Below are 72,089 nucleotides of genomic sequence, written 5' to 3'. Positions count from 1 at the left end.
TGCAGTGTATATATACAGGAGAGGTGCTTTTCTGTTTTTAGTTTTTCTATGAAACAAAGACTTTTCTACATAAACAACGTTGTTTGGTTTTGCGGCCCCAACAGATCTGTGCTACAAAGTAACAGGCGGCTCGGGCATTAATGAGGGACCTGATGCTGAATCCTTTCCACAAACCCTAATGACCCAATTAGTGCCCCGTCATTAGAAGCTCATTAAACGCCTCCCTGTCCCGAGCAGTCATGTACAGTATGGGGGGATCCTGCAGCCCACCCCCTGACTGCTCCATACCATACACTGCCCTCTGTCGCGCTCACTATTATCCTGTGCATTTCTCCTTCATCGTTACCCCATGTTACACTTGTCACCCCCCACTACAGAGTAGCAGGGCAGCCAATGTCACCCCCTCCCGGACCCTAATGGCAGCAGGAAATGTCTGCTCCTCTATTGGGTTGGAACCTGATTTAATCAAGGAATAATGTGGATTTGTTGCCGGTGGCTGCAGGGGAAGGGTTAAGTGATGCCATGTCCGTGGTGGGAGCAGTGGCAGCTGCTGGGACCTGGACAGAGACAACCAATGTTGCTGTGCCTGCACAGTGTGATGTGGAGGAGAGAAGCTGAGTCTCTGGAGCAGAAATCACCCACATGCCAGCACTGGGCAGAGTCCCTCCAGTCACCAGCCAGGGGCCACGGGGCCCCAACATGCAGCCCACAGCTCAGTGTTATCCATGGCAGCAGCTCCCCTTCCTCCTGGCATCTAGTTAACCCCATTTATGCGGGTCGGATTGTTATCTTTAAGGTCAGACATCACCCACATTTTTAGGCAGCGGAGACAGACAGCAGCAGACTGAGCCACAACTGCAACCACTGCTGGATACCTTTGCATTCACTGGGGCACGGGTAGGATGGAGCTCCTCGGAATCTGCCTAATAAACTTCAGCACTGTCTGCAGCCACCCAGGGGGGAGAGCAGAGAAGTGCTCTCTCCACCCACAAACAGTCACACTGGCTGCCTTCTGTTAACCCCTATGTGTGCCTGCCTGGCTGCACTGACTGAGTGAGAAGATGCTTGTGTCAGAGCTGGCACATAGGGGTTAAGAGAACGCAGCCAGCAGTGACTTTGTGGGGGGAGAGAGCATGTTATCTCCTGCTCTGCTCTCCCAGCTGTATCTATGACAGCATGAGTGGGCCCCCCCCTCTCCCCAGGGCCCCGGCATTTGCCCGGTGTGCCGAGTGCTGACGCCGGCCCTGTCTGAGGTTCATTGTTCGGTGTTGGCTGGTCATCCTGGAATCTTTGGTACCAGAGAGTTAGTGGCTAGATCCTTTTGGTGGTCATCTCTGTCGCGGGATGTGCGTTCTTTTGTGCAGTCCTGTGGGATTTGTGCTCGGGCTAAGCTCTGCTGTTCTCGTGCCAGTGGGTTGCTTTTGCCCTTGCCGGTCCCGAAGAGGCCTTGGACACATATCTCTATGGATTTTATTTCAGATCTTCCCGTCTCTCAAAAGATGTCAGTCATTTGGGTGGTCTGTGATCGCTTCTCTAAGATGGTCCATTTGGTACCCTTGTCTAAATTACCTTCCTCCTCTGATTTGGTGCCATTGTTCTTCCAGCATGTGGTCCATTTACATGGCATTCCAGAGAATATCGTTTCTGACAGAGGTTCCCAGTTTGTTTCGAGGTTTTGGCGAGCCTTTTGTGGTAGGATGGGCATTGACTTGTCTTTTTCCTCGGCTTTCCATCCTCAAACTAATGGCCAGACCGAACGAACCAATCAGACCTTGGAAACATATCTGAGATGCTTTGTTTCTGCTGATCAGGATGACTGGGTGTCCTTTTTGCCTTTGGCTGAGTTCTCCCTTAATAATCGGGTCAGCTCGGCTACCTTGGTTTCGCCGTTTTTCTGCAACTCTGGGTTCCATCCTCGTTTCTCTTCAGGACAGGTTGAGTCTTCGGACTGTCCTGGTGTGGATACTGTGGTGGACAGGTTGCAGCAGATTTGGACTCATGTAGTGGACAATTTGACCTTGTCCCAGGAGAAGGCTCAACGTTTCGCTAATCGCAGACGCTGTGTGGGTCCTCGACTTCGTGTTGGGGATTTGGTTTGGTTATCTTCTCGTCATATTCCTATGAAGGTTTCCTCTCCTAAGTTTAAACCTCATTTCATTGGTCCGTATAGGATTTGAGATTCTTAATCCTGTGTCTTTTCGTCTGACCCTTCCAGATTCTTTTTCCATACATAACGTATTCCATAGGTCATTGTTGCGGAGATACGTGGCACCTATGGTTCCATCTGTTGATCCTCCTGCCCCGGTTTTGGTGGAGGGGGAGTTGGAGTATATTGTGGAGAAGATTTTGGATTCTCGTGTTCCAAGACGGAAACTTCAGTATCTGGTTAAGTGGAAGGGTTATGCTCAGGAAGATAATTCCTGGGTCTTTGCCTCTGATGTCCATGCTCCCGATCTTGTTCGTGCCTTTCATATGGCTCATCCTGGTCGTCCTGGGGGCTCTGGTGAGGGTTCGGTGACCCCTCCTCAAGGGGGGGTACTGTTGTGAATTCTGTGGCAGAGCTCCCTCCTGTGGTCACAAGTGGTACTTCGGCTGATTCTCTCTGTGAGCTTCCGTTGGTGGAGGAGAGTGGTACTGCGGCTTCTGAGTTTCCTTCCTCAGGTGATGTGGTGATGTCGTTAGGTGCTGCTCTATTTAACTCCACCTAGTGCTTTTATCCTGGCCTCCAGTCAATGTTCTAGTATTGGACCTGTTTCCTCCTGGATCGTTCCTGTGGCCTGCTGCTCTGCATAGCTTAGTTCCGCTTTTGCTATTTTGTTTGCTATTTTTTCTGTCCAGCTTGCTTAATATTGTTTTCTTGCTTGCTGGTAGCTCTGGGACGCAGAGGGTGTACCTCCGTGCCGTTAGTTCAGTACGGAGGGTCTTTTTGCCCCCTTTGCGTGGTTTTTGTAGGGTTTTGTGTTGACCGCAAAGTTACCTTTCCTATCCTCGCTCTGTTCAGAAAGTTGGGCCTCACTTTGCTAAATCTATTTCATCTCTATGTTTGTCTTTTCATCTTAACTCACAGTCATTATATGTGGGGGCTGCCTTTTCCTTTGGGGTATTTCTCTGAGGCAAGGTAGGCTTATTTTCTATCTTCAGGCTAGCTAGTTTCTCAGGCTGTGCCGAGTTGCATAGGGAGCGTTAGGCGCAATCCACGGCTGCCTCTAGTGTGGTTGGAGAGGATTAGGGATTGCGGTCAGCAGAGTTACCACGTCTCAGAGCTCGTTCTATGTTTTTGTGGTTTTTGTCAGGTCACTGTATGTGCTCTGACTTCTATGTCCATTGTGGTACTGAATTACCTTATCATAACACATTTCCTCCTAGCCATGACAAAGCTAAGAGGTTGAATTTCTCCATCTGCAAGCTGTTGGCTACAGAAATGCTGCCTTTCTGCCTGGTGGACACAGAGGATTTTCGAGACCTTATGTCCGTCGCAGTGCCCCAGTACCAGATGCCCAGTCGCCACTACTTCTTAAAGAAAGCTGTGCCTGCGCTACCCCAGCATGTCGCACACAACATCACCGCTTCCTTGAGAAACTCTGTGTGTGACAGGGTGCATTTCACCACAGACACTTGGACGAGTAGACATGGACAGGGGCGTTACATGTCGGTGACTGGGCACTGGGGAACTATGGTGACATCAGGAGAAGGGGCTGCTTTCCGAGTCTTGCCGTCCCCACGAGTTGCTCGTCAATCCTCTGTATCTAGAAGTTCCTCCACTGCTTCTGCCTCCTCAACCTCCTCTCAGTCCTCCACCTGCACCCAAAGCCTGTCTGGTAATGCCACCCGCATTGTAACTGGAATCCTGCACACCTCCTCACTATGCTGTCACCAGGGCTCCATGGCATCAGGCAGTGTTTACATTAAAATGTCTGGGAAATGTGAGTCACACAGCTGAGGAGTTGTGGTCAGCTCTGGAGACCGAGTTCCATCAATGGTTGTCTCCACTCAACCTGCAGCCAGGGAAGGCTGTGTGCGAGAATGCTGCAAACCTGGGTGCGGCCCTTCGCCGGAGCAATGTTACACACGTGCCTTGTATGGCTCACGTTTTGAACCTGGTTGTCCAGCAATTTTTATCCCACTATCCCGGACTAGATGGGCTTCTGTAGAGGGCACGGTCACTGTTTTCTCACTTCCGCCGTTCACATCCCGCAGCTCGACGACTTGCATCTCTACAGAAGTCGTTGGGCCTGCCAGTTCACCGGCTGAAATGCGATGTGCCCACACGGTGGAATTCAATTCTGCACATGTTGCAGTAACTGTGGCAGCACCGACGAGCCCTGGTGCAATACGTTATGATGTATAGCCTGGGCCAACGACATCAAGAGGTGGGGCAAATCACGCTGCAGGAGTGGTCTCAGATCAGGGACCTATGCACCCTTCTGCACAGTTTTGAAATAGCAACGAAGATGTTTAGTGCTGACGATGCCAATATCAGCATGACCATTCCGGTGATTTACATGCTGGAGCACACCTTACACAGTGTTCGGAGACAGGTGGTGGAACAAGAGGAGGAGGAGGAGGAAAAAGAGGAGTCATATGCGGAAGGGATCATATCTCCAAGGTCAAGAAGGTTGGCTGCACAAAGGCAGCTGGCATTGGAGGCTGGGGGAGAGGGATTACCGATGGCGCATGATAGCAGCCAAACTGTTGAGGAAGGTGCAGGAGGCGAGGAAGAAGTGGAGGACGAACTGGCGCTGGACATGTAAGACTCATCAGATGAGGGAGACCTTGATCAAATTTCTGTTGTGCGAGGTTGGGGGGAGAGGGCAGACGAAGGAAGCATGATTCTAACTTCACCACCACCAAGACAACAAGGACTTGGTCCTCCTGGTTGCGCAAGACACATGAGTGCCATCTTGCTGCACTACCTGCAACATGACCCTCGGATTGTCAGAATCCGAAGTAATGCCAACTACTGGGTTGCCACACTCTTAGAACCCCGGTACAAAAGCAAATTTGGCGAAATAATTCCTGCCATACAAAGGGATTCACGCATGCAGGAGTGTCAGCAGAGACTGTTACAGAATCTAACATCTGCCTTTCCACAAAACACCAGTGGTGCACGAAGTGAATCTCTGAGTTCTAACTTGCCAACCATGGGTCATCACTCAAACCGTAACAGTAACATCGTATCTGGCGGTAACAGCAATTTTTTCCAATAGTTTCAAGATTTTTTTAGACCATCCTTTGCAAAGCCACAGGAAACAAGAAGTCTGACGCACAGCCAATGCCTAAAAAGGATGGTACAAGAGTATCTACAAGTTAACATCGATGCCATGACTGTGGAACTGGACCCTTGCTCATTTTGGGCTTCCAATCTTGAAAAATGGCCTGAGCTTGCCACTCACGCCTTGGAGATCTTGTTGTGCCCCGCAGCCAGCGTTCTCTCTGAACATGTGTTCAGCGCTGCTGGTGGTGTGCTGACAGATAAGCGCACGCGGCTGTCCAGTGACAATGTAGACAGACGAACGTTCATCAAGATGAACAAATCCTGGATCCGCAAGGACTTTTCTACCCCTGTGTCATCTTGGGGAGACTAAAAGCTTGATGATTTTTGAAAATCACCTCACCAACTGTTTTAAAAAGCTCTGGCGAAATTGATGCCACTTAAGTGGTGTCTGTGGAGACTCTTTATTTAGTCCCCTTGCTGAGTTTTACATGACGTTGCCATTGTCAATTCCAGGTGGGTTGGGTCGTCTGCAGATTTGTTTACTCATACTATGGCCTGGGATTCAGAGGTCTGCTCCAAAGCTTCAGTGTCTGCTAGTCAGCAGAGTAGCCCAGCCACCCACCGCCTGTTTACCTAAGTACTATTTTTAACAGCATCTGGCCCAAGAAATCCTTTTGGGCCTAGTAGAATTTAGTGCTACTCAGCAGCGTACCCCACCCATGAAGCAAGCTACACGCCTGTTTACCTAAGTACTATTTTTTAACGGCATCTAACCCAGGAAATCCTTTTGGGCCTAGTAGAATTTGGTGCAACTCAGCAGCATACCCCACCCATGAAGCAAGCTACACCGCCTGTTTACCTAAGTACTATTTTGTATTGGCATCTAGCCCAGGAAATCCTTTTGGGCCTATTAGAATTTAGTGCTACTCAGCAGCGTACCCCACCCATGAAGCAAGCTACACCGCCTGTTTACCTAACTACTATTTTGTAGCAGCATCTAGCTCAGGAAATCCTTTTGGGCCTTGTTGAATTTGGTGCTACTCAGCAGCGTACCCCACCCATGAAGCAAGCTACACCGCCTGTTTACCTAACTACTATTTTGTAATGGCATCTAGCCCAGGAAATCCTTTTGGGCCTAGTAGAATTTGGTGCAACTCAGCAGCGTACCCCACCCATGAAGCAAGCTACACCGCCTGTTTACCTAAGTACTATTTTGTAACGGCATCTAGCCCAGGAAATCCTTTTGGGCCTAGTAGAATTTGGTGCAACTCAGCAGTGTACCCCACCCATGAAGCAAGCTACACCGCCTGTTTACCTAAGTACTATTTTGTAACGGCATCTAGCCCAGGAAATCCTTTTGGGCCTAGTAGAATTTGGTGCAACTCAGCAGCGTACCCCACCCATGAAGCAAGCTACACCGCCTGTTTACCTAAGTACTATTTTGTAACGGCATCTAGCCCAGGAAATCCTTTTGGGCCTAGTAGAATTTGGTGCTACTCAGCAGCGTACCCCACCCATGAAGCAAGCTACACTGCCTGTTTACCTAACTACTATTTTGTAACGGCATCTAGCCCAGGAAATCCTTTTGGGCCTAGTAGAATTTGGTGCAACTCAGCAGCGTACCCCACCCATGAAGCAAGCTACACCGCCTGTTTACCTAAGTACTATTTTGTAACGGCATCTAGCCCAGGAAATCCTTTTGGGCCTAGTAGAATTTGGTGCTACTCAGCAGCGTACCCCACCCATGAAGCAAGCTACACAGCCTGTTTACCTAAGTACTATTTTTTAACGGCATCTGGCCCAGGAAATCCTTTAGGGCCTAGTAGCAATTTCTGCTACTCAGCAGAGTACTCCACCCATGAAGCAAGCTACACCGCCTTCTTCCTTTCTCAATCTAACCCCTTGGCTCTGGGGTGTCCACTCTCCCTCCAGCTCTCTCCTTCTCACAGGTGGACTATCGCGTGTTTTCACACTGTGGCAAATCTTTTGGGCCCAGGCATAAGAAGTTGTCGAGGTAATGGATAATATGTGCTGCCTTACAAACGTCCATGACGACACATTCAAGGAAGCAGCTAAACGCCTCAAATAGTGAGCAGGATATGGAGCACCCCATGGGCAAACAGCGATCTATGTAGTATGCTCCTTCACAGAAGTAGCCCAATGGGAGGACACTATTCAGAAGCACAGGTAGTAACCGGAACACCCCCTCAATGTCTGTTTGGGCCATTAGGGTGCCCCTTACCAACTTCTTGACCCGCCTGATTGCCCCGTAAAAGGAGGTACAGTACATAGTACTGTACTTGGTTCCGCGTCGATGTTGTCGTTTACTGACCTGCCCCTTGGATTTGACAAATGGTGGATTAGTTTGAATGTATTGGGTTCATTTTTTGGCACAACTCCCAACGTGGGTACCACTACGTCTTCTAAGGAAAGTGTTCCGCCGCCATTCTACCTAAAGATATTTATTTTATTTTTTTTTGTCAAGACGCCTGGGTGTTGGTATAGTGAATTTAGATATTTACTCCAGCCTTTCTTGATTTTAGAAGGGCATGACATGCCTATATCGGTGTCTCCTCCTCCTTTTACTCCTCCAACTCTTTTCTTTTCGCATGACTATATGTAGTTGTGACTTTTCCATGTGTTTGTTGTGTCTTCTGAGCAGTTTGTCAGCTTTTGGACACCTTTTAAGGTGTTTTCTATGTGTTCTCTATGTGTTTGTATGTGTTTTTGTTTGCCTGCCATTGGTTTCAATGGGGTTCAACAGTGTTCGTCGAACACGTCCCTGTTCAACGAACCGAACCGAACCCGAACACTAGGGAGGTGGCTCAACACTACTCACCACTACTAGAATGTTACAATTAGTTTTGTATATACTTTTAATGTGTACATTCCCAATTTTACCATAGTCATGAAATGTGAAAAATTGAGAAAGTTTAGCGCATAAATTGGCCAATTCATGTGTACCTGGAAGCCACGTTAAGGCATTTCTCGTTTCCAGGACCTATCAATGCCTTTCCTGAATTAGAATATAGTCTTCATCTGTATGGGAACATAAATCCTCTGTTAGACTAAAATCTATATCTCAGTGGAGGGGTAGTGGTCCTGCTGGAATTAAAAACACCTGTGACTAAAAGGCGGAGTGCTCAGTCAGAAGGCTAATGAATACAAACTACAAATAACTGATCGTCACATCCAAACATAGACTAAGTGTGAACAGGTGCTGAACCTAGAGTCACCAACTCATATACTCTCTAACTAAAAGGCAGCACACTATAGCTCATAGCATGCAAACATGAAATACGAAAATTAGTATAGTCATGAAATGTTATATTTTTTATATATTATATGACTACAATCCTATTTATTTTTGTAACCCACAGGCCTTCGCTAATGTTAAGCATTTATCTTTATACATTGTACTTGACTTCTCCCTCTATGCTGTCACACGATTCCTAATTGTTAATACATTAGATGGAGGCCTGATGCTATCACATCGGGGGAGCGGTAATATCACGAAGGGTGCAGGCTTTGCATCATTGAGAATCTCTCCCCCCATGTGCTCCCGTCTGTGCTCTCTTCTTTGACCTGTCTACCCCATGTGCCATCCCCCCTGTCTGCTGTCTCTCTCCTTCCTGTGCTGCGGTCAGTGAATCATCCGGCTGATCCCGGCGGCAGCATGTTCGCGACGGTGTTCCACTGGTGGTACTGCACAAGAAGCTGCGTATGGCATATACAGTGTGTGTGGTGCATAAGATGTATACAGTGTGTGTGTGTGGTGCGTACGTTGTATACAGTGTGTGTTGTGTGTACAGCATATACAGTGTGTGTTTGTGTGTGTGTGGTGCGTATGGCGTATACGGTGCGTGTGTGTGGTGCATACGGAGTATACAGTGTTTGTGTGTGTGGTGCGTACGGCGTACACAGTGTGTGTGTTTGTGGTGCGTACGGCGTATACAGTGTGTGTGTGTGTGTGGTGCGACGGTGTTCCGCTGGTGGTACCGTGCAATAGGTTGGTACCAGCAGCAGTTTCCATATTGAGACACCCATCACTTGGGTGTCCCAATATGGAGGTGGGTGAACTTCCGCCCCTTGAAATTCTGGGATCCGGACGGACACATCTGGAAGGAACAGGATGTGAAGACATTACAAGGTAAGTATATATTAAGATTCATGTATATGCATTGTGGTCTATTGCCCATTCCTTTCCTTCATGACAGCAGGAGAGGGCGGGGAGAAACAATGTGTGCATCATCGGTCCGCTAGGTGCGAGTCACTTTTATCAGGTGACCATGCCACGATCACATCTGCCGCTACCACCCATTACAGCCTACGTTGACTGATCTGATTGCCTTGGTGCCAGTTAAACCCTCCTACTGCTCTCCCATCCTGACACGCCGGGTATTTAAGTGGTGACCGGTAATGCCTCATTCTTTGGAACCTGGGGCTATATGATTTATTTTTTTGTGCCTTGAGCTGACATTTTTACTGACAGCATTTTGGGGTAGATAACATGTTTTGATCATCCCTTTTACGACTGCCAAAAAAACCTAATTTTAGCATTTTGACTCTTTTTCTCACTACGCTGTTTACCGATTGGATTAATTTATTACTTTTATAGATCGGACTTTTACAAACACAGTGATACCAAATATATGTATTTTTATTTTTTATCATTGTTTTATTTTTAATGGGACAAAAGAGGGAAGGTTTGAACTTTTGTGGCTTTTCGTTTTTTTATATTTAAAAAAAACTTTTTTCCACTTTTTACTGTATTTAATTGTCCCTTTAGGGGACTTGAAGCTGGGCTTGTCTGATTATTTGTGCTATTTAAAGCTGTGCTAAACGCTGGCTTTTCCAGGAACATCGTAACGACAGGCGCGGTGGTCTTCAGCAACCCATTGGCACCCCCATTATATTTTTACTCTTGCCTGCATAAAAATATTCCATAATAAAGTGGGTTAATCTTTTGTATTGTACTTTGGACTTTGTGATCGTTCTTTTCCTCTTTTTCATAGGCATTGAAGCATAGGACAGACCATGGCTACTGATGTTGGCGACCAAGTTGATCATAGAGGGACCTGAAATCTCTATGAAGAATCTGCTTGTTTTTTTGCCACGTGTCTGCGTTGTGTAGCATTGATATTGCGCTTTTACTGCTAACAATCCTTCTAACACGTTGCTTAGAGGGAATATTATTAGGAATCTCAGAGCAGCAGAACAATTTTGTATTTTAGATGGCTATTACTACAGTTCAGGTCTCATTCGGCTTTTAGCTATAAAACCACAAGGCCATACAGGAAATCTAACAGAAAATAGGATTATTTACTCACATTGCAATTTGTGGCATTTGCATTACAGTGCTGCAAGTTCCTGCGTGATAAAATAAGTCCACTTAGCCAACTGCAGATAATCAGTAATGTGCATAGAAATCACATCAGAATGTAGAACGGGCCTCGGTGCTCTTCTAGGTTTTGCAGCTTTGACCCATACAGGTGATGCAAGGTGTAAAATGCACCACACTGCTACAGACCCAGGCACCACAATACCTCCCATTAAAAGAAAGGAATTTAAAGGGGTATTAGACCCCAAAAGGTTCAACATCGCACTCCAGTAGTTAAAGGGGAAAGTCCAGCCAACAAACTGTAACAACTCTGCTGGCATCACGGCATGGCCTCTCATCTCTCACACTATCTTACCCACGGCTCCAGGCCATGTTGTGGTTTCTGTTTCATGCCAGCTTCATATTCTGTACCTCTGCTCTCTGCATGCTTCCTGGCTGTGTGCATAGGGGTGCGGCACCTGAACTCTCTGGTTCTTATAGGAATTAGGTGCACCTGTCTAATCTGTTCCTGACCAATTACCAAGAGGCCTCCAGTATTTAGTGCAGCTCCACCCAGTGGACTGGGCCTGTGCAATGTGTTAACTCAGTTCGTGTTTTGCTTCTGAGCTGCCAGGCCTTGCTTTTTGTCTTGCCTTCTCTGAAGGCTGTTCTCCTTGCTTTGCCTTGTACCTTGTTTGTCTGCCCTCCAGGAGGCTGTATATCTTGGTCCCTGTGTCTTTGTTCTTGTACCTTGTCTTGTTCCATTACCTTGTCTGAACTTTGTCCTATCTCTGTCTCCCTGTCTGTGGTTTCTTTCCCTGCAGTGCCTCTCTGTTCTGCTCTTGGCTCCACACTCTGCGACCTTGCTTTGCTCTTGTCTCTGTACTCTGCGACCTTGCTTTGCTCTTGTCTCTGCACTCTGCGACCTTGCTTTGCTCTTGTCTTTGCACTCTGTGCATTTGCTTTGCACTTGGCTCTTGGCTCTGCACTCTGTGCCTTCACTCTGCTCTTGGCTCTGCACTTTGTGGTTCTACCCTTGTCTCTCTTGCAGCTTTACCTCTGCTCCACACTCCTGCGGTTCTGCTCCGTTCTACTCTGCTCCGCTCCTGTTCCTGCAGTAATCTCTTGCTGCAGCTCCTCTCCGCATTCCTTGCGGTTCCGCTCTGCTTAGCTTCTGTTGCTGCACTATCTCTTGCTGCTCTACCGCTCCTATCCACAGCCTTGCGGTTCTTCTCCTGTGTGAACAGGTCCCAACCTGTTCCTTCATACTCTTTTCCTTCCGGCTTGTTTCCGTGCCTGCATCTCTTGTGTGAACAGGTCCCAACCTATTCCTTCATACTTCATTACTTCCTGCTTGTTTCCGTACCTGCATCTCCTGTGTGAACAGGTCCCAACCTATTCCTTCATACTTCATTCCTTCCTGCTTCTTTCCTTACCTTCACCTCCTGTGTGAACAGGTCCCTACCTGTTCCTTCATACACCACACCAAGCTGCCCTATGTCTCTGCCGTGCCAGCCAGCCCTGTGTCTCTGCCGTGCCAGCCAGCCCTGTGACTCTGCCGTTCTAGCCAACCCTGTGTCTCTGCCGTTCTTGCCAGTCCTGTGTCTCTGCCAGCTCTGTTAAATAAATAGGGCAGCACACTGCAGCGCCAAAACATGCAAACTTGAAAAAACGAAATTTGAACTGCATTACTGCACTAGAAATATGAAAAATGAGAGCTTTTAGCGCACAAAAATGGCCAATTTTATGTGTACCTCGTAGCCACGTTAAGGCATCTCTCTTATACGAGGTCCTACGTTTGACCTACCTCACTGAGAATAAACGTCTCCATCTGAATGGGTACATGTAGAAACCTCTTCTTGGACTCAAATTCTCTCTCTATGTGGAGGGGTATTGGACCTACTATAATTAAAACACCTGAAGCTAGGAGGCGGGGAGTGCACGATCAGAAGGCTAGAGAATACATTTCAAAAACCTGACCTGCACATCCAAACATAGACTGAGTGTGAACAGGTGCTGAACCCAGAGTCGCCAACTCGTATATAGTTAAATAAATAGGGCAGCACACTGCAGCGCCAAAACATGCAAACTTGAAAAAACGAAATTTGAACTGCATTACTGCACTAGAAATATGAAAAATGAGAGCTTTTAGCGCACAAAAATGGCCAATTTTATGTGTACCTCGTAGCCACGTTAAGGCATCTCTCTTATACGAGGTCCTACGTTTGACCTACCTCACTGAGAATAAACGTCTCCATCTGAATGGGTACATGTAGAAACCTCTTCTTGGACTCAAATTCTCTCTCTATGTGGAGGGGTATTGGACCTACTATAATTAAAACACCTGAAGCTAGGAGGCGGGGAGTGCACGATCAGAAGGCTAGAGAATACATTTCAAAAACCTGACCTGCACATCCAAACATAGACTGAGTGTGAACAGGTGCTGAACCCAGAGTCGCCAACTCGTATATAGTTAAATAAATAGGGCAGCACACTGCAGCGCCAAAACATGCAAACTTGAAAAAACGAAATTTGAACTGCATTACTGCACTAGAAATATGAAAAATGAGAGCTTTTAGCGCACAAAAATGGCCAATTTTATGTGTACCTCGTAGCCACGTTAAGGCATCTCTCTTATACGAGGTCCTACGTTTGACCTACCTCACTGAGAATAAACGTCTCCATCTGAATGGGTACATGTAGAAACCTCTTCTTGGACTCAAATTCTCTCTCTATGTGGAGGGGTATTGGACCTACTATAATTAAAACACCTGAAGCTAGGAGGCGGGGAGTGCACGATCAGAAGGCTAGAGAATACATTTCAAAAACCTGACCTGCACATCCAAACATAGACTGAGTGTGAACAGGTGCTGAACCCAGAGTCGCCAACTCGTATATAGTTAAATAAATAGGGCAGCACACTGCAGCGCCAAAACATGCAAACTTGAAAAAACGAAATTTGAACTGCATTACTGCACTAGAAATATGAAAAATGAGAGCTTTTAGCGCACAAAAATGGCCAATTTTATGTGTACCTCGTAGCCACGTTAAGGCATCTCTCTTATACGAGGTCCTACGTTTGACCTACCTCACTGAGAATAAACGTCTCCATCTGAATGGGTACATGTAGAAACCTCTTCTTGGACTCAAATTCTCTCTCTATGTGGAGGGGTATTGGACCTACTATAATTAAAACACCTGAAGCTAGGAGGCGGGGAGTGCACGATCAGAAGGCTAGAGAATACATTTCAAAAACCTGACCTGCACATCCAAACATAGACTGAGTGTGAACAGGTGCTGAACCCAGAGTCGCCAACTCGTATATAGTTAAATAAATAGGGCAGCACACTGCAGCGCCAAAACATGCAAACTTGAAAAAACGAAATTTGAACTGCATTACTGCACTAGAAATATGAAAAATGAGAGCTTTTAGCGCACAAAAATGGCCAATTTTATGTGTACCTCGTAGCCACGTTAAGGCATCTCTCTTATACGAGGTCCTACGTTTGACCTACCTCACTGAGAATAAACGTCTCCATCTGAATGGGTACATGTAGAAACCTCTTCTTGGACTCAAATTCTCTCTCTATGTGGAGGGGTATTGGACCTACTATAATTAAAACACCTGAAGCTAGGAGGCGGGGAGTGCACGATCAGAAGGCTAGAGAATACATTTCAAAAACCTGACCTGCACATCCAAACATAGACTGAGTGTGAACAGGTGCTGAACCCAGAGTCGCCAACTCGTATATAGTTAAATAAATAGGGCAGCACACTGCAGCGCCAAAACATGCAAACTTGAAAAAACGAAATTTGAACTGCATTACTGCACTAGAAATATGAAAAATGAGAGAATTAGCGCACAAAAATGGCCAATTTTATGTGTACCTCGTAGCCACGTTAAGGCATCTCTCTTATACGAGGTCCTACGTTTGACCTACCTCACTGAGAATAAACGTCTCCATCTGAATGGGTACATGTAGAAACCTCTTCTTGGACTCAAATTCTCTCTCTATGTGGAGGGGTATTGGACCTACTATAATTAAAACACCTGAAGCTAGGAGGCGGGGAGTGCACGATCAGAAGGCTAGAGAATACATTTCAAAAACCTGACCTGCACATCCAAACATAGACTGAGTGTGAACAGGTGCTGAACCCAGAGTCGCCAACTCGTATATAGTTAAATAAATAGGGCAGCACACTGCAGCGCCAAAACATGCAAACTTGAAAAAACGAAATTTGAACTGCATTACTGCACTAGAAATATGAAAAATGAGAGAATTAGCGCACAAAAATGGCCAATTTTATGTGTACCTCGTAGCCACGTTAAGGCATCTCTCTTATACGAGGTCCTACGTTTGACCTACCTCACTGAGAATAAACGTCTCCATCTGAATGGGTACATGTAGAAACCTCTTCTTGGACTCAAATTCTCTCTCTATGTGGAGGGGTATTGGACCTACTATAATTAAAACACCTGAAGCTAGGAGGCGGGGAGTGCACGATCAGAAGGCTAGAGAATACATTTCAAAAACCTGACCTGCACATCCAAACATAGACTGAGTGTGAACAGGTGCTGAACCCAGAGTCGCCAACTCGTATATAGTTAAATAAATAGGGCAGCACACTGCAGCGCCAAAACATGCAAACTTGAAAAAACGAAATTTGAACTGCATTACTGCACTAGAAATATGAAAAATGAGAGCTTTTAGCGCACAAAAATGGCCAATTTTATGTGTACCTCGTAGCCACGTTAAGGCATCTCTCTTATACGAGGTCCTACGTTTGACCTACCTCACTGAGAATAAACGTCTCCATCTGAATGGGTACATGTAGAAACCTCTTCTTGGACTCAAATTCTCTCTCTATGTGGAGGGGTATTGGACCTACTATAATTAAAACACCTGAAGCTAGGAGGCGGGGAGTGCACGATCAGAAGGCTAGAGAATACATTTCAAAAACCTGACCTGCACATCCAAACATAGACTGAGTGTGAACAGGTGCTGAACCCAGAGTCGCCAACTCGTATATAGTTAAATAAATAGGGCAGCACACTGCAGCGCCAAAACATGCAAACTTGAAAAAACGAAATTTGAACTGCATTACTGCACTAGAAATATGAAAAATGAGAGCTTTTAGCGCACAAAAATGGCCAATTTTATGTGTACCTCGTAGCCACGTTAAGGCATCTCTCTTATACGAGGTCCTACGTTTGACCTACCTCACTGAGAATAAACGTCTCCATCTGAATGGGTACATGTAGAAACCTCTTCTTGGACTCAAATTCTCTCTCTATGTGGAGGGGTATTGGACCTACTATAATTAAAACACCTGAAGCTAGGAGGCGGGGAGTGCACGATCAGAAGGCTAGAGAATACATTTCAAAAACCTGACCTGCACATCCAAACATAGACTGAGTGTGAACAGGTGCTGAACCCAGAGTCGCCAACTCGTATATAGTTAAATAAATAGGGCAGCACACTGCAGCGCCAAAACATGCAAACTTGAAAAAACGAAATTTGAACTGCATTACTGCACTAGAAATATGAAAAATGAGAGCTTTTAGCGCACAAAAATGGCCAATTTTATGTGTACCTCGTAGCCACGTTAAGGCATCTCTCTTATACGAGGTCCTACGTTTGACCTACCTCACTGAGAATAAACGTCTCCATCTGAATGGGTACATGTAGAAACCTCTTCTTGGACTCAAATTCTCTCTCTATGTGGAGGGGTATTGGACCTACTATAATTAAAACACCTGAAGCTAGGAGGCGGGGAGTGCACGATCAGAAGGCTAGAGAATACATTTCAAAAACCTGACCTGCACATCCAAACATAGACTGAGTGTGAACAGGTGCTGAACCCAGAGTCGCCAACTCGTATATAGTTAAATAAATAGGGCAGCACACTGCAGCGCCAAAACATGCAAACTTGAAAAAACGAAATTTGAACTGCATTACTGCACTAGAAATATGAAAAATGAGAGCTTTTAGCGCACAAAAATGGCCAATTTTATGTGTACCTCGTAGCCACGTTAAGGCATCTCTCTTATACGAGGTCCTACGTTTGACCTACCTCACTGAGAATAAACGTCTCCATCTGAATGGGTACATGTAGAAACCTCTTCTTGGACTCAAATTCTCTCTCTATGTGGAGGGGTATTGGACCTACTATAATTAAAACACCTGAAGCTAGGAGGCGGGGAGTGCACGATCAGAAGGCTAGAGAATACATTTCAAAAACCTGACCTGCACATCCAAACATAGACTGAGTGTGAACAGTTGCTGAACCCAGAGTCGCCAACTCGTATATAGTTAAATAAATAGGGCAGCACACTGCAGCGCCAAAACATGCAAACTTGAAAAAACGAAATTTGAACTGCATTACTGCACTAGAAATATGAAAAATGAGAGCTTTTAGCGCACAAAAATGGCCAATTTTATGTGTACCTCGTAGCCACGTTAAGGCATCTCTCTTATACGAGGTCCTACGTTTGACCTACCTCACTGAGAATAAACGTCTCCATCTGAATGGGTACATGTAGAAACCTCTTCTTGGACTCAAATTCTCTCTCTATGTGGAGGGGTATTGGACCTACTATAATTAAAACACCTGAAGCTAGGAGGCGGGGAGTGCACGATCAGAAGGCTAGAGAATACATTTCAAAAACCTGACCTGCACATCCAAACATAGACTGAGTGTGAACAGGTGCTGAACCCAGAGTCGCCAACTCGTATATAGTTAAATAAATAGGGCAGCACACTGCAGCGCCAAAACATGCAAACTTGAAAAAACGAAATTTGAACTGCATTACTGCACTAGAAATATGAAAAATGAGAGCTTTTAGCGCACAAAAATGGCCAATTTTATGTGTACCTCGTAGCCACGTTAAGGCATCTCTCTTATACGAGGTCCTACGTTTGACCTACCTCACTGAGAATAAACGTCTCCATCTGAATGGGTACATGTAGAAACCTCTTCTTGGACTCAAATTCTCTCTCTATGTGGAGGGGTATTGGACCTACTATAATTAAAACACCTGAAGCTAGGAGGCGGGGAGTGCACGATCAGAAGGCTAGAGAATACATTTCAAAAACCTGACCTGCACATCCAAACATAGACTGAGTGTGAACAGGTGCTGAACCCAGAGTCGCCAACTCGTATATAGTTAAATAAATAGGGCAGCACACTGCAGCGCCAAAACATGCAAACTTGAAAAAACGAAATTTGAACTGCATTACTGCACTAGAAATATGAAAAATGAGAGCTTTTAGCGCACAAAAATGGCCAATTTTATGTGTACCTCGTAGCCACGTTAAGGCATCTCTCTTATACGAGGTCCTACGTTTGACCTACCTCACTGAGAATAAACGTCTCCATCTGAATGGGTACATGTAGAAACCTCTTCTTGGACTCAAATTCTCTCTCTATGTGGAGGGGTATTGGACCTACTATAATTAAAACACCTGAAGCTAGGAGGCGGGGAGTGCACGATCAGAAGGCTAGAGAATACATTTCAAAAACCTGACCTGCACATCCAAACATAGACTGAGTGTGAACAGGTGCTGAACCCAGAGTCGCCAACTCGTATATAGTTAAATAAATAGGGCAGCACACTGCAGCGCCAAAACATGCAAACTTGAAAAAACGAAATTTGAACTGCATTACTGCACTAGAAATATGAAAAATGAGAGCTTTTAGCGCACAAAGATGGCCAATTTTATGTGTACCTCGTAGCCACGTTAAGGCATCTCTCTTATACGAGGTCCTACGTTTGACCTACCTCACTGAGAATAAACGTCTCCATCTGAATGGGTACATGTAGAAACCTCTTCTTGGACTCAAATTCTCTCTCTATGTGGAGGGGTATTGGACCTACTATAATTAAAACACCTGAAGCTAGGAGGCGGGGAGTGCACGATCAGAAGGCTAGAGAATACATTTCAAAAACCTGACCTGCACATCCAAACATAGACTGAGTGTGAACAGGTGCTGAACCCAGAGTCGCCAACTCGTATATAGTTAAATAAATAGGGCAGCACACTGCAGCGCCAAAACATGCAAACTTGAAAAAACGAAATTTGAACTGCATTACTGCACTAGAAATATGAAAAATGAGAGCTTTTAGCGCACAAAAATGGCCAATTTTATGTGTACCTCGTAGCCACGTTAAGGCATCTCTCTTATACGAGGTCCTACGTTTGACCTACCTCACTGAGAATAAACGTCTCCATCTGAATGGGTACATGTAGAAACCTCTTCTTGGACTCAAATTCTCTCTCTATGTGGAGGGGTATTGGACCTACTATAATTAAAACACCTGAAGCTAGGAGGCGGGGAGTGCACTCATTTTTCATATTTCTAGTGCAGTAATGCAGTTCAAATTTCGTTTTTTCAAGTTTGCATGTTTTGGCGCTGCAGTGTGCTGCCCTATTTATTTAACTATATACGAGTTGGCGACTCTGGGTTCAGCACCTGTTCACACTCAGTCTATGTTTGGATGTGCAGGTCAGGTTTTTGAAATGTATTCTGCCAGCTCTGTGTCTCAGCCGTGCCAGCCTACTTGTCTGAGATTCATCCGTGCTCATCTGCTAGTCCTAGTAAAGGCAAGGAAAACAAAACAGGCAAGACCGTATACACCCTCTACTCATGATGTCACAAAGAAGTGTAAATGAGAGGTAACTGACGCCTGTCTATGGAGCAGTGCAGGACACACCAAATACTGCTAAGCAAAAGGACAAAAAAATTTTTTGTCCTTTTTCATCTGCTAGTCCTGCCTGATGCCCGCACCAAAGCTGGTGTTCCTGTTTCCCAAGTGGGATCAGCAGCCACAGCCAGACACCGCCCTGGAGTAGCACCTGGCAGCTGCCTGCCGGACAAGCCTGACCTCACCATCAGAGGCTCCAGTGAAAACCAAGGCAGCTGTCATAGTCACGCCCCTTCCAGGGTAGTCTGGTTCATGGCACAGTGGAGCCACAAACCCCCTTGGCTCACACCCATCAGTCAGGGCGTGAGCGTGACACAATGATAAGGTTGCATGCACATATGACTTCTCCTGGATTCATCGTCGATTCTGCATCTTTCTCCACCTACTGCCAATTCCTTCTTGCTCCTTCATTCCAGGAGACCCCAATCTCAGTTCTGCTCCTTATCATCCATCCATAGTGGTGCTGATAAAGGGGTGGTCAGTGAGCATATACATGTTCCTCACCTGCAGGGGCGCAACTACAATAGGTGCTGGTTTGTAATTGCACCTGGACCCTGGAGTCCAGGAGGCCCAAAAAGTCCCATTAGCCTAAATGGAAAAAACAAAACTATTAAAGATTTGTAATAATTTTGGGCTCCATTGGACAGAGGTGTATCTAGCCTTTCCTGAACCTGGGGGAAAAGGATCAGTTTGATGCCCCCCCCCCCCCCAAACCTCCCCATTTGAACCTGAACTCTATTGAAACTGTATGACCAAGCCAAGGTACATTCCTGAATCCCCATAATGTTAAAATAGATACCAATAAAAGTAACATTAATTGAGACATCAGTAGGTAAAGTGTTTTTGAATATCCATATTGAATCAGGAGCACCATATAATCCTGCATAAAGGTTAATAATGGCCCCATAAGATGCTCCATGGACACATTTGCCCAATATAGTGCTGCAGAAATGATGTGACCGCTCAGTACAGGAAGAAGCTGCGGCACCGGGGAAGCAGAGACCTGCAGGACTTGGGGACTTGGGGACTTGGGGATCCTAGTTAATGATAAACTTACCTGGAGCAGCCAGTGCCAGGCAGCAGCTGCTAAGGCAAACAGGATCATGGGGTGCATTAAAAGAGGTCTGGATACACATGATGAGAGCATTATACTGCCTCTGTACAAATCCCTAGTTAGACCGCACATGGAGTACTGTGTCCAGTTTTGGGCACCGGTGCTCAGGAAGGATATAATGGAACTAGAAAGAGTACAAAGGAGGGCAACAAAATTAATAAAGGGGATGGGAGAACTACAATACCTAGATAGATTAGCGAAATTAGGATTATTTAGTCTAGAAAAAAGACGACTGAGGGGCGACCTAATAACCATGTATAAGTATATAAGGGGACAATACAAATATCTCGCTGAGGATTTGTTTATACCAAGGAAGGTGACGGGCACAAGGGGGCATTCTTTGCGTCTGGAGGAGAGAAGGTTTTTCCACCAACATAGAAGAGGATTCTTTACTGTTAGGGCAGTGAGAATCTGGAATTGCTTGCCTGAGGAGGTGGTGATGGCGAACTCAGTCGAGGGGTTCAAGAGAGGCCTGGATGTCTTCCTGGAGCAGAACAATATTGTATCATACAATTATTAGGTTCTGTAGAAGGACGTAAATCTGGGGATTCATTATGATGGAATATAGGCTGAACTGGATGGACAAATGTCTTTTTTCGGCCTTACTAACTATGTTACTATGTTACTATGTTAGGGACCGCACCAGGAGCAGGTGAGTATAATTAGACAGCCCCCACTCCCCCTCCTCTGCCGACCCCAGGGTATGACTCGACGAGGAGCCTCCTTGGACCGCCGAATCATCAGGCGGCCCGCTGGCGCCCTCCTGTCGGCTGCGCCCGGGGCACATGCCCCGGCTGCCCCCTTCCCCCCCTGGATACACCACTGCCATTGGATATTTTGCATTGGAGCCCATGAGCTTCAAGTTACGCCCCTGCTCACCTGTCCTGGTTCCAGTATTTTTCATCTGCAGTCATATGTGGCTCCCTTCTCAGCTTCTTTCCAGGATACAACGATCTACACCACAAACCCAGCACTGCTAAATCCCTTTCAACTTTGCTACAATTTTGTTCTATTCTTGACTTGTGGAAAACCCAACTCAATTCTGCTATACCATTGCCAAAGGAACATTGGGCTCTGTGACAAAATCAGCTCTGCAACGTTACTGAGATAGCTCTGCTGCTAGTTTTCCAATAAACTTATGAAAACCCAGCTCTGCTATTTTGTTGAGTAAATTCTGCTACACCATTGGTGCAGTCCTTCGACTTTGAACCTCCTGTGTAACTCAGCTCTACTACACTGATTCCTCATCACTGTGTCTACTCTGCTTTATCAGATTGCATGTCAGCCCTTTTTTTGCCGTTCTGCCACTTCTGCTTCCTGCTCCTCCCATCCCTTCTGTGCATGCTGCTCACATGGATCCTCTTGGGCGTGGTCTTCTGGCCATCTGTTAATTCCCAGTGGTGGGATCCACACAAATCTATCAATTATAATGTAGATCTTTTTGTGAAAAAATTAAATAACACTTTTTGTTAAGGTCCAGGAGTAACCGTCAATGTAATTTTTATTTCATAAATCAATAGTACATGTGAAAGTAACAACTCTGTAACATCAGAAAAATTAGCACCTTTCACTCTCAATTAATAGGTGTAAATACTTTTTTGCCACAAAAATTACAAAAGTGTTCTCGGAGTGATACCTTTAGAGAAGGAGTGGGGAACCTTTTTCCACCCGGGGGCCATTTGGAAATTTCTACCATCATCCTGGGGCCACAAAAAAAAGAATCACCTTGAAAATTACCCTGGTATATTTACTCAAACAATTAATTATGGTAACTCACCCTTAATGTGGCGGCTGGAGCTGCTTCTCTTTGGTGCAGCTGTGATGTTAGGTGATGCTGATCATGTTGCTTCTCACAACTGCTTTTCCAGGGGTGGCACGAAGATCACAGAAGGGCACAGAAATCACAGGGGGCACAAAGATCAAAGGAGGGCACATAGCTGGAGGGGACAGAGATCACGGGGCACAGATTACATGGGAGCACAAATATCACAGGGGGTACATAGCAGGGAGGCACATGGATCACAGGGGGGCACAAAGCTGGGAGCCACAGAGATCACAGGGATGCACATAGCTGGGAGGGACAGATCACGGGGACATATAGCTGGATGGCACAAAAATCACAGGGGGCATATAGCTGCGTAGGGCAGAGAAATCACAGGGGGAACAGAGATCACTGGGGGGCACAGAAATCACAGGGGGCACATAGCTGGGGTGACAGTGATCACAGGAGGGGCACAGAGATGACATGGGGGCACTTAGCTGGGAGGCACAGAGATCACAGGGGGCTTAGAGGTGGGGGAGCAAAGAGAACATATTGGGGCACATAGCGGGGGCACAGAGATCACAGTGGGCATATAGCTGCGTAGGGCAGAGAAATCACAGGGGGAACAGAGATCACTGGGGGGCACAGAAATCACAGGGGGCACATAGCTGGGGTGACAGTGATCACAGGAGGGGCGCAGAGATGACATGGGGGCACTTAGCTGGGAGGCACAGAGATCACAGGGGGCTTAGAGGTGGGGGAGCAAAGAGAACATATTGGGGCACATAGCGGGGGCACAGAGATCACAGTGGGCATATAGCTGCGTAGGGCAGAGAAATCACAGGGGGAACAGAGATCACTGGGGGGCACAGAAATCACAGGGGGCACATAGCTGGGGTGACAGTGATCACAGGAGGGGCGCAGAGATGACATGGGGGCACATAGCTGGAAGGCACAGAGATTACAGGGGGCTTAGAGGTGGGGGAGCAAAGAGAACATATTGGGGCACATAGCGGGGGGCACAGAGATCACAGTGGGCACATAGCTGAGGGACACAGATCACCTGCCATATTGTGGTTTTCCGCATTGTCTGCAAAAGTTTTTTTTTCTAGCAAATGGATATTACATTATAAATAAAGGTTGTAAATATATTTAGCATAAAAATACACAGCGTTGTAAGGAGCACGGTGTCCCCTGCCAGACGAGCGCGAGTTCTTGAGATAAGCCTTAAAGAAGTTAAACTTTAATTAAACGTTATTGATATTCTAAAAATAAAAATCTGAAGACTCCAGAAGCCACTGTTGCATGATAAAAATACTAATCCCAGCGGATATTTAATTGCTTTTACTAATTTAATTCTCAGTGAGAGTAATATGAAAACTTTCGTTTCTACCATATCACCCAGCGTGCAGCGCTCTTTTTTAGAAAAACTGCTGATTCTGGCCAGAGGCACGTAAGTGAGCAAATCTACAATACTTTAATGGTGTGACCCCCAATTGACTTCAGTCTAAGACTTGGACTCATAGGTCTTCAACCTACTCGGATAGATGATAACTCAAGATACAGCGACGACACCGGAAGTCAATAGGAGAATAGCTATGGGAAAATAAACAATGAAGCCACTGGACAAGGTCTTCAAACTGCGGAACATTTCACTGGCGATGAAGACACGGCTCGTACATAGTTTGGTCTTTTCTCTAGTAACAAATAGATGTGAAACATTGGCGATGAAGAAACAAAGTAGACGACACCTTCAAAGTGTGGTGCTGGAGAAGGATGCCATCAATACCACGGATGGCAAGAAGAACAAACAAATCAATTTTGGAACAGATCAAGCCAGACATGTCACTGGAAGCAAGGATAACCAAGCTACAACTTGCCTACTATGGACACATAATACAAAGAGAGCAATCACTGGAGAAGGACATCATGGTCGGACAATTAAAAGAAGAAACAAGGTAAAGAGGAAGACCGCCAACCCGACTTGATGCTATCAAGATAATGGCGGAGAAGACCCTGGTGGACCTATCTAGGCTTGCACAAGATCGATCTTCCTACAGAGTGTCTATCCATCAGGTCACCATGGATTGAGATCAAGCTGAAGCGAAGCCTAATGACAGGTTATATTTGTGTTATTTATTGGGTGGTGATATTTGTGTATCACAAAACATTTGATTATTTATTGTTTTTGCCCCATTTTTTAGTAATTTTAAAGTAAGAAAAATTCTGATTTTCCTTATATGAACAGATGTACTGGAACATAGAGACAGATCTATAAGTGGCAGTACAATATTGTTGCGCAGAAGAAGAATAGAGATGAGAGAACATCATCGGCTCCCTCCTTTTTCGGTTAGCTATAGAGCGCTTACCGAAGAAGCTGCATCGAGAACCCGGATACCTGGAGCGCTACCGATAATCAGCTGTTCGATGCCACAGCTGCATGTGTCATGACTGTCACACAGCCGCGACACATGCAGCTGCGGGGCATGTCATGACACATGCGCTATAGCTTGCCGAATAAGGAGGAAGCCGATGATGTTCGCTCATCTCTAAAGAAGAATACCATTTAGATCTTTACATAGAAAAAATTCTCTCATGTATAACAGTAGAGCATATAGCCTGTTAATAATGTCTTCCATGCTATTACTCACCTATCTCAGCTCCAGGGCCAAGCCCTGCTCTATTCACCCATGGTTACTGAATACACTTTGCTGAGGTCCACTTTGGGTTTCATAAGTTGCTGAGAATTACCCAAAGCCTTTTAAGGTTGAATCAGACACTCTCACATGTCTGAGTATTCAGGCAAGTCCTGGACAGACTGTACATCTTCAGTTTCTTCGCTCCTAGCTCTGGGTCTTCTGGTGTACTCTGCTTTGCCTGTCTGCCAGCTTTACTGGGTCTCGCCATTCCTCATCCTTTCCGGCAAGTCCTGCCTACTGTGCCATCGCCTTCAACCTGTACTGTGCACCCTAAGCCATGGTTTAGAGAGTGAACCTTTCCAGGTGGAGACATAGCACATGCTATAGGTGCTAATCTGAAGATTACCAAAAGATTTTGGGATGCAATGTAGTGCCCAGTGTCAGAAAACTGGGTTTGCGTCCTAGGTCACACGTCTTCCAGCAGGAGAAGGATCCTAAACATACTCCAAACATACCCAGATATGGATGGAAACAACGTGCTGGAGAGTTCTGAAGTGGCAGCAATGAGTTTGGGTCTAATCCTATTGAACACGTGTGAGGAGAGGACTCCTTCACATATGAGAGACAGGTAGCAGTCTGCAAAAGAAGATGGGTCCCAAATTCGAGCTAACACTTTCGCGCCATGACTGTAAACTTGATATCATTAGCACGACCTGCTTTTCTATAGTGAAAGGACTGACATATTTACGGGTACACATAAATTATATGCTTCATCTGAAAAAAAGAACTGGATGAAAGTTGTATTACGCTGGGCTACAAGAAAAGGTTTTCATGACCTTAAAAAAAAAAATCTCAGTGAGATTCTAGCGCCTCCTGTGTCTATGGGCGGTAATTGAAGAAGACTATGCTGCAATGTCGGACACAACCACTACACAAGAGCAGCGCTGCTCATGGGAGAGAAACATGTTTGGTGTTTTTTTTCCGACGACTTCAGAGACTTGCTAGCGATGTGACATGAGCTGATTACATATTTATCGGCCTGCACTTGGCTTGCTAGGATTGTATTCTCCATGTGAGCTTTCCACTCGCCGCATGTCATTTTTATATCTGTCAGCGAGTAAACAATGTGAGCTTTTCTCCACTCGCCGTGCCGCTTCCATCTGCTCTCCTGTTTGCTCAGCTGTTTGGGCAATCCGCGCCGCTTTATCGAATGTCTTATAATCTTTTCTCAACAGCCCCTCGTAATTGTTTTGTCTTTTTAGGCGGCTGCCCGCTGATGTCCGTTTGCTGAAAGTTATGTGTTTGATCGCTTAATGGCGTTAATCATCTGACAGGCCGGTGGCTTTGTGCGCGCTGCAGCAGGTGATTACTTTTCTCCTTTGTGTTTTGAATTGACACATAATAAAATTTCTATGTAAAAGTGTAACTAGTGTCAATGTACAGTGCTGGCTGAGATGTACCTGTCCTTTTACGTAAAACCTGGTTTTGCTGCCCTCAACCCCATAATATGATAAAATAGCATTTGGTGCATATACGAATTTAATATGTCATAGAACTGTCCCAGCACTCATGTTCTGTAACTTGCTGTCTACTATTTTCATGTAGGGGGTTGCTCTTCATCAGCATTCTGTCAGAACTATTGATGCATAAACTTCCTTCCACTCACTTCCGAACATACATTGCTACTGCTGTTCAATGGTTTCCCAGCCATGAACGGCAAGTCCACCTTTCGTTGTTTTCGTTGTTATGCCTGTGTGCAGAGTGATAAATATATTCTCACTTCCTACAGATAGAAAGCACTGACCCAACATTACCTGTAGAGAGAGAAGGACCAGTTGATGCTACCTGCTGAGTGACAAAGACCAACCTACAGTTGCAATAGTGAGACCTAGATGTGCCCACAGCACCTGTAGAGAGACAAAGTTCCACCCATACTTCCTGTAGAGACACAAAGGCAAGTCAATGTTTTCTGTAAAGGCTTAGACCTGCCCAAGCCACATGTAGAGAGACAAATAAATAATCTTTATTTTTATATCGCGCTAATATATTCCGCAGCGCTTTATAAAGACCCAACCACACTTCCTGTAAAGAGACATAGACCCACACTTCCTGTGGATAAACAAAGACCTACCCTCACTTCCAGTAGAAGCAAAGACTTACTCCTATTTCCAGTAGAGATATAAAGAACCAGTAATTTATTTGACATACAAAGACCCACCCACAATTTATGTAGAGATACAAAGACCTGCCCAAGTTTCCTGTAAAGATACAAAGAATCAGCCTCACTTCCAGTAGAGACAAAAACCTGCCCTCACTTCCTGTGTAGACCAACACCTGGTCACATTTCCTTTAGAGGGACATATGACCCACCCACACTACCTATAGAGTGACAAATACCCACCCACACTACCTATAGACACAAACACCTGGCCTTGCTTCCTCTATATATAGACAAAGATCCACCCACACTTCCTATGGAGAGACAAAGACCCACACTTCCTGTGGATAAATAAAGACCTACCCTCACTTCCAGTAGAAGCAAATACTTACTACTAATTCCAGTAGAGATACAAAGAACCAGTAATTTATTTGACATACAAAGACCCACCCACAATTCCTGTGGAGATAAAAAGACCTTCCCAAGTTTCCTGTAATGATACAAAGAACCAGGCACACTTCCTGTAGAGACAAAAACTTGCTCTCACTTCCTGTATAGACCAACACTCAGTCACATTTCCTGTAGATCGACATATGACCCACCCACACTACCTATAGAGTGACAAATTACCCACCCACACTACCAAAAGAGACAATCATCTGGCCTTGCTTCCTCTATAGAGACAAAGACCAACCCAATTTCCCTGTAGAGAAACAAAGACCTACCAAAACTTCCTGTTGAAAGACAAAAACCCACCCAATCTTCCTTTAAAAAAGTAAAACTCCACCCGCACTTCCTGTAGAGACAAAGACCTGCCCATGCTTCCTGTAAAAAGACATAGACACACACTTCTTCTAAAGACACACTACTTGCTAAGAGATGACTCACCCCACCACATATTGAGAACCACACTTCATGTAGCGAGACAAAGACCTACCCACACTTCCTGTAAAGACAAAGATCCACCCAGACTTCCTGTAGAGAGACAAAGACCCACCCACACTTCCTGTAGAGAGACAAAAACCCACTCACACTTCATGTAGAGAGACAAAGACCCATCCACTCTTCCTGTAGGGATAAAGACCCAGCCTCACTTCCTTTAGAGAGACAAAGACCCACCCACACTTCCTGTAGAGGGACAAAAAGCCACCACCACTTTCTGTAGGGACAAAGACTCAACCTCACTTCCTGTAGAGAGACAAAGACCCACCCACATTTGCTGTAGAGAAACAAAGACCCACCCACACTTCCTGTAGCGAGACAAAAATCCACCCACACTTCCTGTAGAGACAAAGATTCACCCACAATTCCTGTAGAAACAAAGATCCACCCACACTCCCTGTAGAGAAATAAAATACCCACCATTAATTTATAAACAAAGACAAAGCCTTGTTCCCGCTTCATCCAAACAGTCTTGGTGTTTCTGCTTCTAGGGATGGTTTTCACTTGACAACAGGCAGTAGACAGCAAGTGACACTTTAATGAGACACCTAGTAGCTAGCAGTTAAGAGGAATTTTTACAGGAAGCAAAACAGCATAATTTTGTCGGAGAGCAGGAAATGTGTTAAAAAACAAACAAACTGTTAGGTGTTGATTTCCCACCTCTGCACAGAGGGAATCTGGAACCATCTCCGCTACGGTCTCCCATTCTTCTCCAGCCACAGTGGAGTCTGCTCAGTGGAGACGTTGGTCCCAGCATCTAGCTCAGGCTGATACTGGACGACTGGTTACTACTGCCCTTCCAGGCTCTGTCCTTGTAGCCAGCAATGTATAGCAGCGAGCAGCTTTTTCTGGGACTAAGTCCTGCTTTTCACATACTGAGCATGCCCACGGGATGACCTCCCATTGGAGGTCGGGGTAACAAGCTCAGGTCCTGTTGTGGCTCCTATTGGTCCATCTGGAAGGTCTTGTAGCACTGCCGCTATGAAAGGTTCGCATGGCCGCTCGGCCATGCGCTAGTGTACACTTGTGTATGTTTGTGTGTTGATGAGAGAAAGTCGCTCTTTAATTATCCCCTCCCTTGTGTTTGACTGCTCGCGGAAGGTGGATGATTGCTATCTTGCGCCCGACTTGTTATCAGCACTAGAACGCACGAAACAGCGTCTATTTACTGTGACTGCCAGTGCGGTGCCGTGCGCTATCACAGTGCTTTCCTAACCCAAGTCTGGGTGGTTAGTGGCGTCTGCCAGTGCGGCACCGCACGCACTCTCGTGCATCTTAATTATTATTTCTGTTACTCTAACACCTCAGTTGCGGTGTCAAGCACAAGAGGTCTAGTTGTACTCTATCCCGAGTCTTGGGGTAGAGTTCTGTGACTCCTTGCTTGCGCTCTTTGTGCAGTGCCGCGGCCCTGTGATGCAACAGGGTTCGCTTTCTTCATACTGGGTGAAGTTATCCTGTGTGTTGATCCATATTATACCGCCATATAGTCCGTCATTACTTAGCAGCAGGTTCCATCTTTGCACAGTGGACCCCTGGCTGCGAATGCACCTTACACTATCTTTCTAATTATTTGGTGTGTTCCGCTAGTCCTAACTAGTGTTGAGCATTCCGATACCGCAAGTATCGGGTATCGGCCGATACTTGCGGTATCGGAATTCCGATACCGAGATCCGATACTTTTGTGGTATCGGGTATCGGTATCGGATACATAGGGATGTGTAAAATACAGAATTAAAATAAAAAATATTGATATATTTACCTCTCCGGCGGCCCCTGGTGAGTCCGCGGGTAACGGGCAGGCTTCGTTGTTCAAAATCAGCGCTTTTAGGACCTGAGAAACACGTCCCGGCTTCTGATTGGTCGCGGGCCGCCCATGTGACCGCCACGCGACCAATCACAAGCCGCGACGTCACCGCAAGCTATTAGCGCGCTCATTTTTGAAAAATGAGCGCGTTAATGACTTTCAAAGACGTAGCGGCTTGTGATTGGTCGCAGCCACGCGACCAATCACAAGCCGCGACGTCACCGCAAGCTATTAACGTGCTCATTTTTAAAAATGAGCGCGTTAATGGCTTTCAAAGACGTAGCGGGTTGTGATTGGTCGCGGCCGCGACCAATCACAAGCCGCGACGTCACCGCAAGCTATTAACGCGCTCATTTTTAAAAATGAGCGCGTTAATGGCTTTCAAAGACGTAGCGGGTTGTGATTGGTCGCGGCCGCGACCAATCACAAGCCGCGACGTCACCGCAAGCTATTGACGCGCTCATTTTTAAAAATGAGCGCGTTAATGGCTTTGAAAGACATAGCGGCTTGTGATTGGTCGCGTGGCCGCGACCAATCACAAGCCGCGACGTCACCGCAAGCTATTGACGCGCTCATTTTTAAAAATGAGCGCGTTAATGGCTTTGAAAGACATAGCGGCTTGTGATTGGTCGCGTGGCCGCGACCAATCACAAGCCGCTACGTCTTTGAAAGTCATTAACGCGCTCATTTTTCAAAAATGAGCGCGCTAATAGCTTGCGGTGACGTCGCGGCTTCTGATTGGTCGCGGCCACGCGACCAATCACAAGCCGCTATGTCTTTCAAAGCCATTAACGCGCTCATTTTTAAAAATGAGCGCGTCAATAGCTTGCGGTGACGTCGCGGCTTGTGATTGGTCGCGGCCGCGACCAATCACAACCCGCTACGTCTTTGAAAGCCATTAACGCGCTCATTTTTAAAAATGAGCGCGCTAATAGCTTGCGGTGACGTCGCGGCTTGTGATTGGTCGCATGGCGGTCACATGGGCGGCCCGCGACCAATCAGAAGCCGGGACGTGTTTCTCAGGTCCTAAAAGCGCTGATTTTGAACAAAGAAGCCTGCCGGTTACCCGCGCTGAGTTCAGGGGCCGCCGGAGAGGTAAATATATCAATATTTTTTATTTTTATTCTTTATTTTACACCTCCCTATGGATCCCAGGGCCTGAAGGAGAGTTTCCTCTCCTTCAGACCCTGGGAACCATGAGAATACCTTCCGATACTTGATGTCCCATTGACTTGTATTGGTATCGGATATCGGTATCGGCGATATCCGATATTTTTCGGGTATCGGCCGATACTATCCGATACCGATACTTTCAAGTATCGGACGGTATCGCTCAACACTAGTCCTAACACAAACAAACAATACTTACCTATTCAGTCCCCCACCCCTCCAATGTCACTTCTGCATCAGTTCCTGACAGTTCTTCAGCAGTGTCAGCACATCTATCATTCATTAATATAGGGCAGATGTAGGATGCCTTCCAATGGTGCATATGTCCTGGCAGGTATGTGCAGAGGCAAAATCATCAGCATTGCTCACCCCAAGATGCAGATGTGAGTGGCAACAGACAATCTTTTTAAAGGGCTGTTTCAACCTTAATGCAGTTTATGCAATCCTGTGTTATTATAGTTCTCACTGTGACAACAGTATGCAGCAAGCTCCAGAGCTCACTCTAGTGGTAATAAGGGTTATACTGGAAGAAAAACTTCTGGGACCATGGTCCGTACAGTATTGATAAAGATCAGGGCTCCATTAGGACAGCACATATATTAGTAAATTGCAGTAACTTACTAATGTAAGCACATTTAAGTGGAATGTAAATTAGCTGAAAATCCCTTGTTGAAGTTCAGGTCTTTGGAACTCTGTGTAAGAAAAACAGAGACCACCATATACACATATTAGGAAACAAATCGGGGAAAAATCTTTTAGCATTGGAGTTTTTTATCCCACTACCCTGCTCCATTTCAGCACTGCAAGTCTGACTATGGCATCATCCTGCTGCTTTTTTTCTATGGACTCATTGACCAATTCATGTTTTTTTATGGTGATCTGTACTCAAAGCTGGTAGTGTTACTTGAGTTCCTCCTGAGTTTGTTGCTGTCGTGTACAAGAAAAAATCTTTTCAGGGCTGGTTAAAATCACTTCTATATTTTACAATAACACCTCTGTTTTCTGCAATTTATCTATGATGAGCTGTTGCAGTAGGTATAGTGTATGACAGGTATCTAGTCAGGGATTATTGCCTCATAAATTCCAAGCCTTGCTGATGCTTTTTTCCATGGACTAATTTTCTGATTTATGTTCTCTACGGTCGATCTGTACTCAGAAATTCATCAAAGCTGGCAGCATTTCTTGCGTTCCTCAAGAGTTTGTTGCTGACACGTACAAGAAAAAATCTTTTCAGTACTGACTCAAATCCTTTCTATGTTCTACAGTAATACTGCTCTTATCTGCAATTTGTGTATGGTGAGGTGTGGCACTAGGTATAGTGTATGACAGGCATCTAGTCAGGGATTATTGCCTTATAATATCTATACCTTGCTTGTTGTGAATTCTGTGGCAGAGCTCCCTCCTGTGGTCACAAGTGGTACTTCGGCTGATTCTCTCTGGGAGCTTCCGTTTGTGGAGGAAAGTGGTACTGCGGCTTCTGAGTTTCCTCCCTCAGGTGATCTGGTGAGGTCGTTGGGTGCTTCTCTACTTAACTCCACCTAATGCTTTGATCCATGCTTCCTGTCAATGTTCCAGTGTTGAACTTGTTTTTCCCTGGATCATTCCTGTGGCCTGCTGCTCTGCATAGCTAAGTTCTTCTTTGCTATTTGTTTGCTATTTTTTCTGTCCAGCTTGTCTAATTGTGTTGCTGGAAGCTCTGGGACGCAAAGGGTGTACCTCCGTGCCATTAGTTCGGTACGGAGGGTCTTTTTGCCCCCTTTGCGTGGTTTTCTTTAGGGTTTTGTGTAGACCGCAAAGTTATCTTTCCTATCCTCGCTCTGTTAAGAAAGTCGGGCCTCACTTTGCTGAATCTATTTCATCCCTACGTTTGTCTTTTCATCTTAACTCACAGTCATTATATGTGGGGGGCTGCCTTTTCCTTTGGGGTATTTCTCTGAGGCAAGGTAGGCTTATTTTCTATCTTCAGGCTAGTTAGTTTCTCAGGCTGTGCCGAGTTGCATAGGCAGAGTTAGGAGCAATCCACGGCTGCCTCTAGTGTTGTTTGGAGAGGATTAGGGATTGCGGTCTGCAGAGTTCCCACGTCTCAGAGCTCGTTCTATTATTTGGGTTATTGTCAGATCACTGTATGTGCTCTGACCGCTATGTCCATTGTGATACTGAATTGCCTATCACAACAGTACAGGAAGCCAAAAGTGCTAATGATTCTCAATAGAGGGAAAAAAGAAGTTCTGAGACCATTTTTTTTTCTTTGCACTGTGTTTTGCCTTTTTTTTCCCCTAGACATTTGGGTGGTTCAGGACACAGGTGTAGCAATGGACATTAAAGGTCTGTCTTCATGTGTGGATCAGCTCACGGCAAGAGTTCAGGATATTCAAGATTTTGTGGTTCAGAATACTTTGTTAGAACCGAGAATTCCTATTCCAGATTTGTTTTTTGGAGATAGAACTAAATTTCTGAGTTTCAAAAATAATTGTAAACTATTTCTGGCTTTGAAACCTCGCTCCTCTGGTGACCCAGTTCAACAGGTTAGGATCGTCATTTCTTTTTTGCGTGGCGACCCTCAGGACTGGGCATATTCTCTTGCGTCAGGAGATCCTGCATTAAGTAATATCGATGCGTTTTTCCTGGCGCTTGGATTGCTGTACGATGAGCCTAATTCAGTGGATCAGGCAGAAAAAAATTTGCTGGCTCTTTGTCAGGCTCAGGATGAGATAGAGGTATATTGCCAGAAATTTAGAAAGTGGTCCGTGCTCACTCAATGGAATGAATCTGCGCTGGCAGCTATATTCAGAAAGGGTCTCTCTGAAGCCCTTAAGGATGTCATGGTGGGATTTCCTATGCCTGCTGGTTTGAATGAGTCTATGTCTTTGGCCATTCAGATCGGTCAACGCTTGCGTGAGCGTAAATCTGTGCACCATTTGGCGGTATTACCTGAGATTAAACCTGAGCCTATGCAGTGCGATAGGACTATGACCAGAGTTGAACGGCAAGAACACAGACGTCTGAATGGGCTGTGTTTCTACTGTGGTGATTCCACTCATGCTATCTCTGATTGTCCTAAGCGCACTAAGCGGTTCGCTAGGTCTGCCACCATTGGTACAGTACAGTCAAAATTTCTTCTATCCGTTACCTTGATCTGCTCTTTGTCATCGTATTCTGTCATGGCGTTTGTGGATTCAGGCGCTGCCCTGAATTTGATGGACTTGGAATATGCTAAGCGTTGTGGGTTTTTCTTGGAGCCCTTGCAGTGTCCTATTCCATTGAGAGGAATTGATGCTACGCCTTTGGCCAAGAATAAGCCTCAATACTGGACCCAGCTGACCATGTGCGTGGCTCCTGCACATCAGGAGGTTATTCGCTTTCTGGTGTTGCATAATCTGCATGATGTGGTCGTGTTGGGGTTGCCATGGCTACAAGCCCATAATCCTGTATTGGATTGGAAATCCATGTCGGTGTCCAGCTGGGTTTGTCAGGGGGTACATGGTGATGTTCCATTTCTGTCAATTTCGTCATCCACCCCTTCTGAGGTTCCAGAGTTCTTGTCTGATTACCGGGATGTATTTGATGAGCCCAAGTCCGATGCCCTACCTCCGCATAGGGATTGTGATTGTGCTATCAATTTGATTCCTGGTAGTAAATTCCCAAAAGGTCGACTGTTTAATTTATCCGTGCCTGAGCACACCGCTATGCGCAGTTATGTGAAGGAATCCCTGGAGAAGGGGCATATTCGCCCGTCATCGTCGCCATTAGGAGCAGGGTTCTTTTTTGTAGCCAAGAAGGATGGTTCGCTGAGACCTTGTATAGATTACCGCCTTCTTAATAAGATCACTGTTAAATTTCAGTACCCCTTGCCATTGTTATCTGATTTGTTTGCTCGGATTAAGGGGGCTAGTTGGTTCACCAAGATAGATCTTCGTGGTGCATATAATCTGGTGCGAATCAGGCGAGGCGATGAATGGAAAACTGCATTTAATACGCCCGAGGGTCATTTTGAGTATCTAGTGATGCCGTTTGGACTAGCCAATGCTCCATCAGTGTTTCAGTCCTTTATGCATGACATCTTCCGAGAGTACCTGGATAAATTCCTGATTGTGTACTTGGATGACATTTTGATCTTCTCGGATGATTGGGAGTCTCATGTGAAGCAGGTCAGAACGGTTTTTCAGGTCCTGCGTGCTAATTCTTTGTTTGTGAAGGGATCAAAGTGTCTCTTTGGTGTGCAGAAGGTTTCATTTTTTGGGTTCATCTTTTCCCCTTCTACTATCGAGATGGATCCTGTTAAGGTCCAAGCCATCCATGATTGGACTCAGCCGACATCTCTGAAAAGTCTGCAAAAGTTCCTGGGCTTTGATAATTTTTATCGTCGCTTCATCTGCAATTTTTCTAGTATTGCCAAACCATTGACCGATTTGACCAAGAAGGGTGCTGATTTGGTCAATTGGTCGTCTGCTGCTGTGGAAGCTTTTCAAGAGTTGAAGCGTCGTTTTTCTTCTGCCCCTGTGTTGTGTCAACCAGATGTTTCTCTTCCGTTCCAGGTCGAGGTTGATGCTTCTGAGATTGGAGCAGGGGCTGTTTTGTCGCAGAGATGTTCTGATTGCTCAGTGATGAAACCATGCGCTTTTTTTTCCAGGAAGTTTTCGCCTGCTGAGCGAAATTATGATGTGGGCAACCGAGAGTTGCTGGCCATGAAGTGGGCATTCGAGGAGTGGCGTCATTGGCTTGAAGGAGCTAAGCATCGCGTGGTGGTATTGACTGATCATAAGAACTTGACTTATCTCGAGTCTGCTAAGCGTTTGAATCCTAGACAGGCTCGTTGGTCGCTGTTTTTTGCCCGTTTTGACTTTGTGATTTTGTACCTCCGGGCTCTAAAAATGTGAAGGCGGATGCTCTGTCTAGGAGTTTTGTGCCCGACTCTCCGGGTTTATCTGAGCCGGCGGGTATCCTCAAGGAAGGAGTAATTGTGTCTGCCATCTCACCTGATTTGCGGCGGGTGCTTCCAAAATTTCAGGCTAATAAACCTGATCGTTGTCCAGCGGAGAAACTGTTTGTCCCTGATAGGTGGACGAATAAAGTTATCTCTAAGGTTCATTGTTCGGTGTTGGCTGGTCATCCTGGAATCTTTGGTACCAGAGAGTTAGTGGCTAGATCCTTTTGATGGCCATCTCTGTCGCGGGATGTGCGTACTTTTGTGCAGTCCTGTGGGATTTGTGCTCGGGCTAAGCCCTGCTGTTCTCGTGCCAGTGGGTTGCTTTTGCCCTTGCCGGTCCCGAAGAGGCCTTGGACACATATCTCTATGGATTTTATTTCAGATCTTCCCGTTTCTCAAAAGATGTCAGTCATTTGGGTGGTCTGTGATCGCTTTTCTAAGATGGTCCATCTGGTACCCTTGTCTAAATTGCCTTCCTCCTCTGATTTGGTGCCATTGTTCTTCCAGCATGTGGTTCGTTTGCATGGCATTCCAGAGAATATCGTTTCTGACAGAGGTTCCCAGTTTGTTTCGAGGTTTTGGCGAGCCTTTTGTGGTAGGATGGGCATTGACTTGTCTTTTTCCTTGGCTTTCCATCCTCAGACTAATGGCCAGACCGAACGAACCAATCAGACCTTGGAAACCTATCTGAAATGCTTTGTTTCTGCCGATCAGGATGACTGGGTGTCCTTTTTGCCTTTGGCTGAGTTCGCCCTTAATAATCGGGCCAGCTCGGCTACCTTGGTTTCGCCATTTTTCTGCAATTCTGGGTTCCATCCTCGTTTCTCTTCAGGACAGGTTGAGTCTTCGGACTGTCCTGGTGTGGATACTGTGGTGGACAGGTTGCAGCAGATTTGGACTCATGTAGTGGACAATTTGACCTTGTCCCAGGAGAAGGCTCAACGTTTCGCTAATTGTAGACGCCGTGTGGGTCCCCGACTTCGTGTTGGGGATCTGGTTTGGTTATCTTCTCGTCATATTCCTATGAAGGTTTCCTCTCCTAAGCTTAAACCTCGTTTCATTGGTCCGTATAGGATTTCTGAGGTTCTTAATCCTGTGTCTTTTCGTCTGACCCTCCCAGATTCTTTTTCCATACATAACGTATTCCATAGGTCATTGTTGCGGAGATACGTGGCACCTATGGTTCCATCTGTTGACACTCCTGCCCCGGTTTTGGTGGAGGGGGAATTGGAGTATATTGTGGAGAAGATTTTGGATTCTCGTGTTTCAAGACGGAAACTCCAGTATCTGGTTAAATGGAAGGGTTATGCTCAGGAAGATAATTCCTGGGTTTTTGCCTCTGATGTCCATGCTCCCGATCTTGTTCGTGCCTTTCATGTGGCTCATCCTGGTCGGCCTGGGGGCTCTGGTGAGGGTTCGGTGACCCCTCCTCAAGGGGGGGGTACTGTTGTGAATTCTGTGGCAGAGCTCCCTCCTGTGGTCACAAGTGGTACTTCGGCTGATTCTCTCTGGGAGCTTCCGTTTGTGGAGGAAAGTGGTACTGCGGCTTCTGAGTTTTCTCCCTCAGGTGATCTGGTGAGGTCGTTGGGTGCTTCTCTACTTAACTCCACCTAATGCTTTGATCCATGCTTCCTGTCAATGTTCCAGTGTTGGACTTGTTTTTCCCTGGATCATTCCTGTGGCCTGCTGCTCTGCATAGCTAAGTTCTTCTTTGCTATTTGTTTGCTATTTTTTCTGTCCAGCTTGTCTAATTGTTTTGCTGGAAGCTCTGGGACGCAAAGGGTGTACCTCCGTGCCGTTAGTTCGGTACGGAGGGTCTTTTTGCCCCCTTTGCGTGGTTTTCTTTAGGGTTTTGTGTAGACCGCAAAGTTATCTTTCCTATCCTCGCTCTGTTAAGAAAGTCGGGCCTCACTTTGCTGAATCTATTTCATCCCTACGTTTGTCTTTTCATCTTAACTCACAGTCATTATATGTGGGGGGCTGCCTTTTCCTTTGGGGTATTTCTCTGAGGCAAGGTAGGCTTATTTTCTTTCTTCAGGCTAGTTAGTTTCTCAGGCTGTGCCGAGTTGCATAGGCAGAGTTAGGCGCAATCCACGACTGCCTCTAGTGTTGTTTGGAGAGGATTAGGGATTGCGGTCTGCAGAGTTCCCACGTCTCAGAGCTCGTTCTATTATTTGGGTTATTGTCAGATCACTGTATGTGCTCTGACCGCTATGTCCATTGTGATACTGAATTGCCTATCACAACACTTGCTGTTGCTTTTGTCCACGGACTCATTGACCAATTAATGTTATTTACGGTGATATGTACTTAGAAACTCATCGAGGCTGGCAGTGGTACTTGCATTTCAACAGTTTGTTGCTGCCTGGTACAAGAAAAAATCTTTTCAGGACCAGCTCAAATTCCTTCTATATTCTACAATAATACCTCTCTTACCTGTAAGGGTTAGGGTTAGGGGTAGGGTTAGGGGTAGGGGTAGGGTTAGGGGTAGGGTTAAGGTTAGGGTTAGGGGTAGTGGTAGGGGTAGGGTTAGGGGTAGGGTAAGGGGTAGGGGTAGGGTTAGGGGTAGGGTTAGGGTTAGGGGTAGTGTTAGGGGTAGGGTTAGGGTTAGGGGTAGGGTTAGGGCTAGGGTTGGGGCTAAATTTAGGGTTAGGGTTGGGGCTAAATTTAGGGTTAGGGTTGGGGCTAAATTTAGGGTTAGGCTTCTTTCACACTTACGTCGGTACGGGGCCGTCGCAATGGGTCGGCCCGACATACCGACGCACGTTGTGAAAATTGTGCACAACGTGGGCAGCAGCTGTAGTTTTTCAACGCATCCGCTGCCCAATCTATGTCCTGGGGAGGAGGGGGCGGAGTTACGACCACGCATGCGCGGTCAGAAATGGCGGATGCGACGTACAAAAAAAGTTTCATTGAACGTTTTTTTGTGCCGACGCTCCGCCAAAACACAACTGATCCAGTGCACGACGGACGCGACGTGTGGCCATCCGTCACGATCCGTCGGCAATACAAGTCTATGGGCAAAAAACGCATCCTGCGGGCACATTTGCAGGATCCGTTTCTTGTCCAAAACGACGGATTGCGACGGAATGCCAAACGACGCAAGTGTGAAAGTAGCCTTAGGGCTAGGGTTAGGGTTGGGGCTAAAGTTAGGGCTAGGGTTGGGGCTAAAGTTAGGGTTAGAGATGGGATTAGGGTTAGGGTTTGGATTAGGGTTGGTATTAGGGTTAGGGTTGGCATTAGGGTTATGCTTGGGATTAGGGATAGGTTTGGGATTAGGGTTAAGGTTAGGGTTGGCATTAGGGTTACGCTTGGGATTAGGGTTAGGTTTGGGATTAGGGTTGAGATTAGGATTAGGGGTGTGTTGGATTTAGGGTTTTGATTAGGGTTATGGTTAGGGTTGACATTAGGGTTGTTTTGGGGTAAGGGTTGTGATTATGGTTAGGGTTAGTGATGAGGATTATGGATCAGGTTGGGATTAGGGTTAGGGGTGTGTTGGGGTTAGGGTTGGAGCTAGAATTGGGGGGTTTCCACTGTTTAGGTACATCAGGGGGTCTCCAAACACGACAGCCAATTTTGCGCTCAAAAAGTCAAATGGTGCTCCCTCCCTTCTGAGCTCTGCCGTGCGCCCAAACAGTGGGTTACCCCCACATATGGGGCATCAGCGTACTCGGGATAAATTGGACAACAACTTCTGGGGTCCAATTTCTCTTGTTACCCTTGTGAAAATAAAAACTTGGGGGCTACAAAATCTTTTTTGTGAAAAAAAAATATTTTTTATTTTCATGACTCTGCATTCTAAACTTCTGTGAAGCACTTGGGCATTCAAAGTTCTCACCACACATCTAGATAAGTTCCTTGGGGGGTCTAGTTTCCAAAATGGGGTCACTTGTGGGGGGTTACTACAGTTTAGGTACATCAGGGGCTCTGCAATCGCAACATAATGCCCACAGACCATTCTATCAAAGTCTGCATTCCAAAAAGGCGCTCCTTCCCTTCCGAGCTCTGCCGTGCGCCCAAACAGTGGTTTACCCCCACATATGGCGCATCAGCGTACTCGGGATAAATTGGACAACAACTATTGCAGTCCAATTTCTCCTGTTACCCTTGTGAAAATAAAAACTTGGGGTCTACAATATCTTTTTTGTGGAAAAAAAAAATATTTTTTATTTTCACGACTCTGCATTCTAAACTTCTGTGAAGCACTTGGGCATTCAAAGTTCTCACCACACATCTAGATAAGTTCCTTGGGGGGTCTAGTTTCCAAAATGGGGTCACTTGTGGAGGGTTTCTACTGGTTAGGTACATCAGGGGCTCTGCAAACGCAACATAATACCCGCAGACCATTCTATCAAAGTCTGCATTCCAAAACGGCGCTCCTTCCTTCCGAGCTCTGCCGTGCGCCCAAACAGTGGTTTACCCCCACATATGGGGTACCAGCATACTCAGGACAAATTGGACAACAACTTTTGGGGTCCAATTTCTCCTGTTACCGTTGTGAAAATAAAAACTTGGGGGCTAAAAAATCTTTTTTGTGGAAAAAAAAAAAAAATTATTTTCACGGCTCTGCATTATAAACTTCTGTGAAGCACTTGGGCATTCAAGGTTCTCACCACACATCTAGATAAGTTCCATGGGGGGTCTAGTTTCCAAAATGGGGTCACTTGTGGGGGATTTCTACTGTTTAGGCACATCAGGGGCTCTCCAAACGCGACATGGCGTCCGATCTCAATTCCAGCCAATTCTACATTGAAAAAGTAAAACGGCACTCTTTCTCTTCCAAGCTCTGCGGTGCGCCCAAACAGTGGTTTACCCCCACATATTGGGTATCGACGTACTCAGGAGAAATTGCACAACAACTTTAGTCATCTAATTTCTCCTGTTACCCTTGTGAAAATAAAAATTTGTGGGCAAAAAGATCATTTTTGTAGAAAAAATGCAATTTTTTTTTTTCACGGCTCTACGTTATAAACTTCTGTGAAGCACATGGGGGTTCAAAGTGCTTGCCACACATCTAGATAAGTTCCTTAAGGGGTCTAGTTTCCAAAATGGTGTCACTTGTGGGGGGTTTCCACTGTTTAGGCACATCAGGGGCTCTCCAAACGCGACATGGCGTCCAATCTCAATTCCAGCCAATTCTACATTGAAAAAGTAAAACAGCACTCCTTCTCTTCCAAGCTCTGCGGTGCGCCCTAACAGTTGTTTACCCCCACATATTGGGTATCAGCGTACTCAGGAGAAATTGCACAACAACTTTTGTGGTCTAATTTCTCCTGTTACCCTTGTGAAAATAAAAATTTGTGGGCAAAAAGATCATTTTTGCAGAAAAAATGCAATTCTTTTTTTCACGGCTCTACGTTATAAACTTCTGTGAAGCACATGGGGGTTCAAAGTGCTCACCACACATCTAGATAAGTTCCTTAAGGGGTCTAGTTTCCAAAATGGTGTCACTTGTGGGGAGTTTCCACTGTTTAGGCACATCAGGGGCTCTCTAAACGTGACATGGCGTCCGATCTCAATTCCAGCCAATTCTGCATTGAAAAAGTCAAACGGCGCTCCTTCACTTCTAAGTTCTGCGGTGCGCCCTAACAGTGGTTTACCCCCACATATGGGGTATTGGCGTATTCAGGAGAAATTGTATAACAAAATTTATGGTTACATTTCTGTTTTTACACTTGTGAAAATAAAAAAAATGGTTCTGAATTAAGATGTTTGCAAAAAAAAGTTAAATGTTCATTTTTTCCTTCCACATTGTTTCAGTTCCTGTGAAGCACGTAAAGGGTTAATAAACTTCTTGAATGTGGTTTTGAGAACCTTGAGGGGTGTAGTTTTTAGAATGGTGTCACACTTCATTATTTTCTATCATATAGACCCCTCAAAATGACTTCAAATGTGATGTGGTCCCTAAAAAAAAATGGTGTTGTAAAAATGAGAAATTGCTGGTCAACTTTTAACCCTTATAACTCCCTAACAAAAAAAAATTTTGTTTCCAAAATTGTGCTGATGTAAAGTAGACATGTGGGAAATGTTATTTATTAACTATTTTTCGTGACATATCTCTCTGATTTAAGGGCATAAAAATACAAAGTTTGAAAATTGCAAAATTTTAAAAATTTTCGCCATATTTCCGTTTTTTTCATAAATAATCGCAAGTAATGTCGAAGAAATGTTACCACTAACATGAAGTACAATATGTCACGAAAAAATAATCTCAGAATCAGCGGGATCCGTTGAAGCGTTCCAGAGTTATAACCTCATAAAGTGACAGTGGTCAGAATTGCAAAAATTGGCCTGGTCATTAAGTACCAAATTGGCTCTGTCACTAAGGGGTTAAGTATGTTTGGGGAAGACCCATTGCCCTGAAACAAAATGTGACTTTCAGAGTCCCTCCTTCATAAATTAAACAGGATCAGCCTGATCATGTCTCACACACATGGACAAATAAAGTATTAAAATAATAAAATTAGTTTCCTGTAGAATGTTTTTTTCACCATTGAAAGCAATGCAGACGTGCGAAAACGCAGGAAAAGCACATGTGAACATAGCCCAAGGTGTGGCGGGGCTTTTCTTCTCTTATTAATGCTTATATACAAGTCATTATCCTGGAAATAATGTTTCTTAACATTTTTTTCCAGTCAAATCCATTTTAACTGCGGTTTTATTTGTTTTATTTTCAGTATGTAAAAGTGGCGTAACACTCTGATAATATTGTTCCCAGAGACCTGGGATTCAGAGATGCTTCCAGGGTCTTCCCAATGCTGTTCCCATGCCACTTCAGAACTGTTTCCATCATTTTCAGAAATGTTTAGATCCTCTCCAGACCCGAGCACCCAAGCATTATGATTTGCTCAACTTGAGTAACGAGTACCCGAGTATTTTAGTGCTCGCCCATCACTACAATATACCTCTGCACAATTTCTGATAAATCATTCATCTTTTGCTGTCAATGAATGAGAATGCTCTGGTTTCTATCAACAGGCAGTGATCAAGTAGATGGCGATTCCTGCTCTTAGCTGATACAATTGCATAAAGTGTAGACAATGCTCTTTGAGCGAAACAACTCAAACTCCAGACTTGTGGTGCTTCTTCTGGAATCTGAGGGGCATGTTGCTGTTCAGGCTGAGCTCCAGTCTGTTGCTGCAGTATTTTTTCCTCCTGGAAGTGTGTAGCCTGTACCGGATTCAAGTTAGTCTGCAGTTAGCTATTAGATATTAGTTATTCGATTTTCATGTATGGCAGTTAGCTATTAGTTATTAGTTAGCTATTTGATTTTCCATGCATGGTGAATTATACATAGAGTGGATATTGTTTGGGTAAAATTTTGATCAGGACTTTGAGACGTTTATTTTGACTACTTGTGGTCCTGGGTTATTCAAGTAAATCGCTTATGTCGCGCATAATCAAATGCACTCAATCGTACGTAAGTTCAATTTGAAAACAGGTACCCTTGACCACTAGTACTCAAAATGACCAGATCAATGTCCTGAATAATATTTACCAAAAAAAATATCAACTCTATGTGTAGTTCTGAAGTTATTCACGTAAATCGCTTATGTCGCGAATAAACAAACGCACTTAATCGTACGTAAGTTCAATTTGAAAACAGGTACCCTGGACCACTACTACTCAAAATGAACATATCAATGTCCTGAAGAATATTTACCAAAAAAAATATCAACTCTATGTGTAGTTCAGAAGTTATTCACGTAAATCGCTTATGTCGCGAATAAACAAACGCACTTAATCGTACGTAAGTTCAATTTGAAAACAGGTACCCTGGACCACTACTACTCAAAATGAACATATCAATGTCCTGAAGAATATTTACAAAAAAAAATATCAACTCTATGTGTAGTTCAGAAGTTATTCACGTAAATCGCTTATGTCGTGAATAGTGTTGAGCATTCCGATACCGCAAGTATCGGGTATCGGCCGATATTTGCGGTATCGGAATTCCGATACCGAATTCCGATACTTCCCGTGTATCGGATACCGGAATCGGAAGTTCCCAGAATTCAAACAGAACGCAGCAGCCAATGAGGAATGATTGGAAGTGTGGACACATCCTGTTTAGCATGGTGGGCATGTAAGTACTGGCAAGGCTGTGATTGGCTGCTGAAATGATGTCACTCTGCACTATAAAAAACGCTGCCGCCATTTTGCGCTCACTCTGCTGTGATTTCAGTTAGGGACAGGACGCTGTGTTCTAACTGAGGGCCAGTTGAGCTAGCTAATTGCTTTATTTTCCTTTCCAAAGGCTAATTTAGCAAAACGCTGTGTGTTCTTCACTGTTCACCTTGCTCTTGCCTTGCAGCGCTGTTTTAACAGCATTCTGCAAGGTCTCTGTGTGTGTGTGTGTGTGTGCAGCTCACTCTGTAGTCTGTGTGCAGCCATATACCCGGTTGTATTCAGCTCAGGGGGGGTTCACACTGCCTCACACAGTTGTCCTTTTTTGCTCATAGTGCAGCCTGCTGCACATTTTTTCTCAAATTTCCTATTAGTGTTTTTCCACCCGTCTCCAGCTAAATTGTGGAAAAACACAACATAGGATAACCTAGGGGGGGGGGGGGTTTGGGCCTTGCAGCGCCGTTTACGGCTGTCTGCTCGGTCTCCGTGTGAGCCCAGCTCGCCCTGTAGTCTGTGTGCAGCCATAGCCGGTTGGATTCAGCTCAGGGTTCGTTACTCGCTCATACCTTGAGAAAAATTTTCCTTTCTTTCAAATAGTGCAGCCTGTTTAAAAATTAAAAAAAAAAATCCCTATTAGTGTTTTTCCACCCGTCTCCAGCTAAATAGTGGAAAAACACTACATAGGATAACCTAGAGGGGGGTTTTTGGGCCTTGCAGCGCCGTTTACGGCTGTCTGCACGGTCTCCGTGTGAGCCCAGCTCGCCCTGTAGTCTGTGTGCAGCCATAGCCGGTTGGATTCAGCTCAGGGTGCGTTACTGCCTCATACCTTGAAAAACAATTTCCTTTTTTTCAAATAGTGCAGCCTGTTTAAAATTAAAAAAAAAAAATTCCTATTAGTGTCTTTCCACCCGTCTCCAGCTAAATAGTGGAAAAACACTACATAGGATAACCGAGAGGAGGGTTTTTTGGCCTTGCAGCGCCGTTTACGGCTGTCTGCACGGTCTTTGTGTGAGCGCAGCTCGCCCTGTAGTCTGTGTGCAGCCATAGCCGGTTGGATTCAGCTCAGGGTGCGTTACTGCCTCATACCTTGAAAAACAATTTCCTTTTTTTCAAATAGTGCAGCCTGTTTAAAATTAAAAAAAAAAAAATCCCTATTAGTGTTTTTCCACCCGTCTCCAGCTAAATAGTGGAAAAACACTACATAGGATAACCTAGAGGGGGGTTTTTGGGCCTTGCAGCGCCGTTTACGGCTGTCTGCATGGTCTCCGTGTGAGCCCAGCTCGCCCTGTAGTCTGTGTGCAGCCATAGCCGGTTGGATTCAGCTCAGGGTGCGTTACTGCCTCATACCTTGAAAAACAATTTCCTTTTTTTCAAATAGTGCAGCCTGTTTAAAATTTAAAAAAAAAAATTCCTATTAGTGTCTTTCCACCCGTCTCCAGCTAAATAGTGGAAAAACACTACATAGGATAACCTAGAGGAGGGTTTTTGGGCCTTGCAGCGCCGTTTACGGCTGTCTGCACGGTCTCCGTGTGATTTAAACCAGCTCTGTAGCCCGATCTGCACAAAAAAAAAGTAAAGTTCACCAAACACAACTTAACACTTGTGTAGGCCACATTTGAAAAATAATAAAGTTTAGTCCACACTTTACAACATTAGTGTTTCTTACACCTGTTAGAAGGAGCATTTCAGGAATAAGCACACTAAGGCCTTAGTACTTTTCTGCTTATCTTTATCTGTCAACCAAGATGAAGAGGGCAGGGAGTAAGGCACGTGGGCGTGGGCGCGGAGCAGGGAGAGGAGCAGGGAGAGGACGTGGTGATTCTGTGCCTGCTGCGGGCGCCGGTGACTCGTCGTCACTCAGTTTCAGCAGGGAACAGTCCTTCATGCGCAGCTTTGTCGGAGAGCGCCGTGCACCGCTGCTGCGTGAAGACCAAATTGAAGCCGTTGTCGGGTGGTTGGCAGCTAACGCCTCGGCATCGACTTCAGTTAGTGCCACATCCTCTCAGGCACAGAGCACTGGAGAGCAGCCATCTGTCTTTTCACCACCTGCCAAATTGGCCAGGCAGTCAGAGAGCCCAGGACAGGAGCCGTCTCTACTTCTGTTCTCTGAATCTCTTGGCTTGGAAACAGGGGGCCAGCCAAGCAGCATTGGAGAAATGGAAGAAGAGGCAGTGTGCAGTGATGCCCAACAGCTTTTTCTCTCTGACTCTGAAGAGGCAGGTGGGCCAGTGCCTCCGGTGACCACAGCGCAGTACGCATCTGATGATGAAACTCAGGTGCCGCTTTCTGATGCGTACTGTGCTGCCGAGACTACCCAGGAGGAGCAGTTGGTGGCAGAGGGTAGTGGAGATGATGAGGTCCTTGACCCATTGTGGCGTGAGGAACAGGAAGGTGGTGGGAGCAGCTCTGAGGAAGAGCTTCCCCTTACGGGCCAAAGAGGGAGAGGGAGGGGGAAGACTGCGGAGCCTGTAGCCTCCACTTTGGCACCCGTTAGGAGCCTGTCTCTTTCCAAAGCCAAAAAGGGCGCTCCCAAGACTTGCAGTGCCTGGTCCTTTTTTGACACAGTTGCAGATGACATTTGTTTTGTCAAATGCAAGCTGTGTCATCAGAAAGTAAAAAGAGGTAAAAGTGTCAGCAACCTCAATACCACAAATATGTGGAAACATGTGCGGACCAGGCACGCGGTGGAGTTACAGAAACAGTGAAGACGTAGGCCAACCAACAGCGGCAGCTACCACCTCTTCATCTCGTGTTGCCTCTTCCTCCACTGTTGTCCAGAGACCTAGTGTAATTCCACCCACAGCACCACCTTCCCAGTCATCCTCACACTCCCAGTCTACTCTACAGCCATCGGTAGTACAAGCATGGGAGAAAAGGCGGGCATTCTCGGCCAACCACCCCCGAGCACAGGCTCTGAATGCAGGCATTGCCAAACTGTTGTCCCTGGAAATGCTCTCGTTCAGGCTGGTGGAGACTGACAGCTTCCGTGACTTGATGGCATTGGCAGTCCCACAGTACAAGGTGCCCAGCCGCTTTTACTTCAGCAGGCAGGCTGTCCCTGCCCTGCACAGGCATGTTGAGGCAAACATAAAACATGCGCTACTGAACGCCGTCAGTAGCAAGGTCCACCTCACCACCGATGCGTGGACCAGTCAGCATGGACAGGGGCGATATGTTTCCCTCACTGCCCATTGGGTTAATGTTGTTGAGCCAGGTACAGATCGTGCGAGTGGCGCAGGACGTGTCCTGCCCACTCCAAGGATTGCAGGAATCCAGTCTGTACGCATCGACTCCTCCTCTTACACCAGTTCCTCAGATTCCTCTCTGCAAGATCCGTCACAGTCCACCTCCACATGGACCCGTGAACGTTTACCTGTGACCGACATGAGCACAGCCGTGGCCAAACGTCAGCAGGCCGTCTTGAAACTAGTTTCATTGGGGCATCGAAGCCACACAGCGCAGGAGCTCTGGAATGCCATCAAGCAGGAGAGCGATGTGTGGTTACTGCCAGCGAATCTCCAGCCAGGCATGGTAGTGTGTGACAATGGCCGAAATCTGGTGGCAGCTTTGGCCCCTGGCAACCTCACTCACATCCCATGTCTGGCACATGTGCTCAATTTGGTTGTGCAGAGTTTTCTGAGGGACTATCCGGATCTTGATGCCCTGCTGCACAAGGTCCGCCTAGAGTGTGCTCACTTGCGGCGTTCCAGCTTGGCCAGATCCCGCATTGCTGCTCTGCAGCGCCGATTCCGCCTTCTGGAACACCGTATCATATGTGACCTACCTACCCGGTGGAATTCCACATTACATATGTTGGAGCGGTTGTGTGAGCAGCAGCAAGCAGTTATGGAGTACCAGCTGCATCAGGCGCAAAGAAGTCGCAGTCAGCGCCGATCAGACTTCACAACCACAGAGTGGGCCACTATGAAGGACGTCTGCCAGGTTTTGCGTCCTTTTGATTATTCCACGCGGATGGCAAGTGCAGATGATGCACTAGTCAGCATGACTGTCCCCCTTATCTGCCTGCTTCAGCAAACTTTGCAAGGGTTAAGGGATGATGTTGTGGAAGAGGTGGAGGATGAGGAGTCACCTTTTCCATCAGCTTCTGGAGAGTCAGTGCCACGTGGTTCCTCACAAAGGGGTACGCAGGGGCCAATTTGTGAGGAGGATGAGGAGGAGTCAATGGAGGAGGAAGAGCTCCGTCCAGAGGAGGGAGCGACACAATTGTCCAGTGGTCAGTGTGTACAGCGAGGGTGGGGTGATGACGAGTGGGCAGAGATCATGTCTCAAGCAGGGGACAGCGTTTCTGGGCCAGTTGGCACTCTGCAGCACATGGTGGATTTCATGCTGCAGTGCCTGAGAAACGACCGCCGCATCGACCACATTCTCAACATGCCTGATTATTGGGTGTTCACCCTCCTCGATCCTCGCTACCGGGACAACATCCAAAACCTCATCCCTGCGTTGACCCGGGAGCGTAAATTGCGGGAGTACCACGACACACTGGTGAATTCCATCATCTTCTCCTGTCCAACTGAGAGGAGTGCTGCTAGTGCTTTACAAAGCAGCTCAGTGCGTCGAGGCAGTGGGGGAGGCTCTGCCCAAAGAGGGAGCAGAAGCAGTGCCTCTGCTCAAGGCAAGCCCAGTATGGCACAACTCTGGCACACTTTTGTGTGCCCGCCCCAAATGTCTACACCATCACCGGCGGCTCCAGTCAGCAGGAGGCAACGGTTCCGTCAGATGGTGACAGACTACATGGCTTGCCCTCTTACTGTACTCCCAGACGGCTCTTCCCCGTTCAAGTTTTGGGTCTCTAAGCTGGATACATGGCCAGAGCTAAGCCAGTATGCATTGGAGGTGCTGGCTTGCCCTGCGGCTAGTGTCTTATCGGAACGTGTCTTTAGTGCCGCAGGTGGTGTACTAACAGACCGTCGCATGCGACTATCCTCCGATAACGTTGACCGGCTTACTTTCCTGAAAATGAACCAGGCCTGGATCTCGCAGGAATTTGCCACTCCTCTGCCTGATTAAGTAATTGGGTGTCATCCAGGTCTCCTGCTGTGTTCATCTTTCTACCACCTGAACTGCTATTCCTGGGCTCCAACACCGCCAGTTGCGGCTCAGAAGTGCAGGCTGCACAGTAAAAACATACGACCCAGTGTTATTGGGTTTCAGTAACGTCAGCTGATCCCCAGCTGTGTAGCCGGCAATGTGTCCTGCGACCGCCACGCTGGCACAACAACCTAAATGTAAGGGAACCTGTCCCCCCCCCCCCCCCCGTCGTTTGTTACTGAAAGAGCCATCTTGTGCAGCAGTAATGCTGCACAAGGAAAAGGTAGCTCTTTTTTTTTAGCTCCACGCAGAGCTTAACACTTATAAAATGTGTTCACTGATACCGTTATACTGTCCCGGAGCTGGGACTTTCCTTCGCAATGTGACGCAGCACAGCCGTCATTCCTACCCCCTTGGTGCCATGCGCTGCCTCCTCAGCGTTGTTTTAAGCTGTCACGGAGCCTGCGCTGTTCTGTTATCCCTTGGGCATGCCCTATTTGCGCTGCCTGTCTTCTGACATAATTTGGTGTCAGGCTGGCTGCGCCTGTGCGGCCGCGCTGCCCGAGATCCCGCCTCGCTGTGTCTTCTGATTGAGTCACACTGCGGGCCTGGGATCCATGGCCATGCGCAGTGCATATCTTCCCCTCGGGCTCTCACTCATTTCCCTCCGCCTTCTTTAGACTGTGCGCCATCAGCTGATCCCTAATAGCATGCCACGGCCGTGACACCGCACAGTCTGAAGAAGAGGGAAGGAGGGGAGTGAGAGTCGAGGATATGCACTGTGCATGTCCATGGTTCCAAGGCCCGCAGTGGGATTACGTTGGACGAGACTGCGAGGTGGGATCTGGAGCAGCGTGGACGCACAGGCAGTAACAGCCTGACACCAAATTATGTCAGAAGACAGGCAGCGCTAATTGGGCATGGCCAAGGGCTAACAGAACAGCGCAGGCTCCGTGACAGCTTAAAACAACGCTGAGGAGGCAGCGCACGGCACCAAGGGGATAGGAATGTCAGCTGTGCTGTGTCCCATTACGAAGGAAATTCGCACCTCCGGGACGGTTTAACGGTATAAGGGGACACATTTTTAGTGTTTACTTCGGTGTTTGCAAGGAGCATAATTAAAAGAACCACCTTTTCCTTTTGCATCGTTAGTGCTGCACAAGATGGCTCTTTCAGCTACAAACGTCTTGGGGGGGGTTAAAGGTTCCCTTTCAACTTGCTCCAATCAGGCTTCGGCCTACACTCTGTTCCTCTGCTCCTCCTGCTGTCCCTGGGCTCTAACACCGCCAGTTGGTGCCTGGAAGTGCTGTGTGCACAGTCAACAGTCGCTCCTCTGTTATTGGGGTTCAGTAACGTCAGCTGATCCCCAGCTGTGTGTGCGGCAATACCTCCAATCTGCTCCTCCTGCTGTCCCTGGGCTCTAATACCGCCAGTTGGTGCCTGGAAGTGCTGTGTGCACAGTCAACAGTCGCTCCTCTGTTATTGGGGTTCAGTAACGTCAGCTGATCCCCAGCTGTGTGTGCGGCAATACCTCCAATCTGCTCCTCCTGCTGTCCCTGGGCTCTAACACCGCCAGTTGGTGCCTGGAAGTGCTGTGTGCACAGTCAACAGTCGCTCCTCTGTTATTGGGGTTCAGTAACGTCAGCTGATCCCCAGCTGTGTATCCGGCAACGTGTCATGCGACCGCCACGCTGGCACAACTAAAACGCCCCCAGGCGTTTGTTACTGAAAGAGCCACCATGTGCAGCACTAATACTGCACAAGGGAAAGGTCGCTCTTGAAATTATGCTCCTTGCAAACGCTGAACTACACACTCATGTAATGTGTCCCCTCACGCCGTCCAACCGTCCCGGAGGTGGGACTTTCCTTTGTAATGTGACGCAGCACAGCCGTCATTGCTACCCCCTTGGCACCGTGCGCTGCCTCCTTAGCGTTGTTTGATTCCGTCATGGACCCTGCGCTGTTATGTTATCCCTTGGCCATGCACAGTTTGCGCTGCCCGTCCTCTGACATCATTTGTTGTCGTCCTGGCTGCGCCTGTGCGTCCACGCTGCCCGAAATCACACCTCGCAGTGTCGTCTAATGTGATCCCACAGTGGGCCTGGTATCCATGGCCATGCGCAGTGCATATACTAGCCTCTCACTCCCCTTCTTCACGCTTCTTCAGACTAGGCGGCGTCAGCTGATCCCTAATAGCATGCCACGGCCGTGACGCCGCACAGTCTGAAGAAGCAGGAAGGAGGTGAGTGAGAGGCGATGATATGCACTGCGCATGCCCATGGATCCCTGGCCCGCAGTGGGACTACATTAGATGACACTGCAAGGTTGGATCTCGGGCAGCTTGGACGCACAGGCACTGCCAGCCTGACACCTACATGATGTCAGAAGATGGGCACCGCTAACTGTGCATGGCCAAGGGATAACATTACAGCGCGGGCTCCGTGACAGAACCAAACAACGTTGAGGAGGTGGCGCCCGGCACCAAGGGGGTTGGAATGACGGCTGTGCTGTGTCACATTACAAAGGAAAGTCCCACTTCCGGGATGGTTTGACGGTGTGAGGGGACACATTATATGAGTGTGTACTTCAGCGTTTGCAAGGAGCATAATTTTCGGAGCCACCATTTTCCATGTGCAGTATTACTGCTGTACAAGATGGCTCTTTCAGCAACAAATGCCTGGGGGGGGGGGGTTAAAGGTTCCCTTTCAACTTGCTCCACTGCAGGCTTCGGCCTACACTCTGCTCCTCTTTGATTCCCTGGGTTTCAACACTGTCAGTTGCCACCTGGAAGTGTTGTCTACACAGAAAAAACAATAGGTGATGTGTCAGTGGGGTTCAGCACCGCCAGCTGTTCCCCTGCTGTGTAGTCGGCAACGTGTCCAGCACAAGCCACGCTGGCACAACAGAACAAAAGCTGCTACCAGTGCAGGCTTCGGCCTACACTCTGCTCCTCTCCTCCTCCTGCTGACCCTGGGCTCAAACACCGCTAGTTTTTGCCCGGAAGTGCTAGCTGCACAGAGAAAAACACCAGCCAATGTGTTAGTGGGGTTCAGCACCGCCAGCTGTTCCCCTGCTGTGTAGCCGGCAACGTGACCTGCAAACGCCACGCAGGCACATGAACTGAAATTAAAGGGAACCTGGCCCCACCCCCCCAGGTGTTTCTATGTATAACAGCCACCTAGTACAGCAGTACTGCTGCATTTGTACAAGGTGGCTGACTTTTTCTCCTTGCCCACGTGGAACTCAACACGTACAAAATGTGTCTCATTGAGACCATTCCACTGTCCCTGAGGTGTGACTTTCCTTTCTAACGATACGTAGCACCCCCCTTGGTAGCGTTTCCCGTCTTTTGTCATCATGGTTAGCTGGCTGCGCCTGTGCATCCGCCCTGCTAGAAACAACGCCCCTCGTTGTCATATTTATTTTGTCAGCGAGGGTGTGGTTTATGGGCACGAGCAGTGCATATGTTCGCCTGTCTTAACTCATCTCCTTCCGCCTTCTTCAGACTGTGCGGCCTCCTGGCCGTGGTAGGCGATAAGGGATCAGCTGAGGCCGCCCAGTCTGAAGCAGGTGTAAGGACATGTGTGAGCGGCAAACCTATTTACTGCACAAGGCCACGAATCCCAGCCACGCAGTGTGATTTTTTGAAAACACACTGTGGGTCTGGGATTCATGTCCATCGCTAACCGCAACGGCCGACATGAAATGAGGTCAGAAGACAGGAAGCGCTCACAGCGCATGGCCAAGAGATCACAATAGCGCAGACTCCTGTACAGCAAATAACAACGCTCAGGAATCTGCGCCCAGTACCTAGGTGCAAATTTTGACACCTGTGCTGCGTCTCCTTAAAAAGACAAGTCACGCCTCCACAACTGTTTGACAGTATAATGGGCTAAATAGTGTACGTGTTTTATTCAGTGTGTGCAAGGAGCAAACTAAATAGAGCAACCTTTTACTTGTGCAGCATTAATGCTGCACAAGGTGTGGCTCTTGTACCTTGCAACACCTGAGGGGGGGTTAAAGGTAACCTTTGAAATTGGTTCAACTAGGCTTCGGCCTACACTCTGCTCCTCTCCTCCTCCTCCTGCTTCACCACGGGCTCTAACATCGCAAGTTTTTGCCCGCAAGTGCTAGCTGCACAGAGCAAAACACCAGTCAATGTGTCAGTGGGGTTCAGCAACGCCAGCTGTTCCCCTGCTGTGTAGCTTGCATCGTGTCCAGCACAAGCCACGCTGGCACAACCGACCAAAAGCTGCCACCAGTGCAGGCTTCGGCCTACACATTGCTCCTCTCCTCCTCCTGCTGACCCTGGGCTCTAACACCGCCAGTTTTTGCCCGGACATGCGAGCTGCACAGAGAAAAACACCAGTCAATGTGTCAGTGGGGTTCAGCAACGCCAGCTGTTCCCCTGTTGTGTAGCCGACATCGTGTCCAGCACAAGCCACGCTGGCACAACAGAACAAAAGCTGCCACCAGTGCAGGCTTCGGCCTACACTCTGCTCCTCTCCTCCTCCTGCTGACCCTGGGCTCAAACACCGCCAGTTTCTGCTCGGACATGCTAGCTGCACAGAGAAAAACACCCACCATTGTGTCAGTGGGGTTCAGCACCGCCAGCTGTTCCCCCGCTGTGTAGCCGGCATCGTGTCCAGCACAAGCCACGCTGGCACAACTGACCAAAAGCTGCCACCAGTGCAGGCTTCGGCCTACACTCTGCTCCTCTCCTCCTCCTGCTGACCCTGGGCTCAAACACCTCCAGTTTCCACCCGGAAGTGCTAGCTGCACAGAGAAAAACACCCACCATTGTGTCAGTGGGGTTCAGCACCGCCAGCTGTTCCCCCGCTGTGTAGCCGGCATCGTGTCCAGCACAAGCCACGCTGGCACAACTGACCAAAAGCTGCCACCAGTGCAGGCTTCGGCCTACACTCTGCTCCTCTCCTCCTCCTGCTGACCCTGGGCTCAAACACCTCCAGTTTCTGCCCGGAAGTGCAAGCTGCACAGAGAAAAACACCAGCCAATGTGTCAGTGGGGTTCAGCACCGCCAGCTGTTCCCCTGCTGTGTAGCCGGCAACGTGACCTGCAAACGCCACGCAGGCACATGAACTGAAATTAAAGGGAACCTGGCCCCACCCCCCCAGGTGTTTCTATGTATAACAGCCACCTTGTACAGCAGTACTGCTGCATTTGTACAAGGTGGCTGACTTTTTCTCCTTGCCCACGTGGAACTCAACACGTACAAAATGTGTCTCATTAGAGACCATTCCACTGTCCCTGAGGTGTGACTTTCCTTTCTAATGACACGCAGCACCCCCATTGTTAGCGCTGCCCGTCTTCTGACATCATTGGTTGGCTGGCTGTGCCTGTGCGTCCGCCCTGCCCGACACATCGCCCCTCGTTGTCTCATATATTTTGACTGCGAGGGTGTGATTGATGGGCACGAGCAGTGCATATCTTCGCCTGTCTTAACTCATCTCCTTCCGCCTTCTTCAGACTGTGCAGCCTCATGGCCGCGGCATGCGAGAAGGGATCAGCAGAGGCCGCCCAGTCTGAAGCAGGTGTAAGGACGTGTGTGAGCGGCCAAAATATTTACTGCTCAAGGCCACGAATCCCAGCACCGCAGTGTGACTTTATGAAAAGGCACTGTGGGTCTGGGATTTATGGCCATCGTTAACCGCCCCGGCCAACATGAAATGAGGTCATAAGACGGGCAGCTCTAACAGGGCATTGCCAAGGGATAACACAAGAGCGCAGACTCCTGTACAGCAAATAACAACGCTCAGGAAGCTGCGCCAAGCACCAAGGCGTTATTTGGGACACCTGTGCTGCGTCTCCTTAAAAAGCCAAGTCACGCATCCACTACAGTTTGACTGTAGAATGGGCTAAATTGTGTACGTCTTTCATTCAGCGTGTGCAAGTAGACAAATTAATAGAGCAACCTTTCACTTGTGCAGCATTAATACTGCACAAGGTGTGTCTCTTGTAGTTTGTAACACCTGAGGGGGGGTTAAAGGTTTCCTTTGAAATTGGTTCAACTAGGCTTCGGCCTACACTCTGCTCCTCTCCTCCTCCTCCTGCTTCACCACAGGCTCTAACATCGCAAGTTTTTGCCCGCAAGTGCTAGCTGCACAGAGAAAAACACCCGCCATTGTGTTAGTGGGGTTCAGCAACGCCAGCTGTTCCCACACTGTGTAGCCGGCAAAGTGTCCTGCAAACGCAACGCTGACACAAAGCTGCCTCCAGTGCAGGCTTCGGCCTACACTCTGCTCCCTCTGCTTACCCTTTGCTCCAGCACCGCTAGTTGGGGCTCTAGGAAGACAATCTTTAATAGGCAACACATCTGGGTTCCAGCACCGCCAGCTGGTTCTCGGCAGTGTTTTTGTCACTGGTACTCCCTCGTGCCAAACCTGGTTCCAGCACCGTCAGCTGTTTCCGGGTAGTGTCAAGCTCACTGAGACGCCTATGCTTGCCCCGTCGTGTTGCGGTCGTGTTAGCCAACTCCAGGGTGCCTCCAGTTTAGGAGCTTCCTATGTGGGCTGCGTGAACTGGTAGTCAAGGCTGGTTCTGTAGTGCCAGTAGGCCCAGCTCCCCCTGTAGGACTGTTGGGGTTCGGTAACTGCGGCTGCCTCGCGGCCTAGCTGTTCTCTCCTCTCCTGTGGGCCTTGGGGTCCACCACCTGGTTCCAGCACCGTCAGCTGGTTCCAGGCCGAGCCTTTGGCTTAGGTGCCTCCTCCTGGGTATCCGAGTTCCGCCAACGTCAGGCAGTCCTTGGTAGTGCTTTTAAGCGCGGGCACCTACAGCTTAGTAACCGGGTTCCAGCACCGCCAGCTGGTCCTCGGTCGTGCCATTGGCTCTTGCACACTGGGGCAACGCATCTGGGTTCCAGCACCGCCAGCTGGTTCTCGGCAGTGTTCTTGTCACAGGTACTCCCTCGTGCCAAGCCAGGTTTCAGCACCGTCAGCTGTTTCCGGGTTGTGTCAAGCTCACTGAGACGCCTATGCTTGCCCCGTCGTGTTGCGGTCGGGTTAGCCAACTCCAGGGTGCCTCCAGTTTTGGAGCTTCCTATGTGGGCTGCGTGAACTGGTAGTCAAGGCTGGTTCTGTAGTGCCAGTAGGCCCAGCTCCCCCTGTAGGACTGTTGGGGTTCGGTAACTGCGGCTGCCTCGCGGCCTAGCTGTTCTCTCCTCTCCTGTGGACCTTCGGGTCCACCACCTGGTTCCAGGACCGTCAGCTGGTTCCAGGCCGAGCCTTTGGCTTAGGTGCCTCCTCCTGGGTATCCGAGTTCCGCCAACGTCAGGCGGTCCTTGGTAGTGCTTTAAAGCGCGGGCACCTACAGCTTAGTAACCGGGTTCCAGCACCGCCAGCTGGTCCTCAGTCATGCCATTGGCTCTTGCACACTGGGGCAACGCATCTGGGTTCCAGCAACGCCAGCTGGTTCTCGGCAGTGTTTTTGACACAGGTACTCCCTCGTGCCAAGCCTGGTTTCAGCACCGTCAGCTGTTTCCGGGTTGTGTCAAGCTCACTGAGACGCCTATGCTTGCCCCGTCGTGGTGCTGTCGGGTTAGCCAACTCCAGGGTGCCTCCAGTTTAGGAGCTTCCTATGTGGGCTGCGTGAACTGGTAGTCAAGGCTGGTTCTGTAGTGCCAGTAGGCCCAGCTCCCCCTGTAGGACTGTTGGGGTTCGGTAACTGCGGCTGCCTTGCGGCCTAGCTGTTCTCTCCTCTCCTGTGGACCTTCAGGTCCACCACCTGGTTCCAGCACCGTCAGCTGGTTCCAGGCCGAGCCTTTGGCTTAGGTGCCTCCTCCTGGGTATCCGAGTTCCGCCAACGTCAGGCGGTCCTTGGTAGTGCTTTTAAGCGCGGGCACCTACAGCTTAGTAACCGGGTTCCAGCACCGCCAGCTGGTCCTCGGTCGTGCCATTGGCTCTTGGACACTGGGGCAACGCATCTGGGTTCCAGCAACGCCAGCTGGTTCTCGGCAGTGTTTTTGACACAGGTACTCCCTCGTGCCAAGCCTGGTTTCAGCACCGTCAGCTGTTTCCGGGTTGTGTCAAGCTCACTGAGATGCCTATGCTTGCCCCGTCGTGGTGCTGTCGGGTTAGCCAACTCCAGGGTGCCTCCAGTTTAGGAGCTTCCTATGTGGGCTGCGTGAACTAGTAGTCAAGGCTGGTTCTGTAGTGCCAGTAGGCCCAGCTCCCCCTGTAGGACTGTTGGGGTTCGGTAACTGCGGCTGCCTCGCGGCCTAGCTGTTCTCTCCTCTCCTGTGGGCCTTCAGGTCCACCACCTGGTTCCAGCACCGTCAGCTGGTTCTCGGCAGTGTCTTTTGCTCTTGTACCTTCTGCTCCCCATCCTGGTTCCAGTAACGTCAGCTGGTTCCGGGCAGAGCCTTTGGCTTAGGTGCCTCCTTCTGGGTATCCAAGTTCCACCAACGTCAGGTGGTCCTTGGTAGTGCTTTCGGGCACGGGTACCTCCTGCTTAGTAACCGGGTTCCAGTAACGTCAGCTGGTTCTCGGTAGTTCCATTGGCTCTTGGACCTTCGGCTACCCATCCGGGTTCCAGTACCGTCAGCTGGTTCTCGGCAGTGTCTTTTGCTCTTGTACCTTCTGCTCCCCATCCTGGTTCCAGTACCGTCAGCTGGTTCCGGGCAGAGCCTTTGGCTTAGGTGCCTCCTTCTGGGTATCCGAGTTCCACCAACGTCAGGCGGTCCTTGGTAGTGCTTTTTAGCACGGGTACCTCCTGCTTAGTAACCGGGTTCCAGTAACGTCAGCTGGTCCTCGGTAGTTCCATAGGCTCTTGAACCTTCAGGTAGCCATCCGAGTTCCAGTTCCATCAGCTGGTTCTTGGCATTTTCTCAGCCTTCTTGTACCTTCTGCTACATTTCCAAGTTGAAGACCCTAAAGTCGACGACCCGGAAGACCACCCCGATGACGACGACGACGACCCGGAAGACCACCCCGATGACGACGACGGCGGAGACGACGACGGCGGAGACGACGACGGCTGAGACGACGACGGCGGAGATGACGACACTGGAGACGACGACCCTGGAGACGACGACATGGAAGACCGAGAAGCAGAAGAACAAGAGGCTGCAGAACAAAGAGCAGAAGAACATTAAGCATAAGACTTAATATCAGAGCAAAAGATATTATCTAAATTATATGCAGAAGAAGACTAAGCAGTGTATGGGGGTGAATCCGTTCCTCCTCGTGGTGCCCCTGGATAAAGCCTGATGCTGCGGGCCAAACTGAACGCGGACAAATGTAACTTTTGTGACTGGCAGAACGGAAGGTGTAATCTTCCAACTTTTATAGATAACAACTACGGGAATGCCTGTCTCAAATGAGAATATGATGAAGAAGTAGAATAGGAAGAATAATAACAGTGGAATAAAAAGAATATGTAGAATAGGAAGAATAATAATAGTTGAATAAAATGAATATGAAGAATGTAATAAAAAAAAAAAAAAAAAGGTAAAGGATGAAGAAGAAGATGAATAAGGTGAAGAAGAAGTTGATGTCAAAGATGCTGATGATGATGAAGATGAAAGTGTGGGAAAAGAAAAAAAAAAAAGAAAAAAAAGAAGGGGAAGGGCGTGGAATAGTGAAACATCAATATCTGACAAAATAAAAAAAAAAAATGTACATAGTCAATATCTTTGTCACTCCGAACGTCTTAAAAAAAAAAAAAAAACATGCTATTCTATTTGATTGGGATAAACCTCTATGACTTTAATGTCTCCGCCACCTCCCCCATACATCCGGCATTATTCTTAGTTGTTTTCCTTCATGTAGAATGAACCTACAAGGCAAGAAAGGGTTTATTTTAATTCCGATATTTTGGTCCCATTGACTTGCATTGGGATCGGGTATTGGTATCGGCGATATCCGATATTTTTTGAATATCAGCCGATCCTATCCGATACCGATACTTTCCGATATCGGAAGGTATCGCTCAACACTAGTCGTGAATAAACAAACGCACTTAATCGTACGTAAGTTCAATTTGAAAACAGGTACCCTTGACCACTACTACTCAAAATGAACATATCAATGTCCTGAACAATATTTACCAAAAAAATATCAACTCTATGTGTAGTTCAGAAGTTATTCACGTAAATCGCTTATGTCGCGAATAAACAAACGCACTTAATCGTACGTAAGTTCAATTTGAAAACAGGTACCCTTGACCACTACTACTCAAAATGAACATATCAATGTCCTGAATAATATTTACCCCAAAAAATATCAACTCTATGTGTAGTTCTGAAGTTATTTACGTAAATCGCTTATGTCGCGAATAAACAAACGCACTTAATCGTACGTAAGTTCAATTTGAAAACAGGTACCCTGGACCACTACTACTCAAAATGAAAATATCAATGTCCTGAACAATATTTACGAAAAAAATATCAACTCTATGTGTAGTTCAGAAGTTATTCACGTAAATCACTTATGTCGCGAATAAACAAACGCACTTAATCGTACGTAAGTTCAATTTGAAAACAGGTACCCTGGACCACTACTACTCAAAATGAACATATCAATGTCCTGAACAATATTTACGAAAAAAATATCAACTCTATGTGTAGTTCAGAAGCTATTCACGTAAATCGCTTATGTCGTGAATAAACAAACGCACTTAACCGTACGTAAGTTCAATTTTAAAACAGGTACCCTTGACCACTACTACTCAAAATGAACATATCAATGTCCTGAATAATATTTACCCAAAAAAATATCAACTCTATGTGTAGTTCAGAAGTTATTCACGTAAATCGCTTATGTCGCGAATAAACAAACGCACTTAATCGTACGTAAGTTCAATTTGAAAACAGGTACCCTGGACCACTACTACTCAAAATGAACATATCAATGTCCTGAATAATATTTACCCAAAAAAATATCAACTCTATGTGTAGTTCTGAAGCTATTCACGTAAATCGCTTATGTCGCGAATAAACAAACGCACTTAATCGTACGTAAGTTCAATTTGAAAACAGGTACCCTGGACCACTACTACTCAAAATGAACATATCAATGTCCTGAATAATATTTACCCAAAAAAATATCAACTCTATGTGTAGTTCTGAAGTTATTCATGTAAATCGCTTATGTCGCGAATAAACAAACGCACTTAATCGTATGTAAGTTCAATTTGAAAAGAAGTACCCTTGACCACTACTACTCAAAATGAACATATCAATGTCCTGAACAATATTTACCCCAAAAAATATCAACTCTTTGTGTAGTTCTGAAGCTATTCACGTAAATCGCTTATGTCGCGAATAAACAAACGCACTTAACCGTACGTAAGTTCAATTTTAAAACAGGTACCCTTGACCACTACTACTCAAAATGAACATATCAATGTCCTGAATAATATTTACCCAAAAAAATATCAACTCTACGTGTAGTTCAGAAGTTATTCACGTAAATCGCTTATGTCGCGAATAAACAAACGCACTTAATCGTACGTAAGTTCAATTTGAAAACAGGTACCCTGGACCACTACTACTCAAAATGAACATATCAATGTCCTGAATAATATTTACCCAAAAAAATATCAACTCTATGTGTAGTTCTGAAGTTATTCACGTAAATTGCTTATGTCGCGAATAAACAAACGCACTTAATCGTATGTAAGTTCAATTTGAAAAGAAGTACCCTTGACCACTACTACTCAAAATGAACATATCAATGTCCTGAATAATATTTACCCAAAAAAATATCAACTCTATGTGTAGTTCTGAAGTTATTCACGTAAATCGCTTATGTCGCGAATAAACAAACGCACTTAATCGTATGTAAGTTCAATTTGAAAAGAAGTACCCTTGACTACTACTACTCAAAATGAACATATCAATGTCCTGAATAATATTTACCCAAAAAAATATCAACTCTATGTGTAGTTCTGAAGTTATTCACGTAAATCCCTTATGTCGCGAATAAACAAACGCACTTAATCGTATGTAAGTTCAATTTGAAAAGAAGTACCCTTGACCACTACTACTCAAAATGAACATATCAATGTCCTGAACAATATTTACCCCCAAAAATATCAACTCTTTGTGTAGTTCTGAAGTTATTCACGTAAATCGCTTATGTCGCACATAATCAATCGTACTCAATCTAACAAATTTTGTCCCAAAAATTCAGAACTCTATGTATTTTTGAAGAATTATACAAAATATGCTAACTCCACATGTGAAACCTTTTATAGGTACCTCACTGTTTGCTATCACAACTTGAAGTTTCCATAAGGGCTTAACCCACTAATCTATGTTCAATTCAAGGGTTGTTGAACAGATGCTAAGTTTGTGTGTGAAATTACACTTAATAAAGTTTTATGTCATCAAATTATTTATATGTAATTGTATCGTCATTCTTAACCTTTTTTAACTTTACATAGTGGTTCTTGTGTAGACATGGGGGTCAGTGGGTGCTCTCGTCCGCTGTCCCGACCGCCTTTACAAAGACAGCATGGACCATGGCTCATCCCAACTGAACGCCCGACCTCCTCAATAGTGGGTGGAACACTACTCAGACAACAGAGGGTGAGGGAATCACAATATTAGGACTTTCTTGGATCTCCAAACAATTGATGGCATAGATCACACAACCAGCAAAACACATAATGTAACAGGCAACAGTTTCTCACCCTTCCACTGGCTCCCCAGGGATTATAATATCCGTTCATCAGAGCTTCCAGGGCTACTTACTCCAAGCCAGCAGCACCCCGCTTTCGGCAGGCACCCACCGAGAACGGAATAATGCCAGATTTAGGAAGCTGACTGAGTACCGCAAATTCTGTAGTCAGGTGACTGGATTGTCCCAAGCTGTATACCATCCTTATGTAGTCTTTGATATCTCAGCCGAATCCTTGCATTCGTTGCTGAAGTCCATGTAGTCTTATAATCCATGTTCGGTTATGGCCTGCCAATCGGATCCGCAGATCAAAAATTGGTACCATGCAGCAAGAGAGACTTGGTCACTGGACAGTCCTTCTATACCCCTGAGTAGGGTTGAGCGAAACGGGTCGTTCATTTTCAAAAGTCGCCGACTTTTGGCAAAGTCGGGTTTCATGAAACCCGATCCGACCCCTGTGCGGGGTCGGCCATGCGGTTCGCGACTTTCGCGCCAAAGTCGCGTTTCAATGACATTGCAGTGATTGGCTTGCTGTCTGCGGCGTCACAGGGGCTATAAAGGGGAGTTCCCGCCGACCGCCATGTTACTGCTGCTGATCTGAGCTTAGGGAGAGGTTGCTGCCGCTTCGTCAGAAGCAGGGATAGCGTTAGGCAGGGTCCATTAACCACCAAACCGCTTGTGCTGTAGCGATTTCCACTGCCCAACACCACCTTCGGTGTGCAGGGACAGTGGAAGCTACATTTTTTTTTTTTTTCCCCTCAGCGCTGTAGCTCATTGGGCTGCCCTAGAAGGCTCCCTGATAGCTGCATTGCTGTGTGTACGCCGCTGTGCAAACCAACTGCTTTTTTCAAAGCACAAATCCTCTTGTTCCTTCCTTTCTGCACAGCTATCTTTTTGGTTTGTACACACTTTTTATTTAATTTGTGCATCAGTCCACTCCTTATTGCTGCCTGCCATACCTGGCTGAGATTACTGCAGGGAGATAGTAATTGAAGGACACTCCCTGTTTTTTTTTTTTTTTTGTGGGAGATTAAGATTGACATTTCTGCTAGAGTGCCATCCCTGTCTGTGTCATCTCTCACTCAGTGGGCCATAGAAAGCCTATTTATTTTTTTGCTTGATTTGGGTTATAAAATCTACCTGAAAAAATCACTACATCAATCAGTGGGAGAAAAATATTGGCCTCAGGGCTTGTGTGCCACTCCTGACTCCTGTGTGCATCATCACTCACTCAGTGGGCCATAGAAAGCCCTTTTTTTTTTTTTTTTTGCTTTATTTGGGTTCTAAATTCTACCTGAAAAAATCAATAAATCAATCAGTGGGAGATTAATATTGGCCTTTGGGCTTGTGTGCCAGTCCTAAGCGTGCCATCTCTCTCTCTCAGATAGTGGGCCATAGAAAGCCTATTTATTTTTTTATTTTTTTATTGGGTTTATAAATTTTCCCTGGAAAAAAAAAAAAAAAGTGGGAGATTAATATTGGCCTCTGGGCTTGTGTGCCAGTCCTGAGCGTGCCATCTCTCTCACAAATAGTGGGCCATAGAAAGCCTATTTATTTATTTTTTTTTGGTTTTATAAATTCTCCCTTAAAAAAAAAAGGGAGATTAATATTGGCCTTTGGGCTTGTGTGCCAGTCCTAAGCGTGCCATCTCTCTCTGTCTCTCAGATAGTGGGCTATAGAAAGCCTATTTATTATTTTTTTTATTGGGTTTATAAATTTTCCCTGGAACAAAAAAAAAAAAGTGGGAGATAAATATTGGCATCTGGGCTTGTGTGCCACTCCTGACTCCTGTGTGCGTCATCTCTCACTCAGTGGGCCATAGAAAGCCTTTTTTTGTTTTATTTGTTTTCTAAATTCTCCCTGAAAAAATCATTTTATTTTCTATGGTTTCTAAATTCTTCCTGAAAAAATCATTTTATTCTATTTTTTTTTTTTTCCTAAAGTCTCCCTGAAAAAAAAAAAAAAAAAAAAAATCAGTGGGAGATTAATATTGCCCTTTCTGCTTGTGTGCCAGTCTTGACTCCTGGGTGTGCCATCTCTCTCTCTTTCTCTCCAATTGTGGGCCATAGAAAGCCTATTATTTTTTTAGCTTGATTTGGGTTCCAAAATCTACCTGAAAAAATCACTACATCAATCAGTGGGAGTTAAATATTGGCCTCTGGGCTTGTGTGCCACTCCTGACTCCTGTGTGCGTCATCTCTCACTCAGTGGGCCATAGAAAGCCTTTTTTTGTTTTATTTGTTTTCTAAATTCTCCCTGAAAAAATCATTTTATTTTATTTGGTTTCTAAATTCTTCCTGAAAAAATCATTTTATTCTATTTTTTTTTTCCTAAAGTCTCCCTGAAAAAACAAAAAACAAAAACAAATCAGTGGGAGATTAATATTGCCCTTTCTGCTTGTGTGCCAGTCTTGACTCCTGGGTGTGCCATCTCTCTCTCTCTCTCTCTCTCTCCAATTGTGGGCCATAGAAAGCCTATTATTTTTTTTAGCTTGATTTGGGTTCCAAAATCTACCTGAAAAAATCACTACATCAATCAGTGGGAGATAAATATTGGCCTCTGGGCTTGTGTGCCACTCCTGACTCCTGTGTGCGTCATCTCTCACTCAGTGGGCCATAGAAAGCCTTTTTTTGTTTTATTTGTTTTCTAAATTCTCCCTGAAAAAATCATTTTATTTTCTTTGGTTTCTAAATTCTTCCTGAAAAAATCATTTTATTCTATTTTTTTTTTTTTTCCTAAAGTCTCCCTGAAAAAAAAAAAAAAAAAAAAAAATCAGTGGGAGATTAATATTGCCCTTTCTGCTTGTGTGCCAGTCTTGACTCCTGGGTGTGCCATCTCTCTCTCTCTCTCCAATTGTGGGCCATAGAAAGCCTATTATTTTTTTTAGCTTGATTTGGGTTCCAAAATCTACCTGAAAAAATCACTACATCAATCAGTGGGAGATAAATATTGGCCTCTGGGCTTGTGTGCCACTCCTGACTCCTGTGTGCGTCATCTCTCACTCAGTGGGCCATAGAAAGCCTTTTTTTGTTTTATTTGTTTTCTAAATTCTCCCTGAAAAAATCATTTTATTTTATTTGGTTTCTAAATTCTTCCTGAAAAAATCATTTTATTCTATTATTTTTTTTTCCTAAAGTCTCCCTTAACCCCTTTATCCCCAAGGGTGGTTTGCACGTTATGGACCGGGCCAATTTTTACAATTCTGACCACTGTCCCTTTATGAGGTTATAACTCTGGAACGCTTCAACGGATCCCGGTGATTCTGACATTGTTTTCTCGTGACATATTGTACTTCATGATAGTGGTAAAATTTCTTTGATATTACCTGCGTTTATTTGTGAAAAAAACGGAAATATGGCGAAAATTTTGAAAATTTCGCAATTTTCTAACTTTGAATTTTTATGCAATTAAATCACAGAGATATGTCACACAAAATACTTAATAAGTAACATTTCCCACATGTCTACTTTACATCAGCACAATTTTGGAACCAAAATTTTTTTCTGTTAGGGAGTTATAAGGGTTAAAAGTTGACCAGCAATTTCTCATTTTTACAACAAAATTTAGAAAACCATTTTTTTAGGGACCACCTCACATTTGAAGTCATTTTGAGGGGTCTATATGGCAGAAAATACCCAAAAGTGACACCATTCTAAAAACTGCACCCCTCAAGGTGCGCAAAACCATATTCAAGAAGTTGATTAACCCTTCAGGTGTTTCACAGCAGCAGAAGCAACATGGAAGGAAAAAATTAACATTTTACTTTTTAGTCACAAAAATGATCTTTCAGCAATAATTCTTTTAATTTCCCAAGGGTAAAAAGATTAAATGGACCTCAAAAGTTGTTGTCCAATTTGTCCTGAGTACGCTGATACCCCACATGTGAGGGGGAACCACTTTTTGGGCGCACGGCAGGGCTCAGAAGGAAAGGAGCGCCGTTTGACATTTTCAATCTAAAATCGGCTGGAATTGAGATCGGACGCCATGTCGCGTTTGGCGAGCCCCTGATGTGCCTAAACAGTGGAAAACCACCACAAGTGACCCCATTTTGGAAACTAGACCCCCTAAGGAACTTATCTAGATGTGTCGTGAGAACTTTTATCCCCCAAGTGCTTCACGAAAGTTTATAATGCCCGGGCGTGAAAATAAAAAATCCTATTTTTTCCACAAACATGATCGTTTAGTCCCCAATTTTTTATTTTCTCAAGGGTAAAAGGAGAAATTGGACCCCAAAAGTTGTTGTCCAATTTGTCCTGAGTACGCTGATACCCCATATGTAGGGGGGAACCACTGTGTGGGCGCATGGCAGGGCTCAGAAGGAAAGGAGAGCCGTTTGACATTTTCAAGGTAAAATTGGCTGGAATTGAGATCGGACGCCATGTCGCATTTGGCAAGCCCCTGATGTGCCTAAACAGTGGAAAACCCCCACAAGTGACCCCATTTTGGAAACTAGACCCTTTAAGGAACTTATCTAGATGTGTCGTGAGCACTTTTATCCCCCAAGTGCTTCACGAAAGTCTATAATGCCCGGGCGTGAAAATAAAAAATCCTATTTTTTCCACAAACATGATCGTTTAGTCCCCAATTTTTTATTTTCTCAAGGGTAAAAGGAGAAATTGGACCCCAAAAGTTGTTGTCCACTTTGTCCTGAGTACGCTGATACCCCATATGTAGGGGGAACCACTGTTTGGGCGCATGGCAGGGCTCAGAAGGAAAGGAGCGCTGTTTGGCATTTTCAAGCTAAAATTGGCTGGAATTGAGATCAGACGCCATGTTGCGTTTGGCAAGCCCCTGATGTGCCTAAACAGTGGAAAACCCCCACAAGTGACCCCATTTTGGAAACTAGACCCCCTAAGGAACTTATCTAGATGTGTCGTGAGCACTTTTATCCCCCAAGTGCTTCACGAAAGTTTATAATGCCCGGGCGTGAAAATAAAAAATCCTATTTTTTCCACAAACATGATCGTTTAGTCCCCAATTTTTTATTTTCTCAAGGGTAAAAGGAGAAATTGGACCCCAAAAGTTGTTGTCCACTTTGTCCTGAGTATGCTGATACCCCATATGTAGGGGGGAACCACTGTTTGGGCGCATAGCAGGGCTCAGAAGGAAAGGAGCGCCGTTTGGCATTTTCAAGCTAAAATTGGCTGGAATTGAGATCAGACGCCATGTTGCATTTGGCAAGCCCCTGATGTGCCTAAACAGTGGAAAACCCCCACAAGTGACCCCATTTTGGAAACTAGACCCCCTAAGGAACTTATCTAGATGTGTCGTGAGCACTTTTATCCCCCAAGTGCTTCACGAAAGTTTATAATGCCCGGGCGTGAAAATAAAAAATCCTATTTTTTCCACAAACATGATCGTTTAGTCCCCAATTTTTTATTTTCTCAAGGGTAAAAGGAGAAATTGGACCCCAAAAGTTGTTGTCCAATTTGTCCTGAGTACGCTGATACCCCATATGTAGGGGGGAACCACTGTTTGGGCGCATGGCAGGGCTCAGAAGGAAAGGAGAGCCGTTTGACATTTTCAAGCTAAAATTGGCTGGAATTGAGATCGGACGCCATGTCGCTTTGGCAAGCCCCTGATGTGCCTAAACAGTGGAAAACCCCCACAAGTGACCCCATTTTGGAAACTAGACCCCCTAAGGAACTTATCTAGATGTGTCGTGAGCACTTTTATCCCACAAGTGCTTCACGAAAGTTTATAATGCCCGGGCGTGAAAATAAAAAATCCTATTTTTTCCACAAACATGATCGTTTAGTCCCCAATTTTTTATTTTCTCAAGGGTAAAAGGAGAAATTGGACCCCAAAAGTTGTTGTCCACTTTGTCCTGAGTACGCTTATACCCCATATGTAGGGGGGAACCACTGTTTGGGCGCATGGCAGGGCTCAGAAGGAAAGGAGCGCCGTTTGGCATTTTCAAGCTAAAATTGGCTGGAATTGAGATCAGACGCCATGTTGCGTTTGGCAAGGCCCTGATGTGCCTAAACAGTGGAAAACCCCCCCACAAGTGACCCCATTTTGGAAACAAGACCCTTTAAGGAACTTATCTAGATGTGTCGTGAGCACTTTTGTCCCCCAAGTGCTTCACAAAAGTTTATAATGCCCGGGCGTGAAAAAAAAAAACCCTATTTTTTCCCACAAAAATGATCATTTAGTCCCCAATTTTTAATTTTCCCAAGTGTAACAGGAGAAATTGGACCCCAAAAGTTGTTGTCCAATTTGTCCTGAGTACGCTGATACCCCACATGTGGGAGAAAACTACTGTTTGGGTACACTTCGGGGCTCGGAAGGGAAGTAGTGACGTTTTGAAAAGCAGACTTTGATGGAATGGTACGCGGACATCATGTTCTGTTTGCAGAGCCCCTGATGTGCCTGAACAGTAGAAATCCCCTACAAGTGACCCCATTTTGGAAACTAGACCTAATTTGGAACTTATCTAGGTGTGTGGTGACAATTTTGAACCCCCAAGTGTTTCACTTAAATTTATAACGCCCGGGCGTGAAAATAAAATATCCTATTTTTTCCTACAAAAATGATCATTTAGTCCCCAATTTTTAATTTTCCCAAGTGTAACAGGAGAAATTGGACGCCAAAAGTTGTTGTCCAATTTGTCCTGAATACGGTGATACCCCACATGTGGGAAAAAATACTGTTTGGGCACACGTCGGGGCTCGGAAGGGATGTGGTGACGTTTTGGAAAGCAGACTTTGATGGAATGGTCTGCAGGCGTCATGTTCCGTTTGCAGAGCCCCTGATGTGCCCAAACAGTAAAAAAAAAACCACAAGTGACATTTTGTAAACTAGATCCCCAATGAACTTACATAGATGTGCCCCCTTTTTGGAACTAATCTACTGTAAAGTAAATTAGTAGTGCATGGAGGTGTGGTACACTCTGAAGCAATCCTTCATACACAGGCCAGGTTTTTCGGGGCAGGTGTCGCATTGATAAATGGTGTCCTTGCGTATTCCCCTTTTGTAACACACTCGGCACCTTTTTTGCGACTTACCTCTTTTTGCAGTTTGCGGGACCTCCCCCGGGAAATGCTGACCTGGTACGATACGAGCACCTTCAGTTCCGGAAGTACTGGGGCCAGCTCCTTCCCTCGTGCCAAATAACAGGGCCTTAACCACTACCTCCTGGAACTGAAGGTACGACGTATCGCTGTGGCGTGCACATCGTGACAGCAGGAAAGCGTTGAGCATTGCCATTTGTACGATGTGCACGGACAGCTTTTTGTACCACACCTTGGCCTTCCTCAAAGCACTGTATGGTTGGAGGAGTTGATCGGAGAGATCAACGCCCCCCATGTTTTTGTTGTACCCCAGTACACAGTCCGGTTTGCAGACCTGTGTAGAGGTACCCCGTACAGTGCTGAGGGCACTGCCATCACCGTGTATGGTGGTCAAGAGAAGGACATCCCTCTTGTCCTTGTACTTGACCACCAGCAGGTGGTCGCTACATTGGGCTCTGCTCTCACCTTTTCTGAGCATCTGCCCAAGTAGCGTCTTTGGGAGGCCTCTCTGATTTTTGCGGACAGTACCGCAGGCTGCGGTACCTCGCGCAGAGAGGGATTTGTAGAGTGGGATGCTGGAATAAAAGTTATCAGTGTAGAGGTGATAACCTTTATCCAGCAGTGGGTGCACCAAATCCCACACTATTTTCCCACTCACTCCCAGGACAGGGGGACACTCAGGCGGTTCAATCCTGCTGTCCTTCCCCTCGTAGACTCTAAAGCTGTGGGTGTACCCTGAGGTACTCTCACACAGCTTGTAGAGTTTGATTCCATACCTGGCCCTCTTGCTGGGCAGGTATTGACGGAATCCGAGCCGCCCCTTAAAATGAACCAAGGACTCATCCACGCAGATGTCCCTTTTGGGCACGTACACTTCACCGAACTTTTTGTTGAAGTGTTCGATGACAGGCCGAACTTTGAACAGACGGTCAAAGTTGGGGTCATCTCGTGCGGGACACTGTGCATTATCGGAATAATGCAGGAACTTGTGGATGGCCTCAAAACGCGTTCGGACCATGACCATTCAGAACACTGGAGTGTTGAATAAAATATCAACACTCCAATATTGCCGAACTTCTGGCTTCTTCAGGAGCCCCATATGAAGCATCAGGCCCCAAAACTGCATTATCTCAACTGCGTCTACAGGAGACCAGTTGGAATATGATGAACCGGTGTTTTGCTCCAAAAATTGACGAGCGTACAAATTAGTTTGCTCCACCATGAGGTTAACAAAATCCTCAGAGAAAAAGACTTTGAAAAAGTCTATTTCTGTGAGACCGGTGGTGTCAAACCTGATTCCTGATTCTGCCACAAAATCAGGAATCAGTGGCTCGTAATTTTCGGGGGGCGAGGTCCATACGGGGTCCGAAGAGGGGCGCGCTGGTTCATCTTCAGGAGTGGGCCCTGCCTCATCTTCATCTTCATGAATGATGGGCACTTCTTCTGTCCTGCGGCGTCTGCGTGGCGGTTCCGCAGGGCCGGAGGAGGAAGATGAGGAGGGGGAAGAGGATGAGGAAGAGGATGAGGAAGAATCAGAAAAATAAAGAAAAGTGGGATCCTCTCCCTCGCTATCAGTGTCGGAGGCAAGGAAAGCATATGCCTCCTCCGCTGAATAGCACTGTTGGGACGAACGGGACGAACGGGACATTTTTTTGTCAGTATGGTGCTTTTGTGTACTTTATTGGTAACTGTGTACGTGTGGGGGGATAGTGTTTGGTGCAAACTATTCTAAAAAGAAAAAGCTAAAGGAAAAAAAAAGCAAAGGGGAGAAAAAAATACCTGTGAAAGGAAAAGTCTAAAACAGCAGGCCCTAGCTCTGATAAGTGAACCGCGTCACTTATCAAATTTCGGCGCCTGCTGGGTGTACGAACGGGGATGTGGAAAAAACGCCAGGCACGAGAGCTCTGATAAGTGACACGGTTCACTTATCAGAGTTCGGCGGCTGCTGGGTGTGCGAACGGGGATGTGAAAAGGGAAGGCACAGATTAGACGCGGCGGCAGGGGGAGCGCAAGGGGATGGGGGAAAAAAAAAAGAAAAGGCACAGATTAGACGCAGCGGCTGGGGGAGCGCACGGAGATGGGAAAAAGAAAAGAAAAGGGAAGGCACAAATTAAACGCGGCGGCTGGGGGAGCGCAAGGGGATGGGGGAAAAAAAAAAAAGGAAAGGCACGGATTAGACGCAGCGGCTGGGGGAGCGCACGGAGATGGGAAAAAAAAAAAGAAAAGAAAAGGGAAGGCACAAGTTAAACGCGGCGGCTGGGGGAGCGCAAGGGGATGGGGGGAAAAAAAAAAAGGAAAGGCACGGATTAGACGCAGCGGCTGGGGGAGCGCACAGAGATGGGAAAAAAAAAAAAAAAGAAAAGGGAAGGCACAGATTACACGCGGCGGCTGGGGTAGCGCAAGGGGATGGGGGAAAAAAAAAAAGAAAAGGCACGGATTAGACGCAGCGGCTGGGGGAGCGCACGGAGATGGGAAAAAAGAAAAGAAAAGGGAAGGCACAAATTAAACGCGGCGGCTGGGGGAGCGCAAGGGGATGGGGGGAAAAAAAAAAAAGGAAAGACACGGATTAGACGCAGCGGCTGGGGGAGCGCACGGGGATGGGAAAAAAAAAAAAGAAAAGGCACGGATTAGACGCAGCGGCTGGGGGAGCGCACGGGGATGGTGAAAAAAAAAAAGAAAAGGCACAGATTAGACGCGGCGGCTGGGGGAGCGCACGGGGATGGGGAAAAAAAAGTGAGCACGAGTGTTGATAGGGGAACTGCGTCACCAATCAACGCTCGGCGGCGCTAAGGGGGTGAAAAAAAAGCGAGCACGAGTGTTGATAGGTGAACTGCGTCACCAATCAACGCTCGGCGGCTGCTAAATTTGGGCACGGATACGGCGCAAGGAGGGGGATGGGAGAAGGGGGGATGGGAGAAGGGGGGATGGGAGAAGGGGGGATGGGAGAATGAATAGAGATCGGGCCGGGACCGGGGTATCAACACTTACGGTTTGTAGTCTCTCTTCTTTCTTCTCTCTTCTTTCTTTAGCAAGAATTGTGGTGTCACAGGCTACTGTGGCACCACAAGTCTCAGCACAGGAGGGGATCTCGCAGCGTGACCGCTCTGAAGGAATCCTCACCAAGTGTGAGGATTCCTTCAGAGCAGTTACACAGGTCAGGGGCAGGTGAGACAGGTCACAGAGCGGTCACACCGCTGCTGTGACCTGTGATTGGTGGGATCGATGATCACATCGATCCCACCAATCAAAGAAGGCCCTGGTGACGCTGGTGTTGCTATGCACCAGCCTATGATCGGAGCTCACAGCTCCGATCATAGGCAGGTCACCAGCAGGTCACCAGCAGGTGACAGGCAGGTGACAGGCAGGTCACCGGCAGGTCACCATCAGGGCACAGCGCGGTCACACCGCTGCTGTGCCCTGTGATTGGCGCGATCGACGATCACATCGATCGCGCCAATCAGACTAGAAGGATGCCGGTCCAGACGCAGGGAACAGGGGGCT

The sequence above is a fragment of the Ranitomeya imitator genome, chromosome 2 (genome assembly GCF_032444005.1).
Source record: "Ranitomeya imitator isolate aRanImi1 chromosome 2, aRanImi1.pri, whole genome shotgun sequence".
In the NCBI taxonomy this organism is placed as follows: domain Eukaryota; kingdom Metazoa; phylum Chordata; class Amphibia; order Anura; family Dendrobatidae; genus Ranitomeya; species Ranitomeya imitator.
Note: the sequence above shows the minus strand (reverse complement) of the source record.